Genomic DNA, 69,222 nt, shown 5'->3' on the forward strand with positions numbered 1-69,222 from the left:
CGATAAGTCTGCCAGTAGATAGACAGAAAAAGATGATTCAAGCTTAAGAGATACATCAGGGGAACCAGAGCTACTGCTATGAAGCAACATAACTGCATTAAAGTCTCCTAGTGACGTATGTAAATCCTAGGCCCTGGGATTACCTTGTCAGAGCAAGATTAGCACAGGTGAGTGAATTAGAAACAATTATTGTACCGTTTTAAGGAGGGGAAGGTGAGGATGATCCCCCTGGTTTCCCCGAAGCTGTTTATAACTTTGAATAAAACAACATGCTTCTTGTGCAGCACCAACTGGTTGCCCTGCATACCACAGCATCCCTGTATGACCACTATTCAGTCTCCATAAAGCCAGCACCTATGCTCTAATTGTTCTGAGAACACAGTGAAGTACACTTCCTTCTCAGCAGGACAAAGAGATCCTGTGGCTGAAGACAAGTAATCCATCAGCAATAGAACTCAGAGCCAAGTACACAGGCTCCACTTAACCCAGAATTTAGTGAACGACCTAATGAGCAACAGCCAAGTGAAGACAGTATTTCTTTTGCTGCCTCTGGGGAGATGTTTAAACGCATCACTGTTAGGAAACATTTTACTGTAAACTGAGGACTCACTGGGGCAGAAAAAGTCACGTGTGAGGCAGTAGCACAAGTCTTACAAATGAAAGCTGCAGTCCTGCTGAGCAAGGCACAGAGGAAGCAGCATGACAACAGCATTATAAATGCTTTGCAAATAGTCTAAAATCTGGGGCCACATATATTCCAGAAAGTTGAATTTCAACCTAATTTGCTTGGATGAAGAAAAGCGCCTCTATCAAGAGGCACCTGGCTACCCCAAAGGAGGTCTGTGCTGCTCACACTTCTCCAGTCCAGCAAAGTAAACCCCTGGAAGGTTTTATATATTGCAGATGCAGCCAGTAGAGCCATCAGAGAGCAAGAAGTGGCAGAAAAAAATAATAATCATTAAGTACTGATTATAAATAAACCTAGGGGAGAGATTTTCCTCATTTCTCAACCACAGAGCAAGGTTGTGAAATGGTAACATAGCAGATGGAAAGGAAGTCTTGAGACAGAGCTTGAGCAGTTTAGGAAGAGGGACTGCATCACTTGGTTTCTGGACATGTCAGAGAACTGCAGTGCTTTGCCAAATGAGCTCTTCCATGTTTTGCACAATTTACTTTGTAAGCTGTATGCATTTGTGGCAGTGATATCCCTCACTCTGTAACAGCACTGACCTCTCTACATACAACCTTATTTTGCAAAACCAAATAGAAGCAGATGGCAATACATGACAGCTATGACATCAAATACAGCCAAGCAAGAGATGATAACTGATCAAGACATGGGGAGGGGTTCAGAAAAAGGCAATCACATTCTAGGAAGGAAAGCTCAACAAAACGATTGAGCTGACAACACAAGGCTGTTCACACTGAGTCACAGTGCATTGTAATGTTGCCAGAGAGATTCCACCCCATTCATCTCACAGCAGTCATCCCCACCTTGTCCCTGGGGGTTAGGAAGGGATAGATAAAAGCTCAGGAAAATTCCACCTGGTACTTTGCTCCCCTCCCTGACTCCTGACAGCCACGGGCAGGGCAATGTTTGAGAACCAGAAAGACAGGAGGTGAGTGAGGCCAAAGTTCTCCAGGCAGAGGCTATCTTCTTCCTGCTGCTTGTTGTCAAGGTGCACCACGGTCATGACCAGGACAGATAAGGCTGTAAGGAAAGCCTGGGGCTGATAAGGATAGAGCCTGAGGATTAGTTCATCAGGAGGGTGAAACCCCAATGATTCTGCAGGGAATTCCTGTAAACTACAGGAACCATCTGAGCAGTGAAAAGGTGAACCAGCAACAGGATGCCAGATTTTAGGAGAGGGGTTAAACTGCACAGGGCAGGTGATGCAAGAACTCAGAGCAGGGGGCAAGAAGGGAAACACGATACAGTTTGCTATGAAGCTGAAGTGCGGCAGTGGGAGGCGTTGCCTCAAATGTATAAGACTGCACAGGAAACAAAACAGGGAGAGGAACAGCCTCCTATAGAGTGGAAGGTGCCCTGATCTGAAAAGCTTGAGTAGTGACTAGAAAGGAGAATTTAGTGGCATCACCATCCTGGTCAACTTCACAGTGCAAAGAGTACCTCCTCTTTACAGCAGTCACCGACTACATAGTAACATCCACCTCCAACCAATTCCACATGTCAAACCAACTGCATTTAGGAGTCAAATCCCAAATATTAACAGCTCTTGAGTAAAGAGGGTGAGTTAGTCCAGAATGTTCCCATTAAACTCAGCAGATGAAAACCAAGGAGGAAGTAAAGAACAAAGCACTGCAATAGCTGTTCAGGAAACTACTTGCTTATACAGCTTACAACAAAACAAGAGCAACACTCAAAAGACCTCAGTGCAGCCTGCAGCACAATTTACCAGAGCTAACACTATTCCATTATCCTCATTTCAAATACATTTATCCAGCAGTAAAATAACCTCCAGTTTTGTACGAGGTAATATAGTAATAAAGACTCTCGTTCTGTGGGTTATCATTGTTGGGTGGTTTGTTTTTTTGCTTCAAACAGGAGATAACACTCTATATTAAAAAAGGAAACACTTCTATTTAAGGCACCAGGAAAGACTCAGCAATTCTTGCTGGACTCGCAGCTGGTACCCTGCAAAAATCCTGTCTAAGATCTGAATAACCCCACAGAGAAATGTAGATCCATTTTCAGGCATTAAACCAAACAGTTCTACAGGCCACGGGGATAAAGAGGAGCCCCTCAGCACAGAGGATGGAGGGATGGGGGGCAGCTTTCATGCATGCTGGCTGGCAGGGCAGGCTCCTTGTGTGCTGTGCTCACCTTCCTGCTGCACTGCATTGGCCACAGCTTTCTTCACCCGTCCAGATTTCACAACAGCCGGGTCTGAGTTGGCATAATCTGCCACCGTCACTGCAGGAGAGAGGGTGTCAAGGGATTACGGATTACAAACAGAGAGAGAAGGCCTAACAGCTATGATCCCTTCTCAAGGCGAACACTGCATGGGGACAGAGCTGAGGAGACAGCACATAGAAAAGCAGCAAGCCTGCAACCCTACAGAACCCGTTTGCAACCCACAAACACCCATCGCCTTCCAGCACAGGCAGCTCTTTCCATGCCCAACCCACACCAAGACCCTCACAGCACCCAACACACCCAATACACCCAACACACCCAATACACCCAACACACCCAATACACCCAACACACCCAATACAACCAACACGCCCAACCCGAGGCTTCCCGCCGCTCCCCAGGCCTCACTGCCCCCAACCCACATCCCGGACCCCTCCCACCTCAGCACCCCCTCAGCTCCCAGGCCAGGCCGCAGGGCCTACTAGGCCCATCCCATCTCAAAGCCTCGCTCCCGCTCCATCCCGTCCCATCTCAGGGCCTTGTCTCACCCCGTTCGGAGCACACATCGTCGGCACGGAACTTGAGGCGCTTCCTGGCGCCCCGTTTGGGCATGGCGGCGGTTTCGGGGCGGCCTCTCGGGGCCATGTCCGGCCCGTCCCGCCCGGGGGGCCGCCGCGGCGCCGCGGGGACAGCGCCACCTCTTTGCAAAAAATCTCGCGAGAGTGTGACGTCATATCTATGCGCCGCGCCCTTGCGTCATGGCGCCGGTAATAGGGGTGTGTGGGGTATGAGGCGCTCCCGGTAACACGGGCCTATGGAGTAACCGGCCCTATTAACCAGTCCGTTGTGCTCACAGCACCTATACCCGGCCCTATCCACCTCCTGCAGGTCTGGTAACGTGTACGAGCTGCCACTAGGCTCCTTTTCCTATTTCCTTTAGGGCTATGCTGAGTTGTCAGCACTTAGCGATCCCACCTCCTGGTTAAGGGGCCATAAAGGTGCTGTGGTGAGATCCCTATTGGGGGTTCCCATTGGGTATCATTGAATGGACGTGAGCAGTGAGCAGGGGGGGCTGCACCTGCATTGACATGGCTGTGCTGCATTATAGGCTTGGGGGAAGGGCACAGGGTCAGTCCCAGCACCATTCAATAAGACACTGTGCAGCCCTCAGTGCATTTCTGCCTCTCAGAGTCCCTTAAAATACAATATATCAGCAAAGAACATGGCAAGAAGAAAAGCTTTGACTGCTCTGGACAAGGAAAGTCAACCCTTGACTTATAGTCAAGGGACTAAAAGTCAAGTCAGTGCTGTTTCTGATTGTATTCGTCTAGAATCACAGAATTATCAAGGTTGGAAAAGACCTAGAAGATCATCTAGTCCAACCATTCCCAATACTGCCCAGCTAAATCATATTCATCAACACAACATCCAAGCGTTTCTTGAACACTCCCATGGTTGGTGACCCCACCACTTCCCTGGGCAGTGCATTCCAATGCCTGACTACCCTTTCTGAAAAGCAATACTTCCTAATATTCAGCCTGAATCTCCCCTGATGCAGCTTAAAACCATTCCCTCTAGTTCTATCACTGATTACATGAGAGAAGAGGCCAACCCCCAGCTCACTACAACCCCCCTTCAGGAAGTTATAGAGAGCTATAAGGTCTCCCCTGAGCCTCCTCTTCTCAAGGCTGAACAATCCCAGCTCCCTCAGCCGCTCCTTGTAAGCCCTGTGCTCCAGACCCATCACCAGCTTTGTTGCCCTCCTCTGAACACGTTCCAGGGCTGCAATGTCTTTCTTGCAGTGAGGGGCCCAAAACTGAACACAGTACTCAAGGTGCGGCCACACCAATGCCGAGTACAGGAGGCAATTACCTCCCTGTTCCTGCTAGTAACACTGTTTTTGATGCAAGCCAGGATGCTGTTGGCCTTCTTGGCCACCCGGGCACACTGTTGGCTCATGTTCAGCCGAGCATCAATCAGTAACCCAGGTCTGTTTCCTCAACACAGTCCTCTAGCCACTCTGCCCCAAGCCTATAGCGCTGCCTCTAGGTTTGGAGCAACTGATATCAATTAAAAGAGAACAGCAATCAATGCAGATTAATTAATCCTGATACTAATAGATTCAGCTGCCTCTTTGGTTGCATCGATACTTGAAAATGCCTTGGACTATGAGAGTCATTGTTGCTATCTGAGAACTGGATCACAGTGTTGCTCTTTAAATTAGAGTTCTTATGAGGCAATTCTGACACATGGGAAATATAGTTGTACCAGCACAGGACAAGAGCTATTGCAAATATGGCTGTTTCCAGCTGTATCCAGCACAGCTGCTCATCCAGCAGGTCGATAACATTGGTGCCATTTGTTTTCTAAGACATCCCAAAGTCCTCCAGTAAATCTATTACAGAATGAGCTCCATGTCTCTGCTCAAAGCTGGTGAGACAGAGGAAGCAGTGCTTCACTGCAGGGCTCTCAGTGATACCAAAATGCTGCGATGCTGAGTGCTCCGTGATGGTCCAGGTGAGGGATGTCCCAGAGGATGCTGAAGGGTTGCAAGGGTTGAAGCAGCAACCTGAGGTTTAAGAAGCCCCAGGTTAATTGCTCATCTTTTAATGAAGCCTACATGTGGATGGGCTTGTTGGGCGCAGTGCTGGGGTGTGTTACCCTTTCTTTGCTCCTGCTATGGTGGGGTAATGGTGGGGAAAAGGGGCACCCAGGGCTTGGTTGCCCTTCACGGGGTGGCACCCCACAGCCTGATTCTGCTCCTGCTTTGCTCCCCATAGGGATGGATGGGACCTCTGGGCAGGTCCATTCTGCTATAGGGGCTGTTACCCCAAGGAAGCTCCTGCCCCCAGGAAGGTTCCTGCCCCACAAGTGAACTTTTTACCCCCTCAGTGTTAATCCTGAGCCCCAGGATCCTACATAGACCCCCATATCAATGAGGGAGGGGTGTGGCCATGTCAGGGCGTGGCTGTATGGGGCGGGGCCAGACTGGGACGGCGACGCAGGGGCGGGGCGGGCGGCGGGAGGCAGCGGCGGCGGCGGCGGCTTCCAGCGACTTCGGCGCTCGGTGAGTGCGGGCGGGGCCGGGCCCACGCCGCCCCGGGGGATGCTCAGCTGTGTGCGGGGCAGGGCAGGGGATGCTCAGCCTCCATTCTGCATCTTCCACCCGGTGGGGCTGCACGGAGGAGCTTTCCTCGTTTTGTCATCCCGAGGGATGCTCTGCATCCCCCCTGGGGCTGGGCCGGCCGGGCTTAGCTCCCCGTTGTTACCCCCGGTTGGGTTGGATCGGGGATGCTCTGCCTCGCTGTAGCAGGTGGGGATGCGCTGCCTCCGGGTGTTGCGGCTGGGGGAGCTTTGTTCCACCCCGTTGCTGCTTGGAGGGGGGTCTGTGAGTCAGGGATGTGCTGAGCATCCCTGTTTCCCTTGGACAGAGGCTGGGTCTGGGGCTGTCATCCTCACCGTCGGGATCTTCTGTCCATAGGCCGGGAATCTGAGCCCAGGGATTGCTGTGTCCCCCATAGATGGGGGCTGCCTGATCCCCACTGGATGTGTGGGCAGGAGGGGTGAAGAGGTGGCCAGACCTCCTCCAAGCTGCAGGGTTTTTTGGGGGGAAGGGCAGTGATTCCTGTAACCCTGAAATAGGGAGTTTTCTGCTTTTCCAGCTGCTTTCTGCCCCAGGCAGCCCCCCACTGTGGTCCCAAGCTATCCCTTTGCACTTCTGACTCCCATTTCCCATTATGGGTGGACATGCTGACAAGAACAGTCCTTACCTGTGGCCTTCTGCTCCGATTTCAATGTGCCGTGTCCTCCTGCCTCCCTCAGTGTTGTCTCCAGCCTGCAAGCATTCACTCAGGTCTGAATCAGCCCTCGAGCATCCACCCAGCACTGAGCCTGGGGCTGGACCAGCTCATGGACAAGCTCACAGGGATGGTCCTGAGCTCAGCACCGGGTGGATGTTCACTGAGCCTGGGGTTGGATCAGCCCAATGAGCAGCCAGCCAGCCTGGCTGCCTCCAGCTGTGCTCACACTGGTTCCTATTCTCCTGTCAGTCGGTGCTGTCTCAGTACAGCCATGGCAAGCTGCCTCCAGACACTGTGATTTCCTCCTGAATAACACCAACCCTTCAGGGCTTCATTTATCCCTCAAATTGCATCATTATAACCGCAATTGGCTTAGGAAGATAGGTTTTGTTAAAGCTGTACAAAACCTTCTGGGGACGCCCCAGTTTTGGCCAAGTAGGTGCTGGCAAAATATTCGCTTAAGCTCATTTTCCACCATCTGCTTATATGCTAGAATGAGGTTCTCCTGGTGGGTTTGACACCATGGCACTGCACTGTGAGTTGGTACAGAGGCAAGCTGTCAGCTGGAGTTTGGTACCTGGATGGTTGTGCCTGTGTGGTCTGGGAGCTTCTTGCTTGTGGTGCTGCCTATAGAGATGGAAAGCTGGTATCTTTGTGGCTCCAGTGCTCTGGGAGTCGTGGATATCTCTGCTCTTGATAATGCTCCAGCACATACATCCCTGTGGGCATCTCAGGAGGGTGATGGCTGGGAGGTGGGACTGATGTCCAGGGTCTTCCTGGAGATTTGTCAGGGTTCTGCAGGAGCAGGTGGCTGGTGCTGGTGCCCGCTGATACTCAGGTACGAGGACGACTTTCCAGCATCAGTGCAGTCTGTGAAGTAGTGAAATGGTTCAGAGCCTTTTGCTACTTGGAAAGTTGTGCTGATATAATTGGATTTTAATTTGGTCTGTGCTGTGGTCAAGCAGGTTAAAATGCTTGTGGGGACACTGCAAAGCTGTCAGTTTTGGTTGCATAGTGAGGACACCCAAAGGGATGAAGTGGGTTTTCATCTCTCTCTGTCATTTTTTGTGCAGAGCTGTGCTGGAAACAGCCCTGCCTGCCCCTGTGCTGCACCACAGTGCAGTGGTTTCAGTCCTACAGATGGAGGCATCCTAGAAACGGGTGCCCAAACTTCTCCAAAGGAATGAAGGGCCTGACTGTATCTCATCAAAGTTGCCTTTCCTTTCCTGAATCTCCATCCTGGTGCTTTAAATCAGCTCCCAGGTTGCCGTCTCCAGTGCAGTAATCCTGCAGGACTGACAAGGCTGGAATTTGTCTCAAATGCAGCTATTTTTTTTTCCAGCTCCCATTTTTCAATCTCTTCCACGCTTCTCTTAGCAGCTGTAAAGATGCACCGGCTGGGTGGCTGCCTTTAATTGCATTAAAAAAAGAAGAAGAAAATAAGCGACAAATGAGAGCTCTTTTTCCTCATCCTGCCCATTGCAAATGATTTCCAGGAGAGGGCAGTTCCCAGGGCGTTCTGCTGCCTGATGTGGTGCCTCCCTCCCCTGCAACCTCCTCAGCAGTGAGCAGCTGGTTCCTTTGAATGGGAACGTACAGCAGGGAGGGCATTCAGCATTCAGGAGAGAGAAGCATTGGACAGGGTGCTGTGGGCCAGCCTGGGGGAGAAGGGATCTATCTCACATTGCTGTTCATCTGCCAAGCATGCTGCTGGTTTAAAGCTTTGGTTTCACCCTTTCTCGATAGAAATGAGTTGTCTTCATAATTACAAATGGGTTTTACCTTTCCTGCTAGCGTCATCTGGGATGTGGATAATGTGCTGGGGCAGAATACATGCACTGTGTTGCCAAGAAGGTTCAGTAGCCAAGAGGCAAGGGCTGGGCTGGGCATTGGGTGGTGGGATTGTAGGAAAGGGGTGATGCTCAGCCATAATGCTGCCCCATTGCTTACCTCCTCAGGAGCCTTGTGAGTATGCTGCATCCTGGGATGGAGCCTCTCCTGCCAAGCCTGGCCCTTCAGGCTTCCAAAATGAGCAAGGGTGTTTATAGCCTTGCCAAGGCATTAACATACGTGTCATAAACCTGATCCAAAGCCCTTAATCTTCCTGGTGGTGCCTGGTGCTATTCCCTATCCAAGAACTTTTGGTGCCAGGGGTTGTAGGCAGTGAGGAGAAAGATGGGCTCATACAAAGTTTACACCCTCAAACATTCAGTTAATCTTCCCTGTAATCCAGTGCCTGGCAGCTGTAGTCACTAACCACATCTCAGCCTCTTTCTGGCTTCCCCCCCTCAAGCGTATTGCAGGAAGGAGTGAGAAAAGGTCCAGAGGTTATTTTTGGCTGTGGCAGATTTATTCACACTTTGATCAGCCAGGAGGGGAAGTTATTCTGGTCCCCAGCTGTCCCACATACACATGGGTACCTTGTGAGAGTGTGATTTCTCCAGGTGAGGTTGTGAGATGACATTCTCAATTTGGGAGTGATCTCATAAAGCACCTGGATGGCTCAGTGGGCTGTGGAGCCTGCCATGGAGTTCTGAGCAACCAGAGCTCCACAGCCAAGACATACAGGTCTGTACTCTCTTGTCCTTTGGGGATGGGTCCAAACCCAGCATCCCTGAGGTGAGATGGAGCATCATGCCTTGAAATCCCAGTGCCATCCATGGGAGAACCTGACCAGGTTGTGTGTTTGCCCCGTACCTGGGCTTGGGTAGCACACTGGGCAAACCTAAAGCCCCTCAAGCACCCATGGCAAACAAAATGATGGGGACTGCTTTCCCACTTGGAAGAGCTGGTGAGAGGAAGTCCTGGAGATTCCCATCTTCCTGGGGACAGTTGCTGTCCTTGCTCCTCATTGGCAGTGCAGTGTGCCTGCATCTTTGGGTTGCTGAGGGCAGAGCAAGGGCTCTATAGCCCCTAATCACTGAGTACAACAAAATGGCTTATCTTAGCCCTATCAGCATTTAATAGTGAGCTCTCCTGACCAGCAGGCTCAGCTTTCCTGATAAAAGCTGTCTTTTCTTCCACCCCAGGTCCAGAAAGGGTTTGCTTTGTCCATGCTGTCTGAGATCCATGTGTGCTCTGTCCTGAGGCAGAAACAGCCTTGGCTGAGTGCTGCCAGCATGCTTGGGACCAGTTGGAATCCTCTTTAGCAATGGGTTGAGTTTTGAGCTGTATTATGGTTGCTGCAGGGGTGCAACATCAGGGACGAGCTTCCCCTCCTGGTCCCTGCTTTCCCAAAGTGAGACGCCTCACAGCACACAGAACAAAAGGAAACATGTTCATTTTACCCCGAAGATTGACAGAGCCGTTGCATTATGTTAACACTGGAGCAGAATTTCACCCTTTGTAGTGTAACAGATGTCCTGTACCGAGCCATGCAGCAATATATATTAAGAAAAAAAAAAGAAAGAAAAGGTGGCTGTACAATAGCCAAGTCATTTGAGAATTAAAGTGCTGGTATTTTTAGGCAATGGAGTACGTGTGGGAGAGATCTCAAAGTGCAGGCTGATGCCATTTGCTGCAGGGCAGTTAGAATTAGATTTATTGACGACGTGTGATTTGAAAGCAACACCGGCACTCATGAAGAGCCTTGCAGTGATCAGCAAAGCTGGGGCTTATTTTGGTTTCATTTTAGGAGACAAAGTGTCTTTATATACATGTAAACACAAAGGAGATGGGGAACGATAGCCATTTCTGCTTGCAGAGATGCTCTGATTGCCATCTCCAAAAATGATCACTGCAAAACTCTTGTAACTAAATTAACTACAAGCAGATGATCAAATGAAAACCCTTTATAAAACATATATATATATGGCAGCCCCAAAGCAATGGCAGCAATCCAGTGATTATCATCCAAGTTTTGATGCTGGGGAGGAGGGAAGAGAAATGTCTCCGTCAAGCAGCAGCTATGGCACACGTGGGGGTTTGCCTGAGCTCCTCCTCCCCAAAGCTGGAGGTGCTGCAGGTCATGCTCAGGTGATCTGCAGTCTCCCTCTGTCCCACTATCACCATCAGCTTGGGTTGAGGCTGATCCTCTGGGAGAAGGAGCTTCCAGACATACATAGTGCATCTGGAAGGACTCGTGGGTACAGGATGAGTGCTGGTAATGCTGGTACCCAGAGCAGGCTGCAGCTGGTGCAGACTGGCAGCTCTGGGATGATGCTGATATGACAGCAGCCACTGTGACAGCTTTGCTGTCTCCATATCATGCTCTGAAGGTGCCTGAGTTCAGAAGAGTCCATCCCATGTGCAGCCGCAGCTCCCAGCACCCTGCCTGCCCCGACCTTGCTCTGACAGGGAGATGTGTGCTGTTTGCTGGCTGCTGCACTTGTTCTCTTCTGCAAAGTGAATACTGTCAGATTCAGAGCAGCTCTGGCCATATTGCATGCATATTAAAGCAGAGTTGAGGAGAGGCTCTGCATGTGTGTGCCCGCTTCCAGCACTCGCTGGGTGGGAGTTGGCTTTGTGCATGGCAGGGTCTCCCCTCGGGGGCGTTACTCTCAAACACAGCTCACAGGGAAGCAGCAGAGAATGATGCCAAGCAAGGAAGCTGCAGTGGGGAGTCTGAGCCACTCCTGCCTGCAGATCTCCTCGCTTCGCTGCCTGCAAGACACCAGAGAGGCTGGGAAGGGCCAGCTCATCTCGGCAGCACGAGCAGGAGAGGGACTTTTGTGTCTATGCTGGAAGAACCAGAGCAGCTCTGGCTGAGCATCCTGGGCTGGAGCTGCCTTCACTCCACTGCAGAAGCCAGAGAGCCCGCAATGCTGCATGACACTGATCCAGCCCACATGCTGCTCTCCTTGGCCATCGGCCTGAAAAGCTGGGGCCACATGAGGCCGCGCTCACCTGGTGTGGGCACCAGCTGGGGCTCTGCACAGCTGTGTGTGCTACAGCTCAGCTCCTGGGGCTTCATCGCACTGCTCATGGGGAAGCTGGAGGGACTGCTCGATTTGCTTCTCAGCTTGTGATTCCAGTAGATGTGGGTTCCTGGCTGTGCTGATGGTGACCTGAGAAAGCAATGTAGCAACCACACACAGAGCAGGGACATCACGTTATGGCAGTGGTATAGTCCAGGGCTGGCGGTGCTGCACAGGATGCCTCAGAGTACAGAGACACTCACAGCAGCTTTGTAGGGCTCATTGATCCACATGGCTCAAGGCTGTGATGGGGCTCCCCATGGCTGCTGCCCTCTCCAGCTCACTGCACAGCCCCATGCATGCCTCCAGAAGTTGGCTTTGCCATAGGCACTGTATGGCTGTCAGGGACCAGCAGAGCCCTGCTTGGATGCTTCCTCCACATCCCACTCACTCTACAGCTGTTCAGCTTCTCATTGTATCCCCATCCTCATCGCTCATCGTTTCTCCCTAGATAAAGGCTTTTTAATAACATCTGACATCTCAGACATCATTTCCTTTCTTCCACTCCAATTTTCTTCCTCTTCTTCATAACTAGGAAGCCTTTCTTTGTCCCCAGCCAGAGGGGAGGTGTCTGATATTGCTGCTGTTATCATATTCCAGGAGGTTTTATCAGGTTAATGAATATCCTCTCTCTTTTGTGTCACTTCCACTCCCATCTTCTTTAGCCCAGTTTCTCAAGGAAATGAAAGGGCTCATGTTAGCGCAGCCTCTTCCCTCACCCCACTCACTCTCAAGCATGATGGTCTCATAACAAATCCAATGGGATAGGGAGCTCAGAACTCTCCCAGGCCTGTGGCCACAGGAGAGGTGGGCAGACACAGGCAATGCCTGGCCTTTGCGTCCCCAGCCCTGTTAGCTAGGAAACAGGCTGCATCACCCAGCTGCTTTACTGCCCAGTTGCTTTGTGTGTTCAGGCAGAGAAGGAGGGCAGCTGTAGCCTCACAAAAATAGGGCATTAGGCTCATTTTGAGGGACCCAGGCTGTGTTTCCAGATGCAGACTCATGCGTGGCTGTGCTCGAGGGCTCTTCTTGCAGCAGCAAGGGCTGCAGCTGGTTTAAGCTGCTGTGCTGTGAGCTGCAATGCCAGAGGAGCCAGCAGAGATTCCCCACTGCAGCCTCAGCTCCCATTGCAGCAGGGAAAGGCAGCAGTGCTTCTCCAGAGACTGCTGCAAAATCCACTTCCCTGGCTGTAACATGGGAGCCACAGCACTACCAGCAAGGGAAATCCTGCAGCTCCTGCAGTCAAAAGCTAACAATGCTTTGGTAGAAAAAGACTAAAGAGAGTCTCAGTGTGTGGCTGGAGCTTTGTAGCAGGGGATGGTGAGCCACATGTGCGCATCCTCTCCTTCCTTCACCTCTTATGGAGAGGAGGAATCATGTCAGGCCCTAAGGATCTTGCTGCAGCATGAAGGTGCTCAGCTTGGGTCTTGCAGCAGTGAAGCAGTTCATCTCCTGGTGATTTAGTCAGAGTTTGGCCATTCTGTGGATGAGTTACTGCTTATTGGCACTACTAAGGCATGTTGTCAAGATGTACTCTGAAGGTTTCACCACTCCACTTGTGCCTGGTATTTCTCTTTTGCAACCAGTGCTGCTGTTCCCTTCCAGCCTTCATCCTTGAGGCTGGAAGCCTTGCTGAAGCCTGGCACAGTTCCTGCCCAGTTCCACTGCCCAAGGAGTCAGTCTGGCTTGCTCCCATCATCATCTGCCTTCGCCTTGCCCCTGTAGTAATACCCAGCAGGGAGCTGGCTGGGAGGCTCCAACACAGGCAATAAATGGGGTCCTTACCCTGTCTCCATAGCTCCTTTCTCCTTGGGGATCACCAGACATACCATCCCACTAGAAAGAAGTGGTTTAGGTTCCTACCTTCCAGTCTATCATCCTCTCCTTGAACTCCCCACCTGCTTGTGGTCTGCTGAGCAACAAGGTTCAGCGACAGGAGGACACCAGCAGTTGTTATGCCATCCATGGTCTCGCATCATGCAGGCACACAGCATGTGTTTTGGAGGTAGGCTTCTTAATCCACTGTGAGATAAAGATAAAGGCAGGTAAAGGGCTTGGTAGTAACCCCTGCTCAGCAGGTAGGTGCCTGCATGGCTTCTCTTTCCTGGAAGTTTCAGTTTTCCTTTGCGTTTTCCTGCCTCTTCCTTTAATGGCAGTGAGATGGGCACTGTAATTGAGGAGATCCCAGCTGAATAATCCACTGAGGAAGCTGCTAATTTGAAGACATGTCTGTAATAATTAAATCATTATCTGGAGGGAAGTAGAGAACAGATACCCAAAACGGGCCTAATTAAAATCCATACCCACGATGACTTGGGCCCTGGGCCAGAGCACATCATAGTCTGTTGGGGATGTCTTCATGTGTAATTGCTTTTCAGGATGTCAGTCCCACCAGAAAACCCATCTGTTCCTCTCCACAAGACCAAGGTTGACCCAGAAGCCTTCTTGCCTTATCTCAGGTTCCCCAGAGCACACTGAGCTAGAGGATGACCATATGCTTCGGATGGGGCATAGGGAATAGGGAGAGCCAATCTGTGATGATATTCAGTTCTTGGGACTCCAGAACTAGATTCCTCCATGTCTCCAGAAGATTTGATCCTTATCTTCTTTCATCTCTCAGGCTTTGCAAAAGCCCTGATGTGGATATTAACAAGGTGAAACACAGCAGCAGGTTTCACTTCTAACAAGACAGCCTTGATCCACTGCGCAACAGCAGGGAAGAGATTACAGCTGTCCAACCCAAACCCCATCCAAAATCTGATAAGGTGAATTGGTGTATTTCCCTGTGCAGACAGGTTTAGGAGCTCTGTCTGCCTGTTGGGTGTGCATATCCTGGTCACTCATCCAACGTCCCCACACCACACAGTAGATAAAGGTCACCTCAGGTGGGCTGATGGCCACAGGGAACATCTGAGCCTGGGAAGGTCAGAACAGAGCATGGTGCTGGAGCCACTTCTGCTTGGATGAGCATCCCACCAACCTCTGGCACATGTGTTCCACTGTCTTGCCTGGAGGGACTGCAGCACTGCAATGGTTACATACATCCTGGTGACAGGATGCTTTGGGATGTACTATCCCTAGGCCAGTGGTTAATGGAGCTGGGCAGGAGTAGCTGGCTCCACTTGCACCAACACCAGCAGGAGCTGGACACTGTAGGAGGTTCAGGATCCAAATCCATACTATAAAGAAGACTGAAGCTTAAAGCTGCCTGCAAATGTGGTAATTAAGCTCAATAAAAAGCATCATAGCGGCTGTGCTCGGTTTGTGTGTAGAAAGAGACTTGAAGGGAATAACATCTCTGGTCCTTGCCAGGGTGCTACTCCCAACCTTGCTGTGTTGGCCAGATACCACCATGTTGCTCCCCTCATTCCTGAGGCTCCTTTTGTGTTATTATGGTGTAATACTACAAAAAGCACAGCAAAGACAGCAGAACAGGAAGGCCCCGTACTGCAGCAAGCAAGGATTTACACAAAAGCAATAGCTAAAGGTACAGAAATAAAGAAGCCACTTACCTTCAGAGGGCTCCAGATACACAGGAATCTCCAACATTATCTGTTAGCTTACACTGCCAGCCCTTAAATGAGGTCTGGGGAGGGGTGGATCCTGTCTCCAGCCCTTCCATTACTCAGGTACATTGTACGCACCTGAACTCACTTGGGTTGGCCCTACCTTCCCACCAGGTGTTTCATCACTGCTTCAAGCTGTGACTTAGCATTGCCACTACAGGCAGTCTTAAAACAGTTTACAGCATCCCACTTCACTGTTGCCCCAACTCCACATGCATCCTTTCAGCTCATGAGCTTTATTGTGTTGCACATGTTGAACAGAGAAGGTACCTGACATTGGTACCTTCATGCCCCCATCCACCCTCCATCCCTAGGATCTCTGGACAGAGCTGTGCTGCTATCAGTTCCTCCTGGACTCCATCCATGAGGAATGAGCTCCAAGTGGAGCTTTTCCCATGCTTGGGTTTTTTTGAGGTGCTCTGTGAGGTTTCTCTGGTGGCTAATAAGGATTGAGCTAATTCCTCTGTTCTCCTAAGGGATAACGATGTGTGTTTCCCTTCTTGACTCAGTTCCCAAAGCACAGCACCTTTGGGATTTCAGAGGCATGGTGAGCCAGTGCCACAAGACATTTGGGGATGTGCAGGGGCCAAGTCACCACCTATAATTCCATCTTGCAAGAAATCAGGCTTGAAATGCACGGCGCTGCCTGGCTGGGGCTGGCACGTGGCCCCTGTGCTGTGCCTGCAAGCTATGTGCCAGCGAGCTCTGTCTGTGGGCTAATCGTGTTTAACGAAGAGGGTGGGTTGGAGATGTGTACTTGCTCAATGTAGGTTAGACAGAGGCAGACAGAGCTCCAGTGTCTGTGCCTTGCCCCTGGCCGCCTTTTAAATGTCACTGTCCTCAGATGTCCCCGTGTAGCTGCTTCTGCCTGTGTCACTTGCCATAAACCACAGGGATGCAGTGCCAGGAGCTGACACCCGGCTGCCTGCACCCCCTCTGCCTTGCAGGGCAGCCTCGAGGTCATTTCCATAGGGCTGTCCTTGTGCCCCATTATCTTGGTGCGCGATTGCACTGAGCTGAGTGTGATGCTGGGTCCTGCTCCCCACCAAGGAGTGTCTGTAGCTGGGTGAAGGGTGGTTATATTCATTTTACCATCAGCAAATTGATTGAACAGCTTGCTGAAACAAAAGCTAGGAGGAGAGTGGTGTTAGCCTGCATTTTACATAAGGAAGGGAAAGCAGAGGGGATGAATACAATGGGAGCCCCCACATCCCTGAGTTACTAAAACTGTCCAATATGACTTTGGTTGGGGTCATCCAGAGCTTAAGCCACGATGTCAGTGTTGTTCTTGGTCAGGAAGAATTAAAATCTCCCATGTCTAGGAGAGTGGTGTCCTCAAGTACCTGGGGAAGCCCCTGCATGTAGAAGGGTGGGCATGGGGAAGGCTTAGTGTCTCACTGCTTCTATCTCTGCTTGTGTGCTAAAGTGGCGGTGAAGTGCTGAGCGCTGGAGGTTTCCCGGTGGTGTGGGTCGTGCTCTTGGAGTGTTGCTTTCCCCATTCAAGTTGCATTGGCTGTGAAACCTCCCCCCCAAGAGTGAAATTGAGGGATGTGTTCCCAAGCCTGCCGCAGTCCAAACCAGAGCCAGCAGCACTGGGCACTTCCCCAGTCTGCCCGCTGCTAGTTCTGAATATGTGCCAGTAGTTCCCAAATTTCACATTAAAAGCCCAAGTTGCCACTCTGGCTCAGTAATTACCTCCCTGGGCTTTTCCTCAACATCACCCCAAATGTGCAGCCCACGCTCAAGGTGAGGATGATGCTCCTGGTTGTGTTGGGTTGTGTTTGCAGCTGGGTTTCCTTCCAGCTTGCAGCCTCCCATGTCCCCAGGGCCATGCCATGAGCCTCAGCTGCTGGCTGTGATATGGATGCCAAAGCCTGGCTGGGTGATGAGGATCCTCCATGGCTTTTCTCAGGGCTTTGCACCCCCAGTGCAGATTTCAGTAGCTCCCTTTGTGCTGGCAGCTCTTCCTTAGTTGCTGAATAAATTAGCACACGTGGGTGCTGGTTTGGCAGTGAGGAGGACAGCCCCAGCTCTGGGGTGTGAGGCTCCTGGGTGAAATAACTCCTCATTGCAAATGTCACAGTGGCAGGAGGGATGTGCCCATGGCAAAACCCCCACGTGAAATCACAGCCATTGCTCTGAGTCCCACCTGCAGTCAGTGTCACTCCCTTGGCCCTGTCCTTCAGTCCCTGTTGGTGTCTTTATCCCAGTGGTCCCTTCCTGTGCCAGATTCCTCCTAGCAACAAATAGATTTTGCCTTTCTCTGGGGTCGGGTGGGGACAGACAGCCCAATTTGCATCTTGAAGCAGGGAAACTAAGTCAGGGCCCATAACATGACCGATGTGATGCTCCCCAAGCAGTAATCCTGCATACTGGGACATGTGGCTGAGCTCAGATGTGGTGCCATCCCCTTCTGGGTTGCTCACTATCCCCTGCCCCACACATCCTATGTCTGCCCTGGATGATGTGGCAGAGATTTCAGCTCATCATCTGCTGAACCTTTTTGTTGCAGAACAAAGGTGTTACTGCACAATGGTGGTGAGCAGGTGGCTTTCTGAAAATACCCGCTGGAAGTTGTGTGTAATGCCTCCCCTCCCACAGGGAACTATAAATATCAGTGGAATACTAACACTTACTTACTGCAAAGCAGCAGCTAGATCTGGACATCTTTCCTCCCTGTTTCTCCACTGAGTTAGCAGCTTGGAGCGAGACAAGTATGAGGATGGGAACAGCTTTGTGGGTTTGGAGCAAGCCTTCAGAGCAAGGGTGAGCATTAAGGTCAAATGCTGGGAGTCTCTGTCTTCCTACTGCTTTGATTGTGCTTTAGAGTCACTCACTGCATCCCTGCCACCTTTGAGACATGGTCCAAACCCTGGGGATGCTGCATCTCCTCCCAGGATGTGGCACTGGGGTCAAGCAAGAGAGCACTACCCCTGGTCTCAGTTACAACCACAGCACAGATCTCAGTCGTGGTGACTCTCCACATGCAGAACCATCTCACCCTTCAGTATGTGAATCAATCTTTTACTGCTAAGAAATTGGCACCTTATTTCTAGCCAGAATGCCCCATTTCCCTCATTGTCCCTGGGTGTCCTGGCCACAGGCTGTCCCTGGCAACGGCTGAATGCCATCTGTGCAGTATCTGCTGTCAGCAGGGCTGCAGTGTGGAATGTGGAGATGCCACCAGCATATGGGCTTCACTTGTATACTGGGTCTTCCTTGTCCTTCGTCAGTTACTGGAGGTCCCAGAAGCCACAGTGTACCCCAGTGGCTCCACTGAAGTAAGGCTGTAAATGTAAGGAACCATGAGAACAGTCGGGATGAGGCTGAATCTGCTGGTTTTCTTATTGAAATGAAGATTTTCCCTATGTGTCCTCCAGAATGGAGAAGGCAAGGGCTTGAGTTTGTGCATAGTGCTGCCAAGGCTTGTGGAGCTGTAAGAAACCATACAGGTGGGGGTCTGTGCCTGAGCACAGCAAGGAAAGGAAGGATGGAGAGGGGCCCTTGGAGCTTATGAGGCTGGAGAGGGATGCGGGGAGCTCCTCGCAGGACTCAGCCAGCTGTCTCCAATGCAGACAAGCCCCATCTGGACAGCATGCCACAAGCAGCAGCTCTGCTATGGGAGAAATGCCTTGGGAGGTGACATCCCAGCCCACTGCCTGCACGAGCGCATGGTGAAAGCATCTCAGACACCCACTGTGAATAGGGATTTCCATCTCCAGGCTCTGTGCTGACAGTGGCAGTTTCCTCTGTTAAGCCAGGGTGTTTCAACATCCCGTTTGTCTCATGTGCAGGAGTGATCTCCATTTTCTCAGCCTGTAATTGCCACATCTCCCAATAAAGGTGGGCCCTGTGGCAGAGCTGTGGCTGGAGATGCCCATGAGGTACTGTGGATGCTCTGCTGTCCATGAGCAGCCCCATGGGTCAGGGATGGCTGCTCCGAAGCAGCATTCAGCTCCAGAGAGGCTGGGAAGGACTTGAGCCATCAGCAGCATGCTTGCAGGGTATGACCCTGGGTCTGTATAACCGTGTTTAACACAGCAGCACAAGGAGAAGGTGAAAAAAATGAAGCTCTGCAAGGAAAAGCCTGCAGCAAAAGAGCATCATCCTCCTCCTTCCTCCCCAAGGATTGGGCATGGGGTGGTGGGCAGCATGGAGGGGCAGCCACCCTCACCCTGTGCTCTGTGAGCAGCGGGTATCAGTGTGGGCTGTGCTGTGCTGTGCTGTGCTATGCTGTGAGGGCAGGTTGGGCAGCTGATGAGGATTTTCTAGGAGCAGAAAAGATCAAACTGACATTTTTATGGGAAGATCAATCTCCACGAGCTTGTTGCCTCCGAGGTGCGCGTTAAACCCGCTTTGCCAGCTGCCTGCTGGGGTGATGATCTTGCTGACAGAGCCATGGAGGGTTGGCTTTTTTTTCCCCCTTTCCTTTGTCAGGGCTGAGATGAGAGAAAAGCTGTTCAGAGGGAAACCTCAAGGCTCTCTCTGCCTGCATGGATAGATGCTGGGGGTGCTTCTTTCCCTGCTATAAGAGAAGGCAGGGTGCTCCCTGGGCTGCCCATGGGGCTGTCAGTGAGGGCAGTGGGCGGGTGCCAAGCATCTCACTGCCAGCTCAGCTTGACACAGCATCACACTGAGCAAATAAGCAGCCCGAGGGTGAAAAAAAAACAAGTCCCTGTTCTCCATCAGCTGCTCCACATCTGGGCTCTGTCATTGCAAACCATCCTCCCCGAGCAGGCAGTGCATGGCTGTGCTGATTTGCCATAGCAAAAAATGTGGGGAACGTGTAGTTTTGAGGGGAGAGGTAGTAAAGAGAGCACGTTTTCACCAGCAACAAACCTGCTTCCAGCAAGGCTGTGCCTGGCAGCTCTGCGGGGCTAAAAATACCCAGCAAAAAGCTAGAGCTGCACAGTGTCTGTTTTCTCAGCTCACCAGCTGTCTCCTCGCATCCCCACTCCTCTACCCAATGATTATCCCATCAGATAAGGCCCTGTAAACCCAGGCAGTGGCATTTACGTGGTTTTAGCAGATGCAGTTGAAAAGTTGAGATTCGCAGGCAGTGTTTTGCAAGCAGGCTTGGAACCCTCTGACATCCAGCAATAAAGGGGCTGCCTCTCGTCTGCCCTGCTGCTGCTGGGGTAATGGGCAAGAGTGCAACACTGTAGGTGGTAGTGCAACAGAGGGACCTCAACAACAGTTCTCTTTATCTGCACTGCTCTGGGGACTGTGGTTTTGCTGTTGCTCTGATTTGAGCTGTGATGGCTGAATCCAGGAATGATCCAAAAATAATCACTCCCAAGTCTGTGCAGTGGGAGAATGGAGAATTCAAAGGAGGTGACTTCTTTCCTCAGCTACCATCCCTGCTGCTCCAGCAGGATTTATGTTGCTGGATTTCATGCTAAATCATGTTGGGCTGAAGAAGTGTCAGTGTGTGTCTGTAGTGGTTATGAATATGACTGATGCCTGCACTGTGCAGGGGGTGTTTCCCAGTCCTGAGTTGTGTGTAGCTTTCAGCCATGCTTGGAGGTGCCAAAGCACCATCGTGGATTTAGCTGTTAGAAACCCACTGGCAAAGGGATGCTGCTGGTGCACCGCTGTCATGGGGCAGCTGTAGAGTCCTAGCATACATGTGCTAGCTGCCCACCAGCTGTCTGTGCACTTCAGAGGGGTTTTGGCAGTGCTTTGTGGTGCTGGAGGGTTCATCCCCACCTCTCCAGCTGTCAAGGTTTGTAGCAGAACTTATTGTCATGTAGTGCACGTCCTGCATAATGCCTGTACCTACTGGACTGGGGAATGGTACCCTTGGGTGATGCATGGGGTAAATCTGGACCTACCTCCTCCTGAACACAAGTCCAGCCCTTTGGATTCCCTCTGTGGGGTACAAGGAGCCACCAAGGCTGTCTCATCTCCTCGTGCCAAGTGAGTCTCCTTTGCAACTGGGATACATTTCCATCCCATCATCGCCGCCATCAGATTTATGTCCCAGTCATTCCCTGCAGCATTTCTCCCCTCTGAGCTCCCTCAAAGCTTCACCCACGAGGCTCGTTCCTCTGTGCGGTGATTGATGTCTCTTAATTCACACATTAATTCCTTCGCTTCCTCTCCAGTAGCCAAGCAGGGGGTGGGGGATGAGCCGTGGGGCTGCTTTTGCCATTCACATTACACTGTGCTTTGGGACATCTGGCTTTCCATTGCACAGACACGCTTTCTCCATTGTCAACCCACAAGCAGAGACACAGCAAGTGAGACAGGATATGAAAGCCACTCCATATGGGTTTTGCACTCAGACTGACAGGGTTTAGTCCTAGGATAAGGCTCCTTTATGCCAAGATCCTTACATCTATAAGCAGAGGCAGTGGGACAGCCACCTGTGTGACCCCCCACCCCATATCCCTGCACACAGGAGCTGGCCTGCAGCGTAACCCGCGCTTGATGCACGTTGAGGGGCTGGTGCTTTTTTGCCAGGACTTCTCTATTTTTAGAGGGTTTTTGTGTCAAACTTCCCATCAGCTGATGAGCCAATGTCAGCCCAAGAACGGAGCTACAGCTTCCTCAGTCTCGGGTGCCTGCAAGGCTGGGTGTGCACAAAAGCATCTCCTTGTACACGCTGCCTTTGAGCAGGGGGAACAGCCCTGCTGTGCTCAGGCTCTTTGATGCTGGGTTTTTATTCCAGTTTAGAAGTCCAGAACAGGCTGCTCTGGCCCGTAACTGCATGCAGGTCATTTTGTCTGTGTGCACCTTTTGGTTTGAAGGGAGGTGAGATAGGGATTTTCAGATATTGTCTCAAGTATTTCATCTATTGTAATGCATTAAAAGCTTTGGGACCCAGGCAACTCTGTTCCTGCCTGATTGGTACCACACTGGCTGCTATATAGCAGCTATCTGGGAGCAGGGTACTACACAACATGTTCCTGTGAGTGCTGAGCCCATCTTTATTATCCACCAGGGTGTGACTGAGTGCAGAGCGTTCTGGGTGGGTGCCGTGTTGGGTTTGGGGGCAGCAGGAGGGATCTGAACTCATGTCATCTCTACTGCAGGTCACTACCTTGTGTTTGAACTCCAAATAAAGACACGTTTCTGCACCAGCTGAGACCATCTCAACCCACCTCAAGGGGAACAACTCTTCTTCATCTGACTTCTCAACATGCCCAGGCTGACCAAATATCCCCCAGAGCCCCCCTGTGCTGCTGCCAGCTTGAGCTCACCACTGGGACATGTCCCCAAGGGTCACTTCATTCCCCTCTGAGCATTCCTGTGGCTCACAAACTCTTCAGCTCCTTCAAAAGGCATCAGAGCAGCAGCGCAAAAGGCTTCAACAACACTGACAGCACCACGCAGCAGATCAGGGGGATTTAAGACTGTGAGGACCTTGCAGGTGCCAAGACCATCCCTCTGCCCCTCCTCAAGCAATGCTGGTTTCTGCTTAGCCCTCGGTGGGCAACCAAAAGGGATGGGGCATCCCCCCACCTTCAGCACTGTGTTACCCCCTCCAGTGCTGGCTTCCCTGCCATGTGAGAGCCCATAGCGATGTGATCGGGACCCCACGGCTTGACAGCACCCACCAGCACCCCAGCGGGCACCTCCAGCACCCTCAGCTGCCTGTCACGCCCCACCATGATGTGTGAGGTGATGCCCACCATCAGCGAGGGGGACCCTCTGGGCCCCCCGCAGGGCTCCGAGGCTGATGCTGACTTCGAGCAGCTGATGGTGAACATGCTGGACGAGAGAGACAAGCTGCTGGACACCCTAAGGGAGACCCGTGAGACTCTCTCTGTCACTCAGAGCCGTTTGCAGGAGGCTCTGCGGGAGCGTGACCAGCTCCAGAGGCAGCTCAATTCAGCCCTCCCACAGGTAAGAGCATGGGGGAGATGGGGCTTTTCTCCTGGGAGAAGCAGGATTTGGGAGCTTCTTTATGTGGAATATGGGGGGATCCCAGCAGCCAAGGGAAGCAGGAGGCTTCAAACACATCCATGCTTTCTGCTGGTGCTGATACCTAAGATCCTCCTGCCTCACCTGGGCATCAGGATTTGGGACACCCTGGGGAGACAGGAGGTTAAAATGAATGGCACCAGCCAGGGCAGAGCTTGGGCTGGTGGCCAGCCAGCTTTCTGCATCCCTTCTCTGCTCCAGACAGGGGAAGGCAGCTCAGCAGGGAGGCAGCCTGTGTCCCTGTGCATGGAGCTGTGCTCTCTCAGCTCTCCCGCAGGCTGCCCAAAGTGAAACACCCAACAGTGCTTCCCCAGGAGCGCCTGGGATCCCCATGACCCAGAGTTGCTCTGAGTCGTGCCCAAATGCTGGACTGCGGTTCTACCACTTCCCACATGCAGGGGGCTCGCATCCCCTCTGCTCCCTCCAGCACTGCCTGCAGAGAGCACACCAGGTCACCCTGAGCGCACCGCCCGCCCTGCCGCCTCGGATTAAGGGACAGCACGGATTTACTCCCCGCTCCTGCTCCAATAAAGGGTCCCCCCATGCTACGCACGGGCAGCGTGCGGACGGAACAAAGTGGGTCAGCACAAAGGCACTCGGTGGCAGCTCTGTGCCTGCAAAGCGACCGGCTGGGTGCCCTGCTGAGGCTCCCATCCCTGCGGTGAGAGATGCCATGAGTGTGGGTGACAGATGGGGAATCTCCCTGGGCTGCTGCTACTGCTGCTGCCCGGCTTTTCCCTATGTGGGCACAGGGGGCTCCGGGCATGGCTACCCTCTCAGGAGATGAGGGCTCAACATGAACACGGGGAGCAAACCCAAAGGCACTCACCTGCCCAATGGGATTAATCCCAGCATGTGCATGTACCAGGTAAGTGGGACGCGGCGGGTCTCTGCCCCAGGGTGCTGTGTAGGGTACAGGGGGACTTCCCACGTGCCTGTCCTACCCTATTCCTCCTTTTTGCTATTTCCTTCCTGATGTCTGCTTTGCCCAGGAGCTTACTGCAGTTTGTCAGACCCTATTGAGCAGGGAGAGGTCGGACTGATTGCTTGGAGAAGCCTTTTTATGCAGCAGGGTTGAGCACCCATACACCTCAGTGGCCGCCTGAGGCTGACATCCCTTTCCTAGTGCCTCCAAAGAGCCAAGCCCTGACTGTGTGGACCATGTGCAGCCTGGGGATACTTTGACTGGGGAGGTGGCACTCTGTATCCTTTCAGCTGGATGCCACGGGTCCAACATACTGGCTGGATGTGGGGTAGACCCATGGACAGGGCAGGCAGCAGTGCTCCAGTAACGCTTTTGCTTGGAGCTTCTGTCCCCCACACCCTGTGCTCATTTGGGGCTTGACTGCCACGTGGCTGAGACCCCCCTTCCTAATCCTCAGGGGCAACCCCTCAGTCCCCAAAAAGGCAGAACTCCAGGGCGATTTCCTGGGGAGACTAAGCTGCCTTAATGCTTCTTTATATGATTTATTTATTCATGTGGGAGCGCTGAACGCGACTTAATCGGGCTGAAAGCTCTCAGCTCCAATCCCTCTCCCCTCCTGGCTGTATGGGGGCATGCAGCTGAGCATTGGCACTGGGGACCAAGCCCTGTCCAGGGTATGGGTGCTATAAAGGACCCAGCACATCTGTCAGCTCCCTCCTGCTTGGCTGCTGTGTACAGGTGTGACCCAGGGATGCCACGTGCAGCATTCCAGATGTGTCCAGATGTACTCGTGCGTCAGGCTGTAGTTATCTATGCCCTGCCCAGGGCTCAGGGCTTTGGCAACAATCCCTGTCCCTATCTGTGGCAGGGGAGATCACAGGTTCCCAGACTTCACCAAGGCAGCTGTGCAGAGGGCCACTGGTGTCCTGGGAAACCTCTTGCAATTCTTAATCCCAGACCCCATGCTGTCACACCCTCACTGCTCCTTGGGGCTGCCCAGGGGGCTGAGAGCTGGGCTTTTTGGGTGGGCAAACCTACTGGGACTTTCAGGCCCACTGGAATCCCCCAGGAGGGATGGGCAGGGTCCTGGCACCAACCATCACCCCTTTGGGAAAGGACATGAGAAGATGGCAGCTTCCACAAGTACCATGGTGCCAGTGCCATGATGCCTCTCCTTGAGGTTTTCATGCACCTGTTTCCCAGCCAGGAGACCCCAAACCCTGAATGTGCCCAGTGCTGACCCAGCCAAAACCCCATTTGACTGCATCTTGTGGTGCTCCACATCTCCAGCCCTGCTCTCACTGTGAAACAACATCTGTGCCCCTGCATCCCTCCTGCTTGGTGTTGAGCCCAGCCAGTCGCACTCATCCAGCTTTGGGTGGTTTGATTTTAATCCAAATTAGCCATTTCCCAGGCTGCTGGGCTTCCCACAGGGCTCCTGGGTGCTCTCTGTGCTGTGTCTGATTATCCTTCCTTTGATTGAAGATCAGGCACCTCTGCTCCACTTTCTAATCCTTTTAGAGGTGTCCCTGCTTAGTCTGAGTGTTTGCAGGAGCCGATGCATGCAAAACAACTGCATCTTATCATGGCCAGGGGACAGGCAAATCTCTCCCTCCTCTTTGCTGCTGGGGCTTAAGGCAAAAGCACCTGCGGATCAGGGGAGAAGCTGTGCTCTGTGGTGTGCCTGTCCTCATCCAGAGCCTGAGGACATTTGTCCCTATTGTCCCCATGTCCTTTTGAATGCCTGATGGTGGTGTGGCAGTCACAGTGCTGAGCTCGCCAGGGGGCTGGAGCTCCATGCTGAGTCCAGAGCAGCCCAGGTTAGAGCTATCACTGTGCTTCAACACACTGACCCCCGTGCAATGGGGTCTCCCTCCTGCTGATTTTTTCCTCTCTCTTTTAATCTCTTTGGCTTTTGGAATGAAAGCCCAGCTGTGGGTACAATATTCACAGCTCTGCCAGCCCAAGAGACACAGCAGAGTGCAGAGGGCTGAGCTCTGATCTCCAGCCCCATGGTGGCATATCCATCCTCCTTTCCTGGCTTCCCCAATGCCTTGCCCCACCTGCTCCATGCTGCAGGGAGCACTGTTTGCTGCGTCTCAATTTGCCTAGCATCTCTATTGCTGCCGTGCTTCCTATCCCATATCTGTGGGCAGCAAGGAGAGCATTCCTGTCCACAGCTCCCAACTTCTGTGCAGTGGAATGAGAGGTCTCCCAGCTCTGCAGATTTGGAGGCTTTGGTTGTGCTGAGTCCCTGCAGCACGACCTACCAAAGCTCAGGCTGCAGAAAGCCTGGCTGCCTGTCCCCAACCCAGAGCAGCCATCAATATGGGGTCATCTCATCTCAGTCCCTCACACTGCTGCCCTTTCAACTCTCAGGCTTTCCCAGCCCCGGTGTAATCCATGGGGATGCTCACGAGCTGCTCACACTTGTGTGCCAGCACTTGCATAATGCAGCAGCGTGCACATCTGCCTGTGGCACTGTGTTATGCTGAACCTTAATCCATGGGCTGGGAGAGCGCAGTGCTGTGAGAGCCTTGGTTAGGTACTGCCATCCCTGTGGTTTAAGGGGTTGTGGGGCGGTCCAAGAGCAAATATGAGATGGTGCCTGGGTGCTGTAGGAGATGTTGAGGGAGGTTTTGGTGTGACGTGACTATTCTGGGGGACAGGGATGATGCCAGGTCTAGAACAGTCCCTAGGGAAGTGAATGGGAGTGGGTGCTGCAGCAGTGCTGGGGGGAGGACACTGGGCGGGAGCAGCCCTGAGGTGTGGAGATGGGCAGGAATGTGCTCATTCATAGGGACCGTGAATCCCACTATGGGGTCGTAGTACAACCAGTTACACCATCGTCCCCAATATTGCAGGCTGAAAACCACATCACTGCAGGCAGCTCAGGGCATGATGTGAGAAGGGAGAGGGGAAAAACAGCTGAGACAAATTGGGATTAAAACACTTAATTTTGTGGTGGCAAGAGGTTCCCCTTTGAGCTGAGCAGAGCTTTTAGTTCAAATTGAGCCCCAACGTCTTGCTTCGTCTTGAAGGATTTCTTATTTGTTTAACTTGAAAATGAGAGTGAAAGAGATTTTCATGCTGTGAAGCCGCTCTCAGCCTCCAGTCGCAATTTGGTTTGTTAATGCTCGAGCAAATCTTTCCCAGCCTCTTCTGCAACCCTTTGCAGTTCTTCTCAACAATGCTGTGAAATGGGTGTGTAAATTCATGAAGCGTTTCCTCATTTGCATTTTTCACCCTAAAAAGTCCCAGCTGCAAAATGCTGCGTAGCCACTCTGCAAACTGGTGCCTGAAATGGCAACTGGGTTTCCTTCTTGCTCAGAGATGCAATCACTGTGTTACTGAGGAGTCCACATATCCCCAGGGATGTGCTGGGTTTGCAGCTTGGCTGTGGCATCACCCTGTGAAAGGCTCTTTTCTTGATGGATATCACTTCCCACGAGGGATCAGTGATGGAAGCAAGGACTGATGGCTCTGGCCAAACTGTTGGCACCTGGGAGACATGCTTTAATGCCATTGAGGACCTTTGGAGCCAGAGAGCTGTTTCTTGGGCATGAAACCAAGTGGTTAAACACTGGAATGTTGCGTTCCTCACTTGCCTAAAACACAAAGAGAGACCAGGAATAAATCACTTCCCAGCTTGCCTGTGTTGCTGTCTCCTTCACTCACTGCCTGGGCTGGTGTGGGAAATGCTCCATGCTGGCAGTCCCAGCAGTGGGGTTGGGATGCCGGCTCCATCACCATCACAACCTCCCAGCTTATGGCCATACCCTGATTTCTGCAGGAGTTTGCAACGCTGACGCGGGAGCTCAGTGCATGTCGGGAGCAGCTCCTGGAGAGGGAAGAGGAGATCTCAGAGCTGAAAGCTGAGCGCAATAACACCCGGGTAAGTGTGAGAACGCTGTCTAGCTTTCAGCCCCCAGAAACGTAGGATGCCGTGGGCTGCTGAGCTGACACTGGCATCGCCAGCCCCAAGGTGGTATAAAACTCATATCTGTTCTCTTGCAGCTCTTGCTGGAGCACCTGGAGTGCCTGGTGTCAAGGCATGAGCGATCCCTGAGGATGACCGTGGTCAAACGTCAGGCTCAGTCACCATCTGGGGTTTCCAGTGAGGTCGAGGTGCTCAAGGCACTCAAGTCACTCTTTGAGCATCACAAGGCACTGGATGAAAAGGTGAGATGGGCTGCTGGGATCCGATGAGGGGTGCTGGCCTTTGGCACCCTGCTTTTTTCATTACGTGTAGTTCTTCCTGACTCATTTGCTTTGAACGTTTTGCTCTGATAAAAGACATCTCCAAGCTCCCCTGGCCATGGCTCTCCTCCAAGAGTCAGGTTAACCCCGGCTATTCCTCTATCACATGCTTTTGTTCTCCCAGGCAAGAGCTTGGAGCATTCCTGAGCCTGTGCCCTGGACTTGAATCCATCTGAGCCTGGCCCTCAGCCATATCAAAGGCACTAGGGCTTTCCCTGGCTCCTGGGCATTCTCATCATAATAAATAACCCCATTTCCCTCTGTATTACCCAATTGCAGGTCAGAGAGCGTTTGCGAGCATCCTTAGAGCGAGTGGCAACCTTAGAGGAGCAGCTCGTGGATGCCCATCGGCAGGTAAGAGGTGTTTGGAAACCTATGCCTGGCCCTTGCTGGGGAACTGCTGGGCTACAACTCGGAGCTATGCCACGTCAGTGGATTCTTATTGAACTTGGTGAACTGTGGCCAGTAAATGATCGAGGTTCCTATTTCCATGAAGGCTTCATGTTTAAGAGGAAACCTTGTAAATTCCACACCCTCACTCATAGCCAGAGCATTCAATCTCGTTTTTCTGTTATTAACTAATCCCTGTTGGTGTGCAGGTGGCAGCTCTGCAGCAAGGTGCCACTCGGGAGGCCCCAGCAAGTGAGAGAGATGAGAGGGAGCCCAAGGAGCCAGCGCAGAAGCTTCCCTGGAAGGTGAGAGCCCCAGAAAGCACAGAAGCCCCATGCCACCCTCCCAGGCACATTGCTGGGTCCCTACAGGGCTATGTTCACCCACTGCACAGCTACAGGCTGTGCCAGCCCATGCTTTGGGGCAGCCAGGCATCTGCCTTCTCCTCTGCTGCCTTGCAGCGGCTCTCCAATGGCTCTGTCCACCCGGATGATGAGGCAGGGAGAGTGGTGGAACTACAGGAGCTCCTGGAGAAGCAGAATTTTGAAGTGGTTCAGGCCAAGGAGCACATCTCTGCGTTGGCTGCCAGTGTTGCTGAGCTGGAGGAGGATCTGGGCACTGCCAGGAAGGATCTAATCAAATCTGAAGAGATGAGCAGCAAATACCAGAGGGACCTCCGAGAGGTGAGACCCTTCCCCCTTGCATTGCAGTGCCCATTGCAGAAGCAGAGACATTCATAGCTGTTTTAGACTAGGAAGGGATTGTATACACGGAGAGGAGGGTGAGGGTCCTTCCCCAAAGGAGGACCTGGCTTTTGGGGGTTGTACCTGAGGTTATCAGGAGTGTCCTGATGTTACAGCAGACACTGTGATATGCAGGTGTGCTGCTGACCCAGGGCAGTGAGCTGTGTCCACGTCAGGAACGTTTTCCTGTGACTCTCCCTTTATCCCTCTCCTACTCATCTTTGTGAGCATCCTTGGACTTGGGGTGTCCCAGGCTCAGAGGAACTGTGTGGCCCAGTTGATCCTAGATTGATTGCCACAGATCAGGACATGACAGTCCCATCACTTTGTCAGGCTCTGGCTCAGAAGGAGGACATGGAGGAGAGGATCACCACACTGGAGAAACGCTACCTGGCAGCCCAGCGAGAAGCCACCTCCATCCATGACCTCAATGACAAGCTGGAAAGCGAGTTGGCCAACAAGGAGTCCCTGCACCGCCAGGTACTGAACCAGGACCCAGAGGCCCCCACTACCCCAGGGACATGGGAGGGAGAAATGAGGCTGGGGTCATGATGCAGGTACCTTTATGGTACAACATGATGTGTTACACAGTGCGAAGAGAAAGCCCGGCACCTGCAGGAGCTGTTGGAACTGGCAGAGCAGAAACTGCAGCAGACAATGAGGAAAGCAGAGACACTGCCTGAGGTGGAAGCAGAGCTGGCCCAGCGCATCGCTGCACTCACCAAGGTAAGTGTGTGGGCTGCTGGGGGGTGCTGGGATTCAGAGGGGCCAGGGGACAGTGCAGGAACCAGGTGGTGAGGAAGGTCTGATGGCCCACCTATAGCAGCCCCTGGCAGGCTCAGGGTGCCCTGCTAGCAGTCCCAGCCTTTGTGCTCTGCTGCCCTCTGCCTCCCCTACGGTTGCAGGGATACTACACAGCTTTTAAGACTCCTGATGAGTCCTGCACATGCAAGGTTTGCTCCTTTCCTTCAGCTCCTCTCCCCAAGGTGTCATGGCACTGCTTGGTCAGGGTGATCTTCATTTATTGCTGGGACTGCTTTGAAACAAAGAGGAAGAAGGAGGAACCATGCGAGATCTGGGAGTGTGCAGGCATAGAGGAAAGCATGGATATGGATATGGCCAGCCCTGACATTTCAGAGTGCTGGGTTGAGTACCAATTTGCTTTTGGAGCATCCCCATCCCCAGTCCCCTTGTTAGCAGCTGTTTCAAAGCACAGCAAGCTATGTTGGGGATGCAGGTGACAGAAGAGAGTGCCACATCTAAGGAAATGGTGCAAATACAGGGATGGAGGGAGGGATGCAGGAGGGCCTATTTGCTTTTGGGAAATGCCATCTGAAAGGGCTGCTCTGCTTTTCTCAGGCAGAAGAGAGGCATGGGAGCATCGAGGAGCACCTCCGGCAGCTGGAGAGCCAGTTGGAAGAGAAGAACCAGGAGCTGGCCAGGGTAAGTGCTGCTCAGTCTGGATAGGGGAGTCACTGCAGGTCTTGATCTTGCCTCTGTTCTCCCTTGAGTGTAAAGGGCTGGCTCAGTGCTGTCTCCAAAACAGGGTGAGGAGATGGACCTGGTTAATATTTTCCTGCCCAGAATGTCTCCTTCTAGGGTCAGGAGGAAAAGGATGGGAGGTCACCGAGTTTCCTATAGCAGAAGGAGTGGATCCACTGGATTTGGTGGGGTGACTGGTTACTGTTTGCTGCTGTAGGCTCGCCAGCGGGAGAAGATGAACGAGGAGCACAACAAGAGGCTCTCAGACACCGTGGATCGGCTGCTGAGCGAGTCCAATGAGCGTCTGCAGCTGCACCTGAAAGAGAGAATGGCAGCACTTGAAGAAAAGGTAGTGGCTAACAGTAAGGCTTCCTTGGAGGGCTGCAAGGTCTGCAGCCCCTACAGCACGGAGCCTCTGCCAGCTGCAGCACAGGAGTTTGGAAACACCCCTGCAGGGATGGGGAATCGATCCCATGCAGGTTGCCAGCCAGGTGCCAGGGCTGGTGGGATTGCAGGGAAGCATTCTCAGCGTTGTGCCCTCATCTCCAGCCAGCCCTCACCTATCAGAATCCAATTCCCACTGCCCTCAATTCTGACAGCAGCAGGATTCATCCTGCTCCATTCCCTTGCTTCTCTGTGTCTGCATCGGTGCAGCCTCAACTGCAGCTGTCAGAATGAAAACTTACTGCATTTTGCAGGAAAAAATGCAGCATTCATCCTCTAGCCCTCCATGTGCTGCTTTGAAACCTCCCTTTTCACCAGGCCTTGCTGCCAGGCTGATCTGCCTTCTCCAAGCCAAGGCAGTGTCTGTGAGCAGCATCCCAGCTCCTACCCTGCTTACCCAGGGAGCCAGGCTTTCCTTTCAACTGCATGAATGCAATTAGCTGGGACAGTAGGTGACCCAGAGCAGGAATAAACTTTGAAACAACAGCAAGAGATTAGCTCATGGTAATTCATCTCTGTTTGGGTTCTTGCAGGGACCAGATTCCTCTGGTACCCCAAATCATACCAAAGAGAGGACGCACCTCCTTGCTAATGCTTCCAGGAACAGAACTATCTCTCTGCTGCTCTGCACCTCCTGTCCCCAACCAGACCTGGCTGTGCCAGCATGTCCAGCCATTCAGCAGATGTCTGATGACAAGGACCAAAGTGGTGGCACCTCATGGAGGGGCACTGTGGGTTCCCCAGCCTGCTGCCATCTCTGACACACACAGAATGTTTCTCAAAGTCATCCCTAGGCAAAAATGCTGCTATTTGGCCTCCCAAAAACAGCTCTGAGTCAGGCAGTTGCAAAGCTCTGCTTCCTCCATGCCTCTTCTCTACTGCAGAGGCTGGAGCCATTTTTTGATGCAGCTGTGTGAAGAGTTGATCTCCTCTGAGACAAACTGAGGCAAACTAATCTGCAAGCCCTGGCTATCAAATCTCTTAATCACTGCTTGTCCAATGTGGGACCAAAACTGGGCCTGGCAGCCCTGCTTGAGGAGCAGGAGGTTTGCAGAGAGGGCTGGTTCATGGGCAAGTAGGTGAGGAACAGTTAGGGAACCATCACTGTCCCTCCTGCTCGGTGCCCAGCCCACCCTCCATGCAATGATTCCACACTGGCCATCCCCACTTAGGCCACACAGCCATTTCCTAAATGATGTCTTCTCTTCTTTCCTGTTTTTATTCCCTTTTCTTTTGTTTCATTTTTCAAAGAACACATTGTTACAAGAGCTGGAAAATACCCAAAAGCAGATAGAGGAACACCAGCACGACAAGGTAAATGCTGCTGCAGGGAGCCTGCCCTAGTGACTGCGCTTATCACTCCTAACCCCTGACTAGTGGCAGTCGTGCCACCTAAAATACTCTAGTTTCGGAGGAGCTGGGATCCCAAAGCACCCAGCAGCAGGAGGCCATAAACTAACCCACGCAGTGGATGGAAGCTGCCACCCACCTCCCCGGAGACCCCCGGTTCGGTTCCCTAACAGGCATGTTCAGTCCCATCTCTGTATTTCTATCACGCTCATCCATCCCCCCACTGAGGACAGCAGTGAGGTCATGGTGGCTTTGTCCTCATTTCTAGAGGAGGGTTTGCCCCTGTGCTTTTGGTGCAGCCTGGCCACAAGTAACAGTGCTGTTGGGGTGGCCACATTCCCTTCGCCCTCAAGGCTGTCCCAGCCCCCCTCTTTCTGTTGGTGGGGAGATCCATGCCCAGCTCCATGCCCAGCTTGCAGAAATCCCTGCAGGTCTTCACACCTTGCCCGCTCTCCAATAAAGCATCTCTGTAGGGTCTGCAAGATGAGTCTGAAGCTGGAAGGTTGCATCTTTTGCAGCAACAGGAGCTTTTGGGATGTGCCCCATGTCTCATGCATGGCTGGGAAGGCTGGGGAGCTGCTTTCCCCCTCACTGACAGCCTCTGCTCTCCCAGATACTCCCTGCCTGCAACAAGAAGAGTTAGAGGGCACTGCTTGTGCTCCCCATCCACAGCTGCTCTCAAAGGCAGAGCCCAGAGACCCGCATGATGCTGCCTGCATGTTTTCCCCCCCCATCAGTTCAGCCCATTTGCCCATTGGACCGGATCCTGCCATGCCTGGTAGATTCCATCCCTCTGCCTTTCTGTCCACCTGCAGCTTCCCCAGCATCTCCCACAGAACAGCATGGTCACATAGTGCAGGCACAGTTTCTCCTCCTGAGGCTGGCAGCGGGAGGGATGAGCCCAGCACCAATTTGGCTGGTAGATCCCTTGCTGCTGACCGTTTCCCATGGTGAATGTGCACATGCAGCCTGGAGCAAAGCCAGAGCACCTTAGTGGGACCAGTTCTCCTTCATCTTGCAAGCCAGCATCGCTTCGAGCACGCATGTGTGTGTGATCACTCCTTCCCTTCGCAGCATTGCCCCGGCATCACCATTCACTGTCGCCTGCATGAGCTGTTTCTTTACTGGTGTACCAAAGGTACTTTGAAGATGGGATGGGGATTTTTAGAGGGAAAGCCTGGAAATAGCTACGGATGTGGTTTGCCCCAATCTTGGCTGCTTTTCAGTGTGAAACCAACCCCTCTGCCCATCTGTTTTGCTCCAAACAGCGGCGGTTGTCAGATGAGATCGACAAACTGCGGCTGGAAGTTGATCAGCTCAAGACCAGAAGTGGGACATTTGTGGAGGGCGTACACACAAGGTGAGGGGCTCCTTCTGAAACCCTCCTTTCTGACACACATCCCTCTGTGATGGTTTTGGGCAACTTTCCTTTTAGGGCCCCAAAATGCTGTTAGCGTTGGGTGTTTCAGTGGTAGCAAGCCTTGATGCAGGGCTGTGCAGTGGTGCATCGCAACAGATCAGTCCTGGGGTGGGACACAGACTGTGGAGAACAGCCCAGCCCAACTGAATGACCTCAGATTTGCTCTTCTGATGGCAAAAAAAGCAACCCATTGGACATACATTTCTTCTTCGGCACAAAGGACTCAGAGTTTCTGTTTCCTCACTCTCAGCTGTGTCAGGGTGGCTTTATAGAGGTCCTGTTCTCACTGCCCAGCTCAGATCATGTACCATTTTCTTCACTTGGATTCATTTTCAGTTCTGCGTAAGCCTCCCATGACAGCAGGGTGTTCACCAAATGCCTTTCTCCCCCAGTGTGTGGGGGATGAACTGGGAAGGAAGAACCTGCCTTGCCATGGTGACCATCAGTGCAGACCCCCATGTAGCCCTCTGCTCTGCCACACTTTCATTTAAAGTCAGCAGGGAGGTAGAGGGACCCCAGCCCAGGGCTCCAGGATGGGAGGTGAGTTTATCAGGTCTCAGCCTCTGATATAGGCGAGGGATGGTCCAGGAATGGTCCCAGGAAGTGTGAGAAGGAGGGTGCTGATGTAGTGTGTGCCCCAGCACACTGCTGTGGCTGCTTGGAAGACTCTGTCCTCTTTTGAGTAATCAAAATGTGAGTTGAGTGAATCAAGGGATTGCTGGGAGCAACCACAAACTGCAACGAGTCACCTCCCAGAGAGGATGGAAATAATGGGAGCTGCTGCAGCAAGCCTCAGATCTGCTGGCAGCAGAGACAAAAGTGCCTGAAGGACAAATATCAGCACTGGAAAGAAGAAGAAGGGAGAGTGAGGAAGAACGTGTGAGGATAAAGGGCAGCTGAGTGCTGGAGGAGTGTCTGGAGCACACATGGGACCTCCTTGTATGGGTCTGTAAGAGCAGCATGTGCATTGCTCACTTATTAGTTTTTATTTCTTGAAGGGTGGCTCAGCAGAAAACTTGAGTTACAGAGGCTGGAATAATCCCCCAGTTGAAATGTCAGCTTTTGTCTAAGGCGCCTTTATCTGTTTTTAGCTCAGGAGCAGCTTGTCAGCAGCTCCACAGCTTAAATCCTCTTGAAACTCGGGCTGTGCCTTCGTCTGCAAACACTGAGCTGAACACCAAGCTGAGCTGTTCATGTTGGTGATTTTAATGGGGGTGGGGAGCCCAGATATGGCCCTCTGCTGGATACCAAACCCACTGTGATGGAAAATCTGCTGATTGCTCTGGGCAAATGCTAAAGCAAGCCCCAAACCTCATGCCTCCTATTGCAATGCATATAGGGAGGAACATCCCTGTGCTCTGGGATGCTTTGCTCAGCGACATGGATGGTCTTTAGGGTGAGGAGGTGTGAGCAGGTGATGTGGTGGTATGCACAGAGTCCCACAAGTGGCAGTAAGTGGCCTCACATCCCACTGCAGCTGCTGCATTGCTCTGTTCCTGAGCACCATTACAAGCTTGGAGGAGGAGGATAAAGAAGTCCCACATGGTTTCTGGTGGGGAGTCCCAAGTGATTCTCATGTCCTTGCACCTGGAAGATCTCTTTCAAATGGGATTTTATTCAGCAGGGTTTTTCTTGTGGAAATGTTGAAGAAAATATAAAAAGAAGTGCTGCTCATCTGAGTCCCATTGTGGAGACAAGGAGGTCACACACAGGGGGACTCTAGACATGTTGAGAGGTGCAGACTGTGCTGGACAGTGTAGGCCAAAACAGTATGGATGGTAAAAGCACAGTAAAAGGGTAGGTAGCAGTGGGGTAGGGCCCAGGGCTGAGCTTCCTACAGCCTGTCTGCTGGGTTAGGACTGGGGGAATGGAACACTTTTCTCTTCTGGAGCCTGATTTTGCATCAGAGCAGGGAGGTATTGCTGGGATGGTCATTCCAGAGTGGCCCTGTCCCCCTCCTCTGTCCTGAGGGCTATGTTAAAAGCAACCAGGGTACAGAAGCATCCTTGCGTGGGCAGTGTCCATAATGGAAGTCTCTCTCCACAGGTCCCACATGGGCAGTGCAACAGACCTGCGCTTCCCTCTGAGTGCTGTGGTCCATGCCCCTGCTGAGCCCTTTGGAACAGCCCCAGGTCTGCCTAGGACACAGAAGGGTCGATTCGCCACCCGGAGAGAGGAGCCAGCAAAGGTAACCCACCCTGCTGCCAGCACAGGGCTGGGGTCGGGGTCAGAACTGGGGTGTCCCTGCATGTTGGTCTCACATCTCCCTGATCTGGGGACATCGGGCCATTTCCTTCACCTGGCAAGTGAATGGAAGTAACATGGCAGGTTTGGTTCCCCCTGGGGTTGACTGTTGCTTGGAAGCCTCCAGTTTGGCATTCGGTGACATGGAGGTGCCATGTGGGACCAGAGCATCTTGTTCCCCCAGGACTGGGAGCAGGCCCAGGCAGGCGGCATTCTGGCCACGGGGCCTCACGCCTTTGACAGCGATCCTGAGATCTCTGATGTGGATGAAGATGACCGCGAGACCCTCTTCAGTTCCATGGACGTGCTCTCCCCTGGTGGGCACTCAGATGCCCAGACCTTGGCCATGATGCTCCAGGAGCAGCTGGATGCCATCAACGAGGAGATCAGGTAGAGGTCACAGCCCAAACCTACAACTGCTTTGCTGTGAAATGGCTTCAGAGTGGGGAGGAGGATTTGATGCCCTAAAACTGATGTCTCAATCCAACTTTAGCCAGGGAAACGACTCCAGGTCATCTGCCCATAGGGCTTGGTTCTTGCTGTCCTTTGGTGACATCAGTGCTGGTTCACAGCAAAGATCACTGTTTAAAAGAAAAAAAAGAGAGAGAAGAAACTGGAACATCCCTCAGCCGTGGTTTGTGTGTGTTTTGATGGGCCTTACTGCCATTTCTAGAGATCAGGGTCTCAAGTCACAGCACCCAGCTAGCCTTTCTATAGTGTCAATAAATCCCATGGCTGGGAGGTGCCAGAGGTCAGGGACCACCCCAGAATGGTGTGGATCCATGAGCCCTGAACCTGCTGCTCCTGCAGGATGATCCAAGAGGAGAAGGAATCCACTGAGCTCCGTGCGGAGGAGCTGGAGACCCGTGTGACCAGTGGCAGCATGGAAGGTCTCAACCTCACCCAGCTCTGCAAAAGGGCCTCCATCCCCACCTCGCTGACAGCCCTGTCCTTGGCCAGCTCATCCCCACCGCTCAGCGGCCGCTCCACCCCAAAGCTGACATCCCGCAGCGCTGCTCAGGACCTGGACCGTATGGGGATCATGACTCTGGTGAGGAGGCTCATGGGGCAGATGGGAACGTGGGTACAGGGTGTGCATGTGGCTGCTTAGGGTAGAAGCAGCATCCAGGTGTCCATACAGCTGAGTGGTGTGGAACAGGATGCCTGCGTTTGCTGAGGGGTTTCTCCATTAACTGCCACCCTTTCTGTGTCTCTCTTGCTTTCTCCCTTGCAATCAGCCCAGCGACTTGAGGAAGCACCGGAGGAAACTGCTAGTGAGTGGCTCCCACTCTGCTGGTTTTTGTCCAAGCCCCTTTTCCAGCCTGCTCCTGGCTTTGCCCACACCAGGTCAGGGTGCACCAGGTGTGGGTTGGAGCTGGGAACCCCAGGGATTCAGCAGGAGGATCCCATAAGGTGCTTGGGGATGTTCCAGCTGGCAGCTTGAAGTTCTGCAGGACATGGGGAGGGTCAGACAGCCACTGGGTCCTCAAACACTGAGCATCCCTTTTGGGGACAGGGTGTATTTGGGACATTCCCATCTGTCTTCCTCAGAGCTTTCTGCTGTGGCAGCATATTCTGTCCCTACACCTTGATCTGGGCCACGGCGCTTCATCCTCTCTCCTTCTCATTCCCCATATTCCCAGGATTCCCTGTGGCTGAATCCTCCCCATCTAGCTGTGCAACTCAAGCCACCACTGGAGCTCTGCTTCAGGCTTATCCTAGAGCATGGCAAAGCCTCCGGATGCTGCTGGCTCTTTTGGCCATGCCTCCATGGAACAAGAGAGAGGGGTTCTAGGGCAGGCAGCAAGACAAGGATGAAGCTTTGGGCTTTGGCCATCCAACCTCATGGCTCCTGTGCTTGTTTAGTCACCTGCAGCTCGGGATGAAAGCCGAGAGGATAAAACCACCATCAAATGCGAGACTTCTCCCCCATCCTCCCCCAGGACGTTGAGGCTGGAGAAGCTGGGCCACCCTGCACTGAGTCAGGAGGATGGGAAGAGGTACGTGGAGCACCTGCTGGATCTCAATCCATGGCTTAGAGATGGGCTGGGGGTTTGCCATGACTCTTGTGCTGCTTGGGAATAACCTAAGGCTTTGCTGTTCCTCTCCCTCCTCCATCCCCAGCTCACTGGAGGAACAGGCCAGTAACCCCAGCAGCAACAGCAGCCAGGACTCCTTGCACAAGGGCTCCAAGAGGAAGGGGATCAAATCCTCCATCGGGCGTTTGTTCGGGAAAAAAGAGAAGGGCCGCTTGATTCAGCTGAGCAGAGAAGGAGCCACAGGGCAGGGTCTGTGAGCAGCCCCATTCCTGTGCATGCCGGGCGGGCATTCTCTTGGGTCAGGCTCTACTCACACCTTCTGGCTCTCTCTGGCTTTGAAGTAGTGTTGGGGTTACAGGCAGAGGAGCAGGGACACTTGGTTGGCCTGGGGACATCGAGGCCACCAGCTCTGAGCATCCTGGGGCAGGCAGATCCTGGTGCTTTCTGCCCCATGTACCTTTCTGATCTGAGCATGGTACCAGTGCTAATGCTTTCCAAGAGATGCAGTGAGAATAACAATCTCCCATCACTATATCTTATCCCTAACATTCTCAAATCTGTTTACCCCAACTTGGCACCTCCCTCATGTTGCTCAGCACTGTGATAGGAGATGCTTTTCAACATATACATCCTTTATTCCATCAGTGTTGAGCACCTTGAAATGGGAAGGCTGGCAGGCAGGGATCCCTGTGGGTTCCAGTGTGACAAGTGGTGCTCTGGGGGTGGGTTGGAAATGGAGACCATTGCCTCCTGTACTGTGATTGTGCATGCCCATAACTTCGGTGCAAGGATCCATGCAGTGCCATGGGGGACAACGTGCTGACCTGGGAGTATCTTGCTTACCCAACAGTGTTGCTGACCGACACAGAGGTGGGCATTCAGGACCCTCTGGGACTCGGCAAGCTGGGTGCTCAGGCTGAAAAGGATCGGCGCCTACGGAAGAAGTAAGTGAACCTCATTCTCTGCCACAGCAAGAAAATGGCTCTGGCTGCTAAGCTGTGACACAGGGCTAGGAATTGCTGAGAAGACTTCTTGTCTTCATCTCCTCTTGAGCCTTGTTAGCTCCTTTATTGCTTTGTTTCCAGCTGGTTTTTGCTTCTGATAGTCTCTTCTCTTTTGCTAGTTACTTTCTTCCCCTCAGGCTCCCAGTAAATCACTCTTCTGCTTCTTTTTGCTCCAGGCATGAACTTCTGGAAGAAGCTCGGAGGAAGGGATTGCCCTTTGCTCATTGGGATGGTCCCACTGTTGTCTCCTGGCTGGAGGTGAGGCAGAGTGTGCCCACACATTGTCCCCACACACAGTCTGCAGTGTGTTCACCTGGCAGGGGTACAGAACCCTGCAGTCCCATTTTGCTCCATGCATGTGGGTGGTGGTTGCAAAACAACCCACGCTCAGCAACTCCAAACCCTTTCCCAAGACATGGAGATGTTTTCTGTGCTCTCCTGTTGAGAAGGGAGGTGGCAAAGGAGCATCTGTAGATCCAATTGAGTGGAGCTGGGGGAGCAGAGCAATTCCCCATATCTCTCTCATGTCTACAAGGCTGTCCTTTGGGGTTTCTTCAAGCTCTTGAGTTGAAAGGCTCAGTGGATGTGCATTCCCTATGCTCTACCCATGAGATATAGAGAAGCTGCTGTGTCCACAGGCAATCTATGCAAGGTCCAAACAAAAATGGATCCCAACCTGGGTATGCAGCCTTGATATGGAGCTTCAGACTGGATGTCCTCTACCCTCCCTGGGTGGATACCCAACTTTGCCCTGTCTCAACAGCTCTGGGTAGGGATGCCAGCCTGGTACGTTGCTGCTTGCCGAGCCAACGTGAAGAGTGGAGCCATCATGTCAGCCCTGTCTGACACCGAGATCCAGAGGGAGATTGGCATCAGCAACGCGCTGCATCGCCTAAAGCTGCGACTGGCCATCCAGGAGATGGTTTCACTCACGAGCCCATCAGCACCACCCACCTCACGGACAGTAAGCACTCCATCCCACAGCTGTTTTCCCCATCCCCTGGCACTGTAGGACCACAGTGGCTCATCAGCCCCCAGAGAGTCCCAGTATTGCAGGGAAGTGCAGCAAGAACTTGCCAGTGTTTAACACAGATCTCCCACTTGCCCTGGATAATACATGGGGCTGATAGTGGGATTGTAGCTTGTGCTGGTCTCTAAAGCCCCCAAGGGGTTAATGGTGCCCCAGTAAGCCAAGACATGTCTGTAGAAATACAGTCAGCAAAAGGAACAGCCCCAGGCATGCCCTCACATGGCCCTGTCTGGGGTCACAGCTGTCATAGGCAAGCCTGCAGGCTCTGTGAACATAAAACCAAAGTATAAAGGCAGACAGAATGCCACTAGATCTTGCTGCACTCTCTATGGCTCTATGGACAACCCAGATGTCACCATCCCAAACTGCAGGGATGCTGCTGTGTGCCCCCTGGCTCTGCTCCACATGTGAGGATGCTCTGATCCTCCTTCACCCTGAGCCGGGCTTGTGTCCACTGTAGCTGTGAGCCCTGGTTCTACAGCAGCTCACTTTATCCTCTCTGCCCTTTTCTCCTCCAGTCCTCTGGAAATGTCTGGGTGACCCACGAGGAGATGGAGAACATGGCGACGTCCACCAAGACGGTGAGGCTGGCTGCCCTGCCGCCATGGCGGATCAGTTACCGAGCTGAGCTCCAGGCGTGCATTAAGGCAGTAAACCCCGGGAGGGAAGGGGATCTTTGCTGTGTCTCATGTGTCAGCTCTTGGCCAGCACCATGCACCTGTTTAGAAACCATCTTTCAGTCTTTAATATCCCAACGATTTCTAAAGCTGGCTTAAAAAAAAAACATCAGATGCATTTTCCTTTGTCAAGCCCCCGTGGATGTTGCTGGGTTTCTAGTGCCAGCTATGAGTTAAACAGGAAAGAAAAATACAAGAGTGATCTCAGATAGATGCATGAGACTGAGATCCACATTGGTCAGCCAACACCCAGAGAAGTCACTTTCCCATTGGCATTAGCATGCCCAAATATTGCCCCTGCTGTCCCTACCGCTGGTTGATACGTTGAGGTTCCTCAGAGAGATGTAGCCATGCTCCCAAGAGCTCTGGGTTCTTTGGAGGGATGTAACCACGCTCCCCTCTCAGCAGCTTAATGACCTTCTGTCTGTGTCTCAGAGCTGGGGCAGCAGTTTGGGTTGGCAGTGTGAATTAATTTGGCATTTTACTGAAGCTCATGCCTGCTGTCTGGGTGGCACAGAGGTTTGTTATTGGCAATGGGATCTTTTGGGGACAGGGAGTTCAGAGTTACAGCTGGAATGCCACACTTTCCCTTGTAGGTTTTGTGAGGCTGAGAGAAACCAGCCCGTGATAACAAGCTGCAAAATTGGCAGATTGAGGTGACCCAAGAGCTGCCCATATTTCCCATGATGGATGTCTAAGCTCTAGTGTCTGTGCCAGCTAATGCCAAAGACCTGTTAAAAAAGCCCCATCCAACATCCTTGCTTGACAGAGATGTCATGAATCCTGAGTCCTTGCAGGGCTGGGATATCCCCAGCACCCTGCTAACAAGGCTGAGCCCCACAAGCCCATCATAGTCACACCATGCTGAGGGGTCCCATGCTTGGCACACGTGGCATAAGCTGTCACTGTGAAGTGCTGCCGTGTACTGACTTTACCTGTCCTTTCTATTGACATGCTGCATGTGTCACGCTTAGGACACAGAGGAAGGCAGCTGGGCACAGGTGAGGTCTCCACTGTGTCTCATTCATTGAATGGTACGTGGGGTGGATGTGGGAGGGAGAGCTGGACACGACGGGGCACCCAAGGAATAAGCATGGGGCATCAGCACATGATGAGTCCTGCTTGGAGTTGAGCCTGCACACAGTGCTTTCTCTATGAGCATAACATGGGTCATGGCCAACAGGACCATTCCCCCCAGCTCCTCCAGCCCAAAATAGGGTTGAACACCCCAGTCCACATGTAGTTCTCAGGACAGTGGACCACCATGCTGCAGCACTGAGCTGTCACTGATCTCCTGGGGCTTTCTGCAGGTCTTCTGAGCCCTGTTTTTTTCCTAGCTTCTCTATTTGCTTTCACAGACACTGGCCTATGGGGACATGAACCATGAGTGGATTGGGAACGAGTGGCTGCCCAGCCTGGGCCTCCCTCAGTATCGCAGTTACTTCATGGAGTGTCTTGTTGATGCACGGATGCTGGACCACCTCACCAAGAAAGACCTCAGAGTGCACTTGAAGATGGTGGACAGTTTCCATCGGTGAGTCCTCCCCTTTGGGAGGTCCTTGAGGTGCAGTACCTGCATGTGGATCAGGGGATGGGGGATTTTGAGGGATTCTCCTCTGTCTTGGCCAGCCTCAGTGCTGGAGGGTGGCTCATCTGGGCCAAACTTGGGACAGCCTGCTCTTAGAACAGGATAAAACTGATGGACATGGGGACTCCCACAAAAGGGAGGGATGTTCATTCTCCATCTTCTGGCTAAGATCATCCCTTTGAAATTCATCTATGATGACTCAGTCCTACACCAAAACATCCTTTGGGCACATGGAGAGTTAGTAGGAAAGTGGGTCCCTCTGCAGGGTCCCTCCAAAGTGTCTGCCCTCCTGAAGGTTGGGTGATGTCTTATGTCCTTGCAGCACCAGCCTACAGTATGGCATTATGTGCCTGAAGAGGCTCAACTACGACCGCAAAGAGCTTGACAGGAGGCGAGAAGAGACTCAGCACGAAATCAAAGGTCAGCAGCTACATCCACCATCGTGGAAAAGCCGACAAGAAACCTTCAAAGAAATGCCCAGTAATGGTCTCTCTCATATTCATAACACAGCACTTGCTAAATGAAAATCAGTATTTCTGAGCAATGCTCATGCCTGTAGGGCTGTTCTCTCTGCAGTATTTCCCCTGCTAATTGTTCCAAGTACCTTTAATCTCACCCCAGTCAAGCATAAGTAAGGAGGGAGGGTGTCAAGACATGAAGGGCCTTGTCCCAGCATCAGATCAGCGTCTCCTCCTGCTCCTTTCAGATGCTTAGGACACCCCCCAGCTTATCAATCTCTCCTTCCTTGTTGGCTATCCTGACATTTCCTGTGCTTAGATTACAACTCATTATTGATAATGCCCCTAATTACATCATCGATCCAGGGCTCTTAGGATTAATTTTCACAGTTGTTTTCTGCCTGTCATTTCTGCATTTAGTTTGGTAACTTGAAGTGAGCCATTCCTGGCACTTAGCTACACGTCACTGCTGCTGGCCCAGGAAGGAGACTCAGCCTGGGGCTGTGTGGCAGGACTCCAGCACATCCCAGCCTACTGCACAACCAAGAGCACTGTCTGGGCTTCCTTGTAACATGCTCTTGTTCTTTTGCAGACGTGTTGGTGTGGACCAATGACCAGGTCATTCATTGGATCCAGTCCATCGGGCTCCGCGAGTACGCCAACAACCTCGTTGAGAGCGGGGTGCACGGGGCACTCCTGGCCCTTGATGAAAACTTTGACCACAACAGTCTGGCTCTCGTGCTGCAAATCCCCACGCAGAACACACAGGTAAGGAGAGCTTCCATGGGAGATTTTGGAGGAGGATGGCTGGGACATAGCTGCATTGCGACTCCCACCAACTCAACTCTGCCTTTCAAAGCAGAGCACTCTGATGGTCAATGGGCTTTTTCTCCATCGTTCTCAGGGCTGGGTTGGGGAGCTGTGCTTGGAGCTGCTCCCATAGATGGAGAACATTCATTTGATGTTATTTTCAGGCTCGACAAGTGTTGGAGAGGGAGTTCAACAATCTGCTTGCATTGGGCACAGATCGAAGGTTGGACGATGTGAGTACGAAGACTCTCCCATACTCGAATTGTGCTGGGTACCTGTTCTTGTTCAAGAAATGGGAAGAACAGAACTACTTCTCTCTCCCCACTTGTCCTGCGGAGACAAGTAGCAGTTGCACGAGCAGTGGAATAAATTAAAACTAAATCATTTAAAATTCAAAACAGTCTATGGAAGCAAGTGAGGTAGAATCCTGTGCATCTCTTCTAGTGCTTAACAGGTTGAATTTGAGGAGGAATCACCCAGCTTTTCTTGCCAGCTATTTTTTTGTAGCTTTTTAGAGGCACAGATGTTCTGTTCATGACATGTTAGCAGCTGGTAAAGCGTGGGTTGGAGATACCCTGTTATGCAGTCAGAAAGCTGTTCACATTGAGTCACTGAAGGAGGGAATTTATCTAGATCTGTCCTACATACAGCTTTCTTGCATGAGATATGATAGCAGAGCTGGTCAGAGCTCTCTTTAGAGCATGAAGACAAGTAGGTGCTTCCAGATAAGTACACAGTTAGATGCTTCCCTTTGGGTTTTTACTGGGGCACCTGCACAGTTAGATGAAAGCAGTGAGGATATCTCACAGGGGTGGGAGGTCCTGCTGTCCTTGCTGCTGGGTTCACAACCTGCTCTTCTATCTCAGGGTGATGACAAAACCTTCCGTCGGACCCCGTCCTGGAGAAAGCGCTTTCGCCCACGAGATGTTCACAGCATCAACATGCTCAGTGGCTCAGCTGAGACGCTGCCTGCTGGCTTCCGCGTCACCAGCCTGGTGCCATTGCCACCTCCATCTGCCCCTGCCAAGAAAATGCCCCCAGAAGGTAGGCCAACCCTTCCCAGCAGGGTCCCTTCTGGACCAGGTAACCCTATGCCACTGTCCTAAACCTTTTGCTGCATCCCCAAAGGTACAAAGCCTCTCACTTTGACTCATGTGGATTCAATACACAACTGCTGCCGGATAAATGTGTTGGTGGGAAGCTGAGGATTAATTGGGGAAGTCACTAATTCCATGCTCTGCTCTTTGTTTCTCTTCCAGTTGGTGCCTCTGGGTCACCACGGCTGGAGACCTCCACAGTCCGGACGTACTCGTGCTGAGGATCAGTGTGATGGGAGCCAGCCCAGCCCTGGGTATGTGCAAGGAGGACCAGAGTTGGGTGGGAACCAAGAGGAGAGCAGCAGGACCAGCATCCTGTGCTGGTGTGACCCAGGCAGAGTGCCTGCTGTCACCAAGGTTTGCCTCACTGTTGGGCTGCAGTTGGAGAACAGCCTGCTTTTTGCTGAGGTTCGCAGGCTCAGCATCCCAGGCACTGGTCTGGGTGGTACATATGAGTTGTCTAGTCCCTGAGGTCCCCAGGATACCAACCTAAATGAGGGGTCCATTGGAGTGAGGGTGGGAGGTTCTCCTGGGACACTGCTGTCCCTCAGGGCATGGCTCCCAGTGCCAGGAGCTGTGGGTTTATCAGCATGGTGGTCCTCAGGTGGAGGTGAACCATAGTCCTCATGGAGCCTTTCCCACCTTGTTTCTCAGCACATCCCCACTATCCATTCGGCCAAGTGCCAGCTGCCTTTCAGGACAAGGCCAGAGCTCAGCCTGTGCCTGTTTCTCGGCCTGAACCAACAGATGTCACAGTGCTACTGCCATGGACAGAAAAGGCTGCTCTCCTTTCTGCTTGTGCACCCACCGCTGTCCCTGGCTCCCCGTGCCTCCTGCCTGTGGCTGTTCTACCCCACCTCACACCAGCCAGGCTCTGGATGTGCTCACCAGGTGCCAGCTCCATCCCTGGTGGACGTGCAGCCTATATCAGAGAAGCGGAGATGCCCCAGAAGTGGGCTGCAATATTTGGAAACCTTTCTCCTGCCTGGTTCACGTTGCCAATATGCCATAGACTGTCACACCAGCTCACAGGAGTCCCGGGCATCAGGGATGCCACTGCACGTAGGACTCAACGCCAAGGAGTGTTCAGGCTCAGCTCTGCGTGAAAACCCTGACACGGGGAGATGGCCAAGGAGCTGCCATACTGGGTGGAATGGAGGGGCTGAGGCCAGTGCCAGGATGGACACTGCACAGGGTGGAGTGGGGAGCCGCTGCTGTGGGTGCAAGGAGCATTCTTGGGTGGCACTTTGGTGTGCCCCAAAGTGGGGAAGGGTTGGACTGCCCCATCTGGCTTACTGCTGTCTGGGATGCTGTCAGGCCTGACCTTGGGGACCAGAGGGACACAGCAGGGACACCCAGTGCTCCGGGACCACCCGTCCCTTCCCTACAGGTGCAGAGGAGATGCTCTCCCCTCCTGCCTCCAGGCTATGGGCAGGGGTGATCCAGGAGGCTCCCACTCCTTCCCATTTCTCCCCCATAGGGTAGGATCTCTTCATCTCCTCATGCCACGTTTGCCTTGTGTGGCCCCTATTTCTGATGTGATATTTATTGATGGCTGGAATGACCTATACTTATCATGTGCTGTCTGGAAGTGCAATATCTGAGAGGCTATACAGTCACAATGTCTTTTCGGTGTATTATTTGCCTAATACAGTATTAAATATTTTTTTAATTTGAAGAGTCGGTGAACCCTTTCTATCGATGCCCTACTTCTTTCGTCATGTTATTGGTACTGCATGGACTCCAAACCCTGGATCGGGTCAGGAAAGGATGTATGTATGTTCCAATAAACAGGATTTTAAAGCAATACTGGCTTGAGCCTTCTTTCTAGAGCCCAAATTAGAAATAGAATCGAACTTTGGAGAACAGAATTAGCATCACCTGATGCCCCAAGTGCTTTCGGGGCACAGGGCTGAGCCCCAGATGTGAACCAGTGAGTTGAGTGGTCTCTGCAGGGCTGATTTAAGCATGAGACCTCCACTGATGTCCATCCAAAGACCTTGGATTTTCTGATATGGGGGAAAAAACAACCAACCCAAGCAAAGAGTTAGGAGAGATTTGCACAATGTGAAAGAGCAGTAAAGGAAACCTTGAGCAATTCAAACAAGAATGCCTTTATTAAAAAAAACAACAACAAAAAAAGTCAAAATAAGTTAGCAAAAATAATAATTAAAAAAAAAAAGAAAACACAAACAAATAGCAACTGCACACAGCGGTCAGTAGGAAAGCCGGCGAAAGCAGCCCGCCGGAGAGAGACCTTGGTCGAAGAGCAACTTGGAAACAGCCACATTGGCTGTGGCACACGTGTTGGCCCCCAAGGAAGGAAAGCCCCCGGCCTGGGGGACCTGAGGCCGCCACCAGCCACCACCATCACACTTCTCCCCTTTTCTTCTTTCCACCGGTGGGAGCGTTTGGAGAGGAGTGGGAAAGGATTTGGGCCGTTTCAGTGCTGCAGTCCACAGTGTTGGAGGGGTAATTATGATTTCCAGCAGCTGGATCCTTCCAGCATCTCAATCCCACCCCATTTCCAGCTTGGAGAGCTGCAGGGATTTGTGCCAGCTCAGTTTTGGACCCTTTCCTCTGGGAACGTCACGGCCACGTCCTCCACAGCGATGCTCTCCACAATGGAGGAGAGCGAGTGGAGGTTGCGGTCCTCTGCTGCATCATCACTCAGGAGATGATCTGAGAGAGAAGAGGCAGGGCAATGGGATGGTGGCCCCATGACACCACCCTGTGTGACAACACTGACATGGGGATCTGCTCCCAGATCCCGTCCTGATGGCTGCTTCCAGCACATCGGACAATGGGAGAAGTCTGAGTGCACTCAGGCAGTGCTGGAGGGGTCACCCAACACTGGGGTAGGGGGAGGACAAGGCTCCTCCTGTCCCCTGGCTGTGGGTTTTGGTTCAGGGATGCTCAGCCCCAGCACTGTGGTGTCCCTGGGATGGAGGGCTGAGGAAGGGGAGTTCCTTACCTGTGGGGTTGGTGCCAAACTCCAGCTGGGTGCTCCACTCAGGGCTACAGGATGAGCTGCCAGAGCCACACTCGCTGGGTGCCTGCAAGGACCAAAGTGCTGCACGAGCCCACCTCCACCAGCCAAATCCCACTGCCTGCCCCCAGCACTGCCATCCCTGGCAGTACAGCACCAATATGTGGTCACAGACCCAGAGCAGATGGTGACATTTGGGATCCTAGGGATCCACCAGTGCCAGGTGCATCATTAATCTCCATGAGTTCTGGAAAACCCATTTTGGTGCTCTGGGTGCATGGCCACCTGCTTGCACTCAGGATGCAAAGCTCTGCTGGAGGGGCAGCCAGACAGTATCAAAGTGCCAAGGTCTGAAAGAGGATGAATCTTTGCAAGTCACCCCTTTCTCCCCTTTTACAAAGTCCACTGATGTCAGTATCAATATGTAGATATCTGGTATCTGTATCTATATGCCATTCATCTCAATGTCATCTATATGTACATATCTATATCATTTATATCTGTAATCTATACAGTCTCTATTCATACCCATGCATCTGCAGTCTATATATCACCTATATCTATATATCATTTACATCTCTCATCTACACCTATATCACCCATAACTGCATCCACAGCTCCACATTCCCACATACAAAGCCTCAGCAGCCAGGAGTTGCAAACCATCATCCCCCAGCAACCAGATGGCAGACAAAAATATCCCCCAAAAATGTACTTAAGCCTCCAGAATCTCTTGATGGGGTGGATGGAGCCCAACCACACCCTGTGTGCTGAGGGCAGGATGCCACTGCCTCAAGGATTCTTGCCTGGATCCCAGTTTGGTGCCATTGGACTGAGAAACCAGTGCTGGTCCCCACTAGGACAAGTCCTCATGCACCAGGGGGTCAGGCCTAGAGCATTGTATTACTTTACATTGCTTTATGTTACATTACATTACATAGCTGTTGTTACATTGTTTTCTTACTGTATTGTACCATATTGTGTTGTACTGTATTGCAATGCATTGTACTGTGCTATATTTTTCACTACACTACTTTTCATTGCCATATTTTACCCCGCTTTGTGGCCCACAGACAGGGATTGGAACTGGAGGATCTTTGAGATCCAATCCAACCATCATATGGTTCCATGAATCCATGGTTCTATCATTCCATGACTCAATGATTCTATGATTCCATGACCACATGATTCCATGGTTCTATGATTCCATGTCCTATGGTCCCATTATTTTAGGACTGTATGATTCCTTGACCCAATGATTCCATGTCTCTGTGACCCCACGATTCCATGATTCTATGACCCCATGATTCCATGGTTCTGTGACCCCATGATTCCATGGCTCTATGATTCCATTATTCTATGGTCCTATGATTTTAGGACTGTATGATTCCTTGACCCCATAATTCCATGACTCTATTGCCCCATGATTCCATAGTTCTATGACCACATTCCACAACTCAATGATCCCATAGTTCTACAATTGTTTCTATGACTTAAGCCTTCCCACCCCCCACCAACCCACTGTGCTCAACGCAATGGCCATCAGCCCATTACCCACCAACACCCACTCATAGGGACAGCAAACTGAGCATCACCACCCCATTCCTCCATCACCACCAGCTCCCACCCCCCATCCACACCCATCCCCACACTCACAGCAGGTTGTGGTGCAGTGGGGCGGTAGCGCAGCTCCCTCTGCTCGCGCTCCTGCTGGTTGAGGCTGCTGAGCAGGCTCTGCAGGCGCTCTATGTACTGAATGGCGCTGCGTAGGATCTCCACCTTGGGCAGCCTCTGGTTGGGGTTGAGCAGAGTGCTGCGTTTCAGAGCCTCGAAGGCTTCGTTCACCTTCTTCAGCCTCCTCTTCTCCCTCAGTGTGGCCGCCCGACGTCTGTCAATGGACACGGTTTTGCGCTTGCAGATCTTGCAAGCCCATGGCAAGCATTGCCCAGGGCAGTGATCAGGCAACGTCGAGTCCTTCTCCTCCAAAGCCCCTCTGCTTTCAGGGCACAGGGACACCTCGGGCCGCTCGGGAAACGTGGCTGCCTCGTATCCCTGCAAGCGGGAGCCCAGGAAGTTTTCCCCATCATAAAACCTCTGCTCCGGGAAAAAGTAAGGGTTGGTCTCAAAGAGCTCCATGGGAGGACGTGTGCACAGCTCAGGGACGGCTGCTCCGTTTCCCTGCGCCAACTGCTCGGTGCCATTTAAACCCCAGCGCTGGCATTAAATCACAGAGATAAATATAGAAAACTTAAAGGAAACCTGAGCCCACCATAAGCTGCTGCCTCGCATCAAAACTTGTCCGGCTGCGGCCACGAGGACTGCACAGCTTGGGGAGGGAGGGGGGGGAGATGGTAGGGTGGGAGCTGCCCTGGCTGCCCCAACAGGGGCTTTGTTTGAGCCCGTGGGTGGCACTGGGGTTGCCAGCCCCAAACTGCATTCCTGTGTCATCTGGTCCCTTCAGTTATGGGGTGAAGTGGTCGGAGTAGGGGCAGCTGTGCAATGGGGTGCAGAGCCCAGTGCTGCTTGGAGCTCCTCACTTCTGTGCTGTGCCTCCTGTGTTCCCCCCAGAGCTGTGGGGCAGGAGAGAAACACAGCCCTGAGAGGGATGGCTCCCACCTTCCCAGTGGGGAAACTGAGGCATGGCAATGGGCTTTTGGTGAGCACAATGGGATGGGGTTTTCTCCCTTCCCCAAGACTCCAACCGCATCTCCCCGGCTTTGTCTGTAATCCTGAGGGCTTTTTTCCACCGGGAACGTCAGAAACCATCTCCCACCTCCTCCTATTCCTGCTCTGGGCCAGATTCCAGCAGAGGGATCGGTCAGTGGAAAGAATGTCAGACAAGAGTAGAGCTGACCCTGCAGGGATTTTATTCCCCAAATCACCCTCTCTGAGGAAGCACATTCCCCACACCCACCCACCCACCAGCACCCTGCCTGACTTTGGGTTCATTTAGAGCCATTTGGGGCCCTTCCTGGTGCTCTCCAACTGGGGGCCAGCCCTCTGCCAGCTCAGACAAGGATTCCTTTGGGGCCACAAGGAAAAGCATGCAAATGGTGATGAGGAGCAGACACAAAGCAGATAGGAGGGGAGAACCCAAGCCAGTGGTTTCCATCTGTGTTCTGCTGGTGGGACTTGCTGGTGGCCACAGCCCTGGTGATGGAAACCAGTGCCATTGCTCCAGCTCTGGGTGGGTTTTATTAATTTCGAGTGTGTTTGGAGGGTGAGGACACCGGGGTGAAACAACAGCTCCTTGGGCACGTGGCAGGGCCATATAGCAGAGTGGCCAAGCATTTAGCACTTCATAAAACATGGGCAGTGTTCTGCAGCAGTACCAGGGCTTTCCTGATCAGTAAGGGAGCATGAGAAGGGGATAAATTGGTCCCCAGGGCCCTGTGGGCTTTGTGCATCCAGTAGGTTCACGCTCCCCCACAGATGAGTAAGCAGCCATCATCTTCACAACAGCCCCACAAGCAGTCCCAGGAGCTCCCATCACCCCGAGCACCACAAGCACCCCAAAGAGTCCCAGCACCCTGACCATCCCAGACACCACCCAGAGCCTCCACCATCCTGAGCATCCCAGAGGTCCCCATCTCTCCCATCACTCTGAGGCTCCCATCACCCTGAGCACCCCAGGGGCTGCCACCACTCCAAGCACTCCCAGGGGCCCCCATCACCCCAAACACTCGAAGGTTCCCATCACCCTGAGCACCCCAGGGGTACCCTTCACCCTGCGCTCAGCACAAAGCCATGGGATGGGTAAGCAGGACACCTTCCCCTGAGTGCCATAGGTGCCCAGAGCAGCTGCAGGCTGCACCCCAGGTAGCTCAGTGCCAGCGGGGGCTTAGGGCTGTGCTGCCGGCTGTCAGGTTATCCCGTGATGGATGGCGGCGGCTGGGCTGCACACAAAGCAAGGCTGTGTGCACCAGGCAGAACGTGCTGCGATCCGTCACGGGGTGACCTTCCCTGGCAGGCAGAGGAGGGGGGCCCCGGCCTCGTGGGGACGGCTCACCCCGACAGCACCGGGAGCTAAAAATACTGATCTCCATTGAGAAAATCACAGTGGGTTCAGCCCTGGGAGAGGTAGTGGCTGAGGGCTGATGGCTTCTCACACCATCACCCTCTGTGGTGGTTTTGTTGGGGTTATGGTGAAGTGTGTGAGCTCGGTGCATAGAGCACTGGTAGTGGGGTCCTTTCTGGTGGAAAAAGCTGGAGAATAGGTTGGCTTTAGGGGATGGTGAAGTGAGCCAGGTGGTGCAGACACATCCTACCCTGGCACCATCTCACTGATGGGCTCCGGGATGCATCCAGCAGGGCCCATTCTGCACCACTCCCTCCAAAAGGCCACATCCAACAGCACCAACCCCCATTCCTGGCTGCCCCACATCCCCTCTTGCTTTCCAGGCTCGCCGACATCCCTTCCTGCGGCAGTGACAAGTCATAACATATTTGGGAGCAGCTGCAGGCGGCGGGGAGATGCTTGGCTTGCTCCCTGCTCCTGGATGAGGAATGCAGAGCAGACCTCTCCTCCAACACCCGGGATTTCCGACGTGCCTTCTCAGCAGAGATTTGGGATGGCGACAGCTGCTCGGCCATAGTGGGGCCACAGCATTGCCTGCCCCTTCAGCCCCAGCACTGCAAGCTGGTGGCTTTGCTGGGCCAAGTCTCAGTCTGATGGGGATTTGGGACTGCTCACATGTCTGGTCCGTAGGGAGCAATAGGGGATGGTGTCCTGGTGGCTGTCCCCAGCTGGGGTGGGAGCAGCATTCCCTCACTCTTCTGTGTCAGCTCCCCCATTTTGGGCTCACCGATGGGCTGGGAGGTGATGGGATCTCCACAGAGCTCAGTACATTCAGCTCCCTCTAATCATTGTAGCTTCTGTGCCTCAGTTTCTCCAGCAGGGAATCAGGGATAACAATGACCCTCAGAGTACAAAGCCCAGCTGGAGAATGGCCGTGGTTTGGTAATCAGTTATTCCAGGTTGAAGAACCCTGGAGCATGTTGGCCCTCGTCCACACCAGGTGCCCCCAGTTCCTTGGATCACACCTGGGGACCAACCCAGCTGCCCAGTTGCTGATTCCCATTTCAAGGACCACACTGGGTGCTCTCACCCTCTGCACTCACCAAGCAACACTTGGCCCCACCACCACCACAATGCCTCCCCATTCCCCCCTCCACCCCCACCCCACTTCATGGCCCCAGAGCCTGGACAGAACCCTTTCCATCCCCACCCCCAAACTACAAGTGGAGGGGTGCTCACCCTCAAGATGCCCACAACACCCACTGGACCCCCCCACACAAAGGGCATCTCCAGCATGAGGGGGGGGGCAGCCCCTCCATCCCCAGCACTGTGCCATGTCCCATCCATCACACAGGGATTGGGGCACTCGTCTTGTCAACAAAGGGCTGTTCTGGAGTGGCAGAGTCTGGCTCAGTGAGTGGGAGGACAGGTGGGTGCTTGGAGGAAGCCCCATGAATGCAAGGGATTCAGCAGTGACATATGGTGTCTATTTGACCCCCCCCCCCCCCTCCCCAAGAGGGACAGCTGTCTGGGCCAGGGAGATGGTGCAGGGCCTGAGGACTGGTGCTGGGGACAGCAGCAGGGCAACAGGGAGGGGTCTCTTTGGTGGGAGACAATTGGGTTGTCCCACTGTCCCCATCCTGGGCACGTTCCCAGTGTGGTTCAGGTGTCCCCGGTGGCCCAAACTGGCGCTGAGGGATGGGAGGTTGGGAAGAGGGGGGTAAATGAGTAGACACTGCATTGCCCCACCTCCATATTGCCCCACCTCCATGGGACACCAAATATCGGCACCAAAAGGACTGACATCTCAGAGATCAGGGGTGGAGAAGGTGCTGGGGATTTCCTCACTTTGGGATGCAATGGAATGGGGACAGCTCCCTCCCCCACACCCAATGCCATGCCAGTGGTGACACCCAGCCCTTCCGGGGTGGCCTCACCCAGCAAATTCCCATTACGGGGACACAGCTCTCCCATGTGCCCCCCGGCTGGGCACCCCCACCCAAGGCTGGTTTTCCCCTCCCCGGGGTGGGCTCCGCATGCCCAGCTGTCAGTGTCAGCTCCGGCTGAGGGGTTCCCGGATCATTCCAATCCCCGGGTATGGGCAAACAGGACTGAGTTCCGGGCGGGGTTCTCCAAGGGTCCCCCCCAAGGAAAATCCCATTCCCACCCCCACTTCCCCCTGTGGATGCTGCCAGCCCCGCTCGGTGCTCAGGGTAACGGGGCTGCTGTCGGTTTTGCCCCTTGGCAAAGGGTTGAGCTCCTTCCAGCCCGTCCCGAAAGCGGAGCAGAGTGAATTCCGGGCTGCCCGAGTGCGGAGCTCGCGGTGCGTTCGGTGCGGCCGTCGGGAGAGGGCAGCAGACCCCGCGTTATCCGCGCACCGCGGAACCCCGACGTCGAGGAGGGATAAAACCCCTCCGCCTCCGTATCCCCGAGCCCGGACCTCGCGCTGTGCCGGAGATGGGGACCCGGGCCTCCCCGGTGATGATGAGCTCAGCTATTCCCTACCCACCCCCCGGGGAGAACGTCCCGACGGTTGTTTTTTCCCTCGGCGTAATGATTCCAGCAGGTGCTTTTCCTGCTCGAGAGCCGAAAATAGAGCCCAGGGTTTGGCTTCCTTCGGTTCCCGTCCTTTCGGTTCCCGGAAACCCATTCCATTGCAATCTGTGGGTGTTTGGATAGAGGAAAATCCATCCTAGAGATAGATTTTTTACCTGGGCTATACCAGCCCTGCTTGCCCTCAGTGTCCACCCCATCAGGAGCCCCAGGTCCGTGCCTTGGAGTGGTTTATCCCTTGTATTTCCCTTGCAGGAGGTGCTCTTGCCTGGCGCCAGTGTCACTTCTGGTCCCTTTGGCCCCATCGACTTTATTGCTTTTGAGGACGGAAGCTGTAACACGCTGTAATATTTTGGGAAGGCAGAGCAGACGTGAGATCAGGTTTCACCTCTTTCATCCCCGCAGAAAAACACAAAGGACGGGGGTCTGGGGGGAGCTTCCTTCCCCTGCCCTGTCCCCACGCTCCACCCATAGAGATGGACTCCAGCAAACACAGCTTTGGCTGGAGCTCCTGGTGGGGAATATCTGCTGCCCTCCTGCACTCAGTGCTGGGATCTGCCTGTATGGAGTGGAAGGAACTGTTGGGGATAACCCCACTCATGGTCCCAACTTGCACGCCCAGGCATGGAGGAAATTAAAGCTCATTCTCACAGATGCCTTCAAAATGCATCTGAGGTCTCTGCTCTGCAATCTCCCCACATCACATAGCATCACATCCCATCTCATCCCCAAATCCCATCCCATCTTACCCCCAAATCCCATCCTATCCCATCTTACCCCAAATCCCACCCCATCTTACCCCCAGGCCCCGTCCCACAATGGTGGTGAGCTCTGAGTAATGCATTTACCACCTCCCAAGGCACAAATTCAGCCCCAAACCCTCCCAGCCCATAGCAAAGAAAGACAGGAGAAACCCCAGAGACTTCTTATGGGAACGTCACTACCAAACAGTGCGGTGTTGTTCCATGCAGTGCAACAATCCCAAGTCCCACCGAGCTGCCCCTGGGAACGAGGGCTTGGAATCTGCTTTTTCCGCTGCTCAGACACTTTGGGTAATGTTTATGCTGCTCTGGGGCCAAAGGATCCTGGCTGGAAGAACAGGGAAGGAGGTGCATCCCCTGTGCTGATAAGGAATTTTCCAATAGGAATCTGCAGGAGGGTTTGAACAGCCTTTCCTACAGTACAGGGGAGCTGGCCAATGAGCTGCTGTCCCGATTTCATTTCTGGAAATAGCACAGAGCCAAGAAACCTCTCAGCTTGGGGAGGCTCGAGGGAAAGGCAGTAGCAGCAGCTCTGGTTCAGGGCTCAAGGATGTCAGCATCACCTCTGAACTCTGGGCAGAGGAGAACTCCTGTGCTGGGGGTGGCGATGGGGTGATGATCTGAGCAGGAGAAAAGCCCTGCTGCCAAAAGCCAAAGCTGTCCAGCTGGGAAAGACATAAGGGACAGCTGGAAGCGGAATCAGGGGAATGTTAAAATAGAAATACATATTTCTAAAGTGAGAAATGCAAACTCCAGGAACAGTGGCCATGAGGACATGGCCTTCCTGTCCCACTGGGGATGGGACACCCATTCCAGGCTGTCCCAGTGCTAAGGGGCACCTCCATGAGACACTGAATAGTGCCATTTCCCTCCATTGCCATCATTTCTTCGCCTCCTCTTTCCTCCTTCACCCCTTTTTTTCTCTCCTTGTCTCCAGAAACTTGTGGTTTCACCCCAATCTTTGCCCCAGAAGGATGTGTCATCGCTGCTGTGTGCCTATGAGCACTCACACCCCCTGCTCCTCCCTGGCAAGCACCATCCTGCCCCAACATGGGCAGCTTCTCATGAAAAGAGGAGCTCTTCCCATAGCACCGGGTGTGTTTAAGGGGTGGCCACAGAAGGCAAAGGGTTTTTGCAGCCTGATGGATGGCAGTGGAAATGTTTAACCTGCACCCGAGCCGTTTTTGCTGCTGAGGCTGCTGGAAGGGGTGGGCAGGAATAGCTCTTGGCAGCCGGGCTCGATAACACTCACCGGGCTCCCAAGGGATTAAAATAGGTCTTACACGTGGAAGGGAGATAACAGTGCTAGGAGGGGAAGGGCCTGGGTTGGGGGAGGGGGCAGAGACAGCCGACAACCAGACCTCTGCTCTACCCCAGTGCTGTGCCAAGGGCGGTGCTGGTGAAGAGCGAGATGGGTTTGGGCACTTTGGGATTTGTTTCCCCTTTGCCTGGGTGATGCCTCAACACTTTCTCCTGCCAGCTTCAGGAAGAGGGAAAAAAAAATAACCCAACACCCCATGAACATCTTCTCAACACCAAGCAATGGGGAACTGAGCACCTCAGCAGTGCTGTGGAGCATGAGGGGGGATTTAGATGCCAATTTGAGGGGTTCTGATGGGGGCTGGACTGGTCCCAGCTGCCCACAGATAATGGCTGGCAGGGTTGGCCTCCTCACATCCATCCCATAAAGGTGGCACAGGGTTGGAGAAGGGGCCTTGGGGGGCAGCCCTTGTGGATCACACCCACAGCTTGGGCTCTGCAGCACTGGGAACAGCTGTGGGGCTGTTGGTAGGCTGGTCAGTTCACAGCCAGCTCTCTGTCCTGTGCTAGATGGCAAAATCTGGGAGTCACACCAATTGATGGCAAATGTGGCTCCTTTAGGATAAAAAAAACTATATACCCCAAGCCTTTACAGTGTCAGAATATAAAAAAAAAAAAAAGAAAAAAGAAAAAGAAATTCAAAAAAGCTTCAAAATGTGGCCAGCACATGACCTATCCACTCCAGATCCCAAACAAAAATGAGAAGACTTCATATTTGGGATCGCCTCCCAGGAATTCTCCCTAAGCTGTGTCACAGCTGCTGAGCATCTGCTGCACATCCCCAAAGGCACCCGGTGCAGTGCCCAGGGGCTCTGCAACCCACAAGGGGCAGAACAGCAGGGGGTGAGGCAGGGAGCACCCACTGCAGTGTCCCTGCCAGGCTGTGTGTGTCACCCAGTGTCACTCAGCAGCATCGTGGTGCTGCATGTTGGAGGATCTCCAACCTTCCCCTTTGTTTTGCTGCCCGTTTCTGCTCAGGCCATCTTGACTCAGAGCACCGGACTGTGCTGCTCAAGGCATCCCTCATCCTAATTAATGCCCCACAGCACTGGCACCAGCCATGCTTCTAATTAACTTCCCTTATAAAGAGGCCTCTTTCTGTGAGCAGAAGTATTCCAGAACGGCCCCTGTGACCAAAGAGGCAGAGAAACCCTCACCATGTCAGCTATAGCTCTTCTTGTAGGGAAGCTGAGGCAGGAGCTATTCCCCCAGGGAAGGTGTGGGATAGGAGCACCCCACACCCTGACTCACTTTCTTGCAAGTTCATTTCTTGGCAGGAGCTGAGCTCTGGGTGCAGCCCCAGTTCCCAGGGCTGGCTCCAACATGCTGCTGCATCACACAAACCCTCCCTGCCAGCCCAGGTTTGTTCCTATCCTCTAAGTCTCACCGTGCCACCTCCCAACCCTCCATCTCCCCTTCTGTTTGCCCACAGTGAGCATCCTCCCCCAGCCATTCTGCAGCTCAGCCTATTTTCTCCTTCCAAACCCCACAGCAAGAGCCTGGAAGACCTCGAGCAGCCTGCTGGGAGCCTGATGTTCACCACAGAATCCCATTTTGTGCTTTTTAAAGGAACCTCCAATACAAGACCCAGCCTGGTTTGCTGCAGGTCCACCAGCAGCAATACCTGCACACCCTGCAGCAGCCAGCAGCCACATTTACTCAGTCAATATTTGCAGCCTTTGCCAAAGCTTTGAGAAGTTTCACTCATGCTGATGGGAGAGCTCACCCCCATTGGCGGACTCCCAGACAAGCAGTTCAGTTTTGGCATAATTTGGAATAAGGAGTGTTGCTAAGATTAGGTGTGCTGGGGCGTGAGCCTGGGGAGGGAGAGCAAACTGAGAGCTGACTTTAGGAAAAGGAGTGGTTTTAATGGCTGTGTCTGAGGGATTTGCATGCAGTTCAGCTGGGACCTGCCTGCCTTCACTTCCGCGTTTCACTCCTGTGATGAACCCGATGGTTTTCCTGCTCTGCTCCCAGCCAAAAGCTGCCCCTTACCACGGGACATCACTTGGTGAAGGCTTGGGGTGCTTTTCCCACTCCAGCATCATGCAGAGATGGCTCCAGCCAGGATAACTGGAGGAACCCAGACTGCAGTTTGGCACCCACATCCATGTGCACAGGGACCCAAACAGAGCTCGGTGTGCCTGGCAGCCCTGCCCTGCTTTGCCTCCAGCTTCAGGCTGAGCCCCAAGTGGGATAACGTCTTCCTGCAGAGGATGTGTGAGAAGGGATGCGCAGTGAGACACAGCCGTGAACACCTCCCATAAATAGCACAGTGTTTATGTGAATGCACCATCCCTGATTTGTTTTTCTCCCTGCAGAGCGAACGGATCTTTTAAAGCCATATAAGCTCTCCTTGCCCTGCTGTTGGCACAGACAAAGTGGCTGCAGCTGGCATAGCACTGCAGGCCCAATATGCTTGACCCCAACCCTGTGCCCACTGCTCAGTTGATGGTGGCACTGGGAATGGGATGTCACTGCTGATGTCCCCATCCCTGCCTTGGGGTGTGCAGGTTTGGATGGAGAAGGTGTCAAGGGACAGACTCAGGCAGTTGGACACCTCTCACTGCATAGAGCAGAGCAGGGGAGGGGACAAATCCAGTTCCACTCCTACCAGAGGAGAGAGAAAGGATGCGGAGGGGTTCCAGCAGGGCTGGGGAGTGTCCCCTTGTCCCAGCCCTGAGGTCACAGCTGCTCCCAGGTCTGTAGAGCTCAGATAAACCCAAACCATCCCAGGGAGATGTGCAGGTTGAGCCCTGGGGGTGCCTGGCTCCCACTTCAGGGTGTGGAAACCACCCATGGGTGCTGCATGCCCATAGTGGCCAGGGCTGAGGGCTTGGTTGCGGTGCATTGGGCTCACCAGAGTGAGCACCACTTCCCAGCCCAGGGCAGATATGTGGGGTCTGACCATTTTACCCCAAACTTCTCCCACGATCTTAACCAGCACCTGAACCAGCCCCAGCATGGGGAGACCGTTCCTCCACACACTTAGTCGCAGATAAGAATGAGCGCTCTCCTCTTCCCCAGCCGTCCCCGCTGTTCGGCATGGGATGCAGCACCGGCACCCACAGCGCTGCTCCGAGGGATCAGCCCCACCTCAGCCCGGCACTGATTTTTGGGAGGCCTCCCGAACCCGGGGGGCATCGCCGGTTCCACTCCTCCGGCGGGTCTCGGCCCGGGGCTGAGCACCGAGCGGCGGCTGCTCCGTGCCCGGTACCGGGTGCTCCGCGTTCGCTCCGTGCTCTCCTTCCTCTCAGCTCCAGACCCTACAACGGGGCTCTGAAGCCGGTTTTGGAGCTGAAAACGAAACGTGAAGCTTTTAGAGCCCTGGGTTGGCTGCGGAGCGAGCAACTCCAACCGGCACCGCCCGTTTCGCCCCCGCTCGGCTGCGCAGCCCCAAATCGGGTCGGTCGCTCTTTAAAGGGCCGCGGGAGCGCCGCACCATGTGATGCTCCGTCCTCGGCTGCGAGCTGTCTGCGGGAGCTGCGCGGTGCCGGGCACTGGGGCCGGGCGGATCTCTCCCGCAGCCGTCCCGCAGCCGTCCCGCAGCATGTCCCCCGCTCTGCCCGCCGGCTGAACGCTTCGCACTCGGGGACACCGTCAGCACAACCTCCTGGAGCCGGACAAGGTGAGGCGTCCTTCGGAGCTACGGACAGCAGAACGGCGGCTCACGACCCCCTCTTCCACCTCCCCTACTCCTGTCCCCCCTGCTCCCCCCAACCCGGTTCACCCCGCTCAGCTCCCCGCGGTTCGTTGCGATGGACGGACGCGCTGCGGGGGGACGGGGCAGGACGAGGTCCGGGGGGGGGGCAGGCACAGGCAGTGGGATATTTTTTTCCCACCCTCCCCCCCGCCCAGGTTCCGTCCCGGCTCCATCTCGGCTTGCAGCGCAGTTTGTGACCGCCTCCCTCTGCGTTTGCAGGTAACGGAGGGAGCGCAGAGGGGAGCGCAGCATCATGGCACAGTCCGTGTCGGCTTTCCAGGCTGCCTACATCTCTATTGAAGTGCTGATCGCTTTGGTGTCGGTGCCGGGGAATATCCTGGTCATCTGGGCTGTGAAGGTGAACCAGGCTCTGCGGGATGCCACTTTCTGCTTCATCGTCTCACTGGCGGTGGCTGATGTGGCTGTGGGGGCTCTGGTCATCCCTTTAGCCATCATCATCAATATCGGACCACAAACGGAGTTCTACAGCTGCCTCATGATGGCGTGTCCCGTCCTCATCCTCACTGAGAGCTCCATCCTGGCACTCCTGGCCATCGCTGTGGATCGGTACCTGCGGGTGAAGATCCCGGTCAGGTAGGACACTGTGCTGGGACAGGGTCTGGGGTGGGCACTGGGGGGGTTCAGAGGGAGCAGAGATGTCCCAAACTCTTTGAGAAGCTGCAACAGCAGCAGGAAGGTTTGTCTGCAGCAGGAATCGGGGAGGGCTGGGCCAGGGGAGTCCCACAGCCTCTGGTTGCTTTGCTCGGGGGGATCACTGTGCTCCACTCTGTATCTGGAAGGAGACAACAGCTTCAGCCCAGGTTTCCCATGGTGAAGGTGGAGGGCACTGAGGACCTCAGGGACCTGTGGGTAGGGATTGCACAGAGTAAAAACACAGCCCCACCACCACACATGGTTTCTCAGGCAGCTCCCCGTTGTGCAGTTTGTATTATTATTATTCTATTGCAAGCCCCATCCTCCATCCCTACAGCACTCCAGAGCCCTCCGTGCTCTCTCACTGCTTTTAGTGTCTTTTTGGTTCTTCTGCATCCTCTGTGTGCTGGGGACAGGTTCAGCTGTGGGAGGACTGCGGGTCTATACTTAGCAGCTCCGCTGAGCTCGTGTCTCTGCTTCTCCCATCAAATGCAGCCTCTCTCCTCCCTCACTCCCTCTGAGAATCAGTTGGGCTTTTGGGGGTGATTTTTGCCCCTCTACCCTGAGATCATTAAGGCAGGAGCCTTCTGTGCTGTGCGTAGTTTGCATGGGGTTTTTCTCATGCAAGGTGAACTTGGTCCATCCTGATCTGTGCACAGTGAGATTTTGCTCTGCCTGTTCAGACCTTCTTTTGTATTGAATAACTTTGCACTCAGTGTTGCCAGCCTTCCCACTCTGTTGTCCTACTCCATCCAAGACTTCCAGCATATGAGGCTCTGTGGCCACATCCCATAGATGGGACTGATAGGGGAAGCAGAACCAAGGGGGCTCTTTGGGGAAGGATATCCCTTGCCTGCATGCACTTTACAGAGGTGGCAGCAGCAAAAAGGAGGTTCTGTGCAGCCCTAACAGTGCAGTCACTGCTCCAGGGTGCCCTATAGCTCCTGTGTTTGGGATCTTTGATGGGATGCATGAGCGTTTTCATGCCCAAACCATGTGCTGGCTACCTGGGAGCTGAAGGCAATGGGACTATTGGCTGGGAGCAGTTGGCTGAAGGAGAGGCAAAGCCAGGAGCATCATTCAGATGGAGCAGAAGGTACCACGCCCCCCAAAGGGAGTTGCTCCAAACAGCTGGAAGCCACCTAAAATAGGCTCAGTGCCTTTGTGCTGGAGGAAAAGCTCCCATCTCCCCCTCATATCCTTCCTCCCCTCCCAGCAGCACCCCCGCATTCCATCTCCTCTCGCTGAGCGCAGCGGGGTCCCCCCAGCCCAAACCCCACTTCCCCCTCCCTGATGTGCTTAGGGAAGATGAAACAAGTTCAAAGAGAGGGGAAGGAGCCAGGCAGGAACTGGCCTCCGGCTTCCCCATGGCGGGATGCAGGATGCAGGAGGGACGGTGCCGGAGGGATGTTTTCATGGAGATGCAGTTCCTACAGCATAGGAACCACAGCCCCCTTGACCAGGGATGCTGAATGCTGGGACAAAGCCTGACCCCATCTTTGGGCTTCCTTAGGATTTCTCCCCCTTAGTCTGCTTTGAAATAGATGCTAGGAGAAGAAAACCAGGGGAAATCTGCTGGAAATCTTGTACATGAGGGATCCTCCCCTTCTTACCCAGCCCCTGACACTGGGTTGGTGGGTGCCCCCCAGCCCAGCCCACCACACCCCATGGCACCCCCAAGAGCAGCTCACCAGGCCAAGCTGCATTTCCCATTTCTGAAAGTTCTGAGTCCATGTATGATGCTGCAGACATGTGGAAATTAGATCAAACTGGGCTGGAAATTGCTCAGTAATGGGAGGCAGGAGCAGAGAGGGGAGGCTGAGACCCAGCATGGGTGAAGCAGGGTCTGTGGGTGGCTCTGGGGACAGTGCTGATACTCCGTGCTGTTCCAGCAATGCCCTAAGCCTTAGGAGATCTAACAGCACGGGAGCATCCCTCAGCCCTGGACCACAGATCCCATCAGTGATGAGGATTGCAGGTAACATCCTGGATGGAGGCAGCAATGCAACACTTTCTCAACTTGGCTCTACACTTTCTGGGCTCCTGCTGGGATTGCAGCGCTCTTTCCCCTTCTCTCTAGGCTTGCCAAGAGCCACAGGCCTGGGGCCAGCTGGGGTTGGGTCATGGGAAGGCTCATTGCCCTCAGCCAGCTGGGGCACAGGGCTGAGGTTCCCCCCACTGAGGATTCAGGGGGGGATTTTGCAGGATGGTGGGGGCATCTCACTGCAGAAGCGGCAAGGGGGTCACTGGGACAGCACCCTGCTTTGGCCTAAATTCTCGGGAACAGGAGAATAAAAGCACCTAAGGGGTATGGAAAGTATTTCCAGTGCTCCCAACAGCGAGTGTTGGGAAACCTCCATGGATATTTAGCCTCTGAAAGGCAGCAGCACAGACAGGATGGAGAAGGAGAGGTGTGGGATGCAGTTGGGATGTGTGGTGGCCCCAGTCCCCATAGCTCCTGGTCTATATAGTATATCCCCATGGAAAGAGGGAGGCACCAAACCTCAGAAGCAAGATTTGGGGCTGTCCAAAGGATTTTGATCCAGAACAAAAGGTTGAAATGAAGTGCATGCTGCATCAGAGGGCAATTTGTTACCGAGATGATGTGATCCACAGGGAAATGTCCCCAGGGAGGCAAGGGTGACTGGAGATGGCTCCCAGCAGCCTGGACAGCACAGTGAATGATGTGTGAGGGCAATGGTGAGTGATCCTGTCTGTCCAACCAAGTGAATAAACAAAGCCACGGCTTGTCTGAGGCTTATTTTTACATTTGTAGGACAGGTTTCAAAGCATTCAGGAGACTCAGTGAGAGCTCGGGGAGCTTTGGGGAGCTCACATTCACAGGAGCTCTTTGAGGCATCTTTCACCTCTGTTAGATGACAAAAAGATGCTGTCCAGCCTTACCAAGCAGGCTGCATTTCTAAGGAATCCTGTTTTCCTAAACTAGAGGAGTTTGGAGGACCAGCAGCTCCTCTTGCTCACAGCACTTTTGTTCTGCCCTTGCTGCCTTCCACTGGGTTTGTTTATAGGAGATGAGGGTGACCCACAGGGAGCAGATAGATGGGAACCAAAAGTGAAGAAGAACGGCCAGAGATCACAGCCTGGAAGGGTTTGCTGGAGAACTGAGGCTGTTTCCAAGCTGTATTTACCAGCAGTACTTGATCAGCTCAGCACATGGATGTTAAATCTCAGTGTTTCACATCATGCTCTGCTCAGAACCAGAAGCCTGATCCCAGTGCCACCAAAATGATCAGAGCCCTGGAAACAGGCAGGGATTTCCCATCGGGTTGTATCAGTCGTAGGTCCTGCAAACACCCGATGGAGCCACTTTTCAGCTTGACTCTGTGAGCAACGTTCAGCCAAGTGCATGTTAAGTCACAGACTGGGGCTCTTCCCTTGGTGATGGGATGTCTGGATTAGACTCTCTGGGAGCAAACAGCTGCTGCTGCAGCACCATGAGACGTCTGCTGGCAGCCAGAAAATCAGGTCACTGAAAAAGCTACAGCCGCTGCAGTGCTGGCTGGAGGGGAGCAAGCTGGGTTGGGAGCAGTGTTCCCATATCCTTGGCTTATGGGTTTGTGGGTATCCCCTCCCTGGGAGGTGGCAAAGGTCGAGGTGTGGGATGCTCCGTACTTGGCAGTGCAGAAGGAAGGAGGGAAATGCTCTGGATTTTTCTGAATTTAGGGGTTATTCCCCAAATTTTTGGACTAAGAAGGCAAGGGGAGATGTGTGGCTGTTGGAGTGCTGCTCCCTGTGTCCACACTCTGGGTCTCCATCTCATCCCAGCCTCCCAGCAGGGCCAGATACATCCCATGTGCTGGGTCAGCTGCCGGGAGATCATTCCCCCCTGACCCCATTTGCTGGAGCCAACATCTGTCCCCTGGGCAGAGCTTCCATCTGCCTGCTGGGAAATGAATGACAACCAGCTCCTGGCTGGTGTTTTCCTTCTATGCTCCAAAATCATGGTCTGGGAAGGTTTTCCTTGGGACTCTTTTTTTTTATGAATACTAATAATAATTGTGAGGTAAAGACACTGGTACTTGACAATACCTTACCAATAATTGTGTGCCTTAGAAGGGCTATAGTACACTTGCAGCTAGAGAAACTGAGAGACAGTGCAGTGCCAGGACTTGCTCAGTGCAGGAGTAGTGCAGTGAAATAGGGGATACCCATGGTCCTACTGGTCTGAAGAGTTTGAAGTCAGATACCAAAGGTTCATTCAAGAGTTTCCAAAGGTGCTGGGTTGGTGGAGGTGATGCCAATGCACACTGGGGTCTGATACTTTCCAAAGACCCCATAGAGGCAGTGAAAATAGTTGAACATGATACAGGAGGTTCTGCCAAAGCTGCTGATTCAGCCTGCCTGGTCCCTGCCAGCCCAGCCTGGCCCTGCAGGCAGTGTGTCAGGAGTGAGTCAGGAGCAGCTCACCCCAGTGTGTGCCATCAGTGCAGCCAGTTGGAGCTGGAGCCACCTCTGGGCACTTTGTTGGGTTGTTCTGAGTCTTCCTTCACCCTTGAGATGGAAGAAGTTGACTGCAGCAGTGAGAGGTATCGTTGTCACCCCGTCTTTATAGACAGGCCAGCTTGACTCTGATGACCAGAAAGGGATTTTGGCCACGAGTTTGGTGGAGACAACTGGAACAAAGCACACCAGCCTGATTTCAGTGCCTGGTTGACAGAGACCCACAGACCAGTGGCTAAAGTTTGCAACTATTGAGGCCAGAGCCATCCATCCCTTCTGTCCAGAACACCCCAAAGCAGATTGCATACAAACACAGGGGGCTATTGGGCATGGGGAAGGGTAATGAGGGGATGCAATACCCAATGTGTCTTGTATCCATGCTGAAATCAGCCTGGCAGTGGGAGAAAAACCCGTCCTGAGAGGTTATGGCCTTGGCATGGAGACAGGACTTAGGGAGAGCGATTGGAGATGGAGGGAGAAGTCAAAAAGTTGAAGCTGTGATGGGTCTGACATTCTGGTGTGGAAGAGGAGGTGGGAAGGTCTTTAAAGTACAGCAAAGACTGGGGGGAAAAAAGGAGGAGGAGGATGTGTGGAGGAGGTAACCTGGTGAAATGACCTGGGAGATGAGTTTCTTTGTGACACACACAGGAGTCATTTCAGACTGGAACGAAACCAATGGGCTGGAAGAAAACCTCTGATTGGAAGAAGGTCAAGGGAAAACCTGCAGGATCCTGCCCAAGGGGTGCAAGGGAAGACCAGACAGGGAGCAGGGGGTGGTGGTGCCTGCAGAAAGTGGGATATGGAGCATGGAGGAGATGCAAGGGAGAGACATCAGCCAGGTGGGATGGAGGTGGCTTGAGGGGCTTAACCCCTTGGGGATAACACCACCCTCAGTGCCTGAATGGAGAATTTCCTGCCCAGAAAAGTCAGAAACCAGCTGTCCCTGGGGCTGGCTGAGCTCCTGGCAGGGAGATGCCATTGCTGGCAGCATGGATGCCCAGCTGTTGGAATAGACATGCGGCTCTCACGTGGCATGGCCAGCCACAAGAAAGAGCAATTGATGATCTCCAAGATGTGCACAAAACAGCCCCAGTGCCAGCAAGGAACCCTGCAGAATAGCAATAAGCTCATCAGCTCCTGCTGCACCAGCACCCAGCCCTGCTCAGCCTGCCCAGGCACGTAGTTAGCTGCCTTCCCGACAGTCAGGTCTGGGGGTTAAAGAGACGTCACTGATGTGAAATAATCCCACGAGATGGTCTCCTCCTCAGTTGCTTGTGGGTTTAAAAACATACGGTTGATAGGGTGAGAACTGAGGAGGAAAGGGACATTTTTGGTGATGCATGGCAGAGCAGCATCAGGTGCTGGGAGGTGGTGTTTGGGTTTGTCTTTTGCTGCACAGAGCCCAGTGGGACCCAGCAGTTCTTCTGTGCCCTGCCCTTTCCGTTGCTGCTTTTTCCATCCCTTCCCACCCCATCCCATCCCTGCCTCATTCCTGCCTGGGCTTTGCCCCCAGTGCCAAGTTGGGTGTTGCTTCCAGAACTTCTGGTTGGTTTGGCTGGAATTTTGTTCTTAATTAAAAACTACTCCCAGAAAGGAAGGGGATTTGCCCCCAAGCCTCCTCCTTTTGCCTTCCTCACCTGCCTCATTCTTTGCTGCCCCTGAGACTGCACAAGGTGCCCACGGGCAAAGCACCTGGGTACCAGTGATGCCTGGGCAGGGACACAGCAGCAGGGAGGTGACATCCCCTGGTCCACCACCCTGGTGACACTCATAGAAGGAGGGCTGTGCTGAGCACAGTGGGGCACCACCTTCCCTAGGCCGTTCCTATCCTTTCACCCTGGGGTGTTTTTTCTTGGCCACTTTCAAAGGAGAGAAGTGCCAGCTCCTGGCACCAGGGATGCGTTCTCATTCAGCTCAGTTCATCTTGCTTTGCTTGGCACAGCAGAGCCCCCCTCTGCAACTCAGTTTCCCCATCTGCTCACACAGGGAACAGTGCTACAAACTCTCCGAAAGCACCAAGAAACGCTGCCTCAGACACAGCCATAATTAGCACAGGCTCTCAGATTGTGTTATTCCTCTTTCTTCTTTGCACTGGTATCAACACTCCTTGAATTAAACCCTGTGATGCGAAGCTACGACGCATTTATTTCAGCTCGAGTGGGTCTGTTTGCTTGTGACACTGCACAGCCCAGAGCTGATGGCGCAGCCTGCATCCAGATGGACAAGCACCGCCGTGCAGAACCTGGATGAACTGAATGGAGATCAGCACCCACTCCTGTGATGCTCACAGCATGGGCAATACAGATGCTCTGTGCCCACAGAGCCATCCCCTGCCCTGACTGCAGCCACAGCAAAACATCTCCATCTCCAGCAGTGTGGAGACCCTCTTGTATGTCCCTTGTGCCCCAAGAAAGGGGATGGTGGGGCTCTTGGAGTCTCCATGGGGACCGGTGTGGTCCTCATGCATGGGGAGGACTGGCTGCTGCCTGGCCAATGAGTCCTCCTTGTCCATGCCCTGCTGCAACCAGGCTACATCTGCCCATTGCTCCCGGCCTGGATTTAATTGCCATGGTAATTAGGGAGATGCATAGGGTGTAATTTATTGCTGCAGCTCCTTCTCTCGGGTCTCAGCTCTTTCTCTGCCATCTTGACGCAAACACCAGTCTGGTTCCTTCCAGTCTGCAAGGTCAATCAGTTTCATTCCAAGGGAATAAATCATCATTTAAACCTGAGGGAGGAAACAGGAATTAAATAATAAACTTCAGGTTTGCTTTGCAGTTGCACTTATTTGTTTTCTTGGTGAAAGATCAATTCTCTGCGGTGAGGGAACATTTGATTGCAGTGCTAACTGGAGCCTTCACTTCCAATTTGGCGCTGCATTTGGCTGACTGAGATATATAGGTCTGCACTGGACAGGTTCATCCGTACGTAAATAACTTTATGACTAAACACAGACATATTCTGTTCCCCTGATGGTGCAGAGTTGAGTAAACACGGGTTTTGCCCATGATTTGTGGCCAGTTGTGGTTGGGCTGAAGGTGGAAGTGCAAAATGGCATCTCCAAAGGCAGGTTTCATTCATTGAAAGCACATAATAGGCAGCTCGTTAGCAAAAGAAGAAATTAATCTGCCTGCTTTCTGTATTTGAAATCGAACTTTAAAGCAGGGAAAAGCTGCCCTGTGCAGAAGATGCTAGACGGGTTGTTTTGGGTTACTGTGTCCTCTGAGGTTGAGGAGCAGTAGATCTCATCAGCTCTCCTAATTCTCATTTAGAGGTTGGGTGGGGAAAACAACCTCCCCTGTCTGCTGAGCCTCCAGCCAATGTTTCAGCCTTGGAGGTATCAGTCTTGGAACTGGATGAAGTGCGTGAAGGGAAATGTTCCCTCTGCAGCCACAGATTGTGCCACGAAGATCCCAAACAGCAATAACAAATTGTAGCCTGAGAAACCAGAGTGGGGTTGTTAACTACAAAGCAGGAGTCGGGTCAGCAAGCAGAATTGCAGAACCAAGAAATTAAAAGAGAGCCGATACCAATCTCCTGTTCCATCTGTAATTTAGGATATCTCGTCTTCTGAAGTGTCCTTCTGCAGCTGAGAGATAAAGACCCACCTCGGCTTTGCCTCACAGCTGGACTAATGCCTCCCCCCAAGGAGATGCTATCACAGCTTTCCTGCCTCCTGCTCACCCTGCCCCATGCAGATGAACCAACAGAAC

General features: G+C 53.2%; 4 protein-coding genes across 4 annotated transcripts in view; 2 read left to right on the forward strand and 2 right to left on the reverse strand.

Moving 5' to 3' along the window:
• Positions 1-3,593, reverse strand: part of TMEM183A (transmembrane protein 183A) — an 11,625-nt gene extending 8,032 nt beyond the window's left edge. Inside the window, exons 1-2 of the mRNA XM_015885008.2 lie at positions 3,427-3,593; positions 2,846-2,935 (exon numbers count right to left, since the gene is read on the reverse strand). Of these exons, the coding sequence (XP_015740494.1) occupies positions 2,846-2,935; positions 3,427-3,523 (187 nt within the window). The 5' untranslated portion in view covers positions 3,524-3,593. The remainder of the gene's footprint in view (positions 1-2,845; positions 2,936-3,426) is intronic.
• Positions 3,594-5,870: 2,277 nt separating this feature from the next.
• On the forward strand, positions 5,871-46,728 carry PPFIA4 (PTPRF interacting protein alpha 4). The gene is made up of 31 exons (XM_015885067.2): positions 5,871-5,945; positions 22,198-23,011; positions 27,808-27,909; positions 28,032-28,196; positions 28,554-28,628; positions 28,874-28,969; positions 29,126-29,347; positions 29,741-29,887; positions 29,999-30,133; positions 30,767-30,850; positions 31,107-31,238; positions 32,585-32,647; positions 33,952-34,043; positions 36,150-36,291; positions 36,532-36,737; positions 37,158-37,398; positions 37,586-37,621; positions 38,214-38,347; positions 38,472-38,635; positions 39,237-39,330; positions 39,567-39,648; positions 40,154-40,354; positions 40,939-41,001; positions 42,072-42,098; positions 42,456-42,631; positions 43,008-43,105; positions 43,736-43,911; positions 44,118-44,186; positions 44,820-44,997; positions 45,213-45,304; positions 45,705-46,728. The coding sequence occupies exons 2-30, from the start codon at positions 22,775-22,777 to the stop codon at positions 45,269-45,271; spliced, it is 3,696 nt and encodes a 1,231-aa protein (XP_015740553.1). The 5' UTR covers positions 5,871-5,945; positions 22,198-22,774; the 3' UTR covers positions 45,272-45,304; positions 45,705-46,728.
• A 416-nt stretch (positions 46,729-47,144) lies between these two features.
• On the reverse strand, positions 47,145-50,252 carry MYOG (myogenin). Its single transcript, XM_015884883.2, has 3 exons — positions 49,696-50,252; positions 48,025-48,106; positions 47,145-47,732 (listed from the first exon to the last, which is right to left on the reverse strand). Exons 1-3 carry the CDS (start codon positions 50,173-50,175, stop codon positions 47,611-47,613), a joined length of 684 nt encoding a protein of 227 aa, XP_015740369.1. The 5' UTR covers positions 50,176-50,252; the 3' UTR covers positions 47,145-47,610.
• Positions 50,253-59,893: 9,641 nt separating this feature from the next.
• LOC107324760 (adenosine receptor A1) overlaps positions 59,894-69,222 on the forward strand; it is a 16,366-nt gene continuing 7,037 nt past the window's right edge. Inside the window, exons 1-2 of the mRNA XM_015885088.1 lie at positions 59,894-60,319; positions 60,614-60,988. Of these exons, the coding sequence (XP_015740574.1) occupies positions 60,648-60,988 (341 nt within the window). The 5' untranslated portion in view covers positions 59,894-60,319; positions 60,614-60,647. The remainder of the gene's footprint in view (positions 60,320-60,613; positions 60,989-69,222) is intronic.

The sequence above is a fragment of the Coturnix japonica genome, chromosome 26, assembly GCF_001577835.2.
Source record: "Coturnix japonica isolate 7356 chromosome 26, Coturnix japonica 2.1, whole genome shotgun sequence".
NCBI lineage: Eukaryota > Metazoa > Chordata > Aves > Galliformes > Phasianidae > Coturnix > Coturnix japonica.

Bases quoted from the DNA above. Each gene is read 5' to 3' on its own strand.
- MYOG (XM_015884883.2), bottom strand. From the start codon at position 50,175: ATGGAGCTCTTTGAGACCAACCCTTACTTTTTCCCGGAGCAGAGGTTT. The intron at 48,107-49,695 runs GTGAGTGTGGGG...TGGTCCTTGCAG, and splicing joins CCACTGCACCACAACCTGCT to GCACCCAGCGAGTGTGGCTC. The intron at 47,733-48,024 runs GTAAGGAACTCC...CTTCTCTCTCAG, and splicing joins GTTTGGCACCAACCCCACAG to ATCATCTCCTGAGTGATGAT.
- PPFIA4 (XM_015885067.2), top strand. From the start codon at position 22,775: ATGATGTGTGAGGTGATGCCCACCATCAGCGAGGGGGACCCTCTGGGC. The intron at 27,910-28,031 runs GTAAGTGTGAGA...GTTCTCTTGCAG, and splicing joins CTGAGCGCAATAACACCCGG to CTCTTGCTGGAGCACCTGGA. The intron at 36,292-36,531 runs GTAACCCACCCT...TTGTTCCCCCAG, and splicing joins GGAGAGAGGAGCCAGCAAAG to GACTGGGAGCAGGCCCAGGC.